We start from the raw sequence: 71,140 nt of genomic DNA, 5'->3' as shown, positions 1-71,140 counted from the left end.
TGCATTCGATCTTGCAAAGGACAATGAGCTGCACGTAGTAACAAGGCTTGGATGCGGAGCTGTGGCTGGAACCATAGGCCAGACTGTGGCATACCCTCTTGATGTTGTCAGGAGAAGGATGCAGATGGTCGGCTGGAGTCACGCTGCTTCTATTGTTACTGGAGAAGGCAAAGAGGCACTCCAGTACAATGGTATGATTGATGCATTCAGGAAAACTGTCCGCCACGAAGGATTTGGTGCTCTGTACAAGGGTCTTGTGCCCAACTCGGTGAAGGTAATGCTTCTAATGAGCAATGCAGATGTCTATAAGCTTCCCGGATATCTCATTATTGTTCTTATCTAATCCACTGCCCCTGTATTTTGGCTCTTCAGGTGGTGCCTTCCATCGCCATCGCGTTTGTCACGTATGAGGCTGTGAAGGATGTTCTAGGAGTAGAGATGAGGATAGACTGAAGAATCGGACCTAGCGCTGTCCGTGTTATCAACTTCTATTTTTGTAGGTGTTGAGTTCCCTTTTTTTGTTAGGCAGGGCGAGTAGAAGGACAATAGGACCGAGGCTCCATTCAGCATAAGGCCCTCTCAGCCCATGTCGATATATCCTACTACTGGTTCCGGAACCCTAATTGCTGCCGCACTCTCGCTTCGGAAAGTAATAAGTTGGCTGTAAAGCATTAAAGCATTTGCCTGACTCATAAAGTCTTATTCAGTGAGGAACCCTGTATTGAGATTGATTGAAACATAAGCTGCATGCTGTGTGCTGCTAATAGTTGATTTTCATGATCCTCTTCTTTTCTTCACTCTTTGTTGCATCTCATCTATCTTTTTAGTTACTTGGCATTTCTCATTTGTGGACTGTTGCTGCTGCTGATATATTGATATGTCTCTGAAGAAAACTCTTTACAACAGTGTGCTGCTATATCTGAACATGCATTTGCATTTCCTTTTTTCTTCGAGGGATTTTTTTGAGGGAATGCATTTGCATTTCCTAGTCTGTTTGTTTGTTGGGTGACATATAAGACCCATTTGTTTACATACATCCACTGAGTAGTTTCCATATGTATGACTGACAGAATGCCACATGACTGAATTTATTTGTGTAAAATCTGCTCTTCTTATTGCTAAGATGCGTGTTCGCTCTCTACTGAGTACATCAGAAGTACAATCTTGCATTTGAGTTTCTAGCCTAGCTCGGAGTCTGAAGCGTGACCCCCGGGCACGCGCCGCCGGGATTGTGGAATCACGGCGGCCTGCAGCTGCCCGTCGGACATTATCCTTGGCGTCCGTCGTAGGGCTCCAACCTGCTGCGACGGCGCCGCTTGCCGGACCACCCCCATCGATCTCGACTTCTGCGGCGACCCTGCATAGAGATGCACCCACGCCATTGTCATCATCCTCAACGGCGAGCTCCAAGGAGGAACGCAGCTACAGACACTTGCCTGCTTTGGCGCCGGCGACCCTGCCGGCCGGCTTGCGGGGCGACGACACCGATGGCGCCAACCTGCTGCCGCCGCTGCTCTTGGAGGACGGCGACCGCGACCACGCCTTGGCGCGCGGGCTCGACGTCGGGGCCGTCTCGACGACGACGTCCGGCACCGTCGCGCCGCTGTGCAAGCTCTCGTCGCCGCACAGCGAGTTGGCCTCGCTGCCGGAGTCGGAGCCCCTGCCGACGTGCAGGATCGCCGCCTTGCCCCTCTCCATCACCCTGTACGCGTACATCTCGAACGGCACGTCCGACACGCGCGGCGCCACGCCCCCCTGCCGCTGCTGCCACGCCGGGAGCTTCTTCTGCAGCAGCGCCTCGATGTCCAGGTAGTCCACCGGCGGCGTCGGCGTCGGCGGCTGCGCTGGCGTCGACGTCGACGCGTCGGCCTGGCCGCCGTGCTGCTCCGGGTTCATGACGAGGAACCGCTTCACGTAGCGGAGGACGCGGCAGACGGAGCTGAACGGCGGCCGCTGCGCCGGGTCGCCGTGCCAGCAGCGCCTGGTGAGGCCGGTTAGGTACTTGGGCGCCTGGAACGGGAACAGCGGCCTCTCGCCGGCGCGGATGTTCTTGCTCATGTTGTCGCCCTGCAGGTGGTTGTCCTCGAACGGGATCTTGCCGGTCAGCAGCTCGAAGCTGATCATGCCGAAGCTGTACACGTCCGCCTTCTCCGTGCGCCTCGCCGTCGCCTGCCCGGGCTCGTCGTTCTCCAGCACCTCCGGCGCGTACCAGATGCAGGGGTTGACGCTGCCATTTTGCCCACTGGCATTGGCGTTTGCGTTTGCGCCGGCGGCGGTGTGCGACGCCTTCCGGCCGGGGCTGGTCACGGCTGCAGCTCCGGGGTCGGCGGCGAACCCGGCGACCTTGACGACCAGGTAGGCGTCGGCGGCGCTGCCCCGCGTCTTGACGAGCACGTTGGACGGGTTGAGCTCGCCGTGGTAGATCTTCTTGGAGTGGAGGTGCTCCATGCCGCGCGCGATCTGCAGCATGGCGTCGACGACGACGACGAGCGGGAGTTGCGCGCGCGGCCGCTTGGCGCTGCCGCTCGCCTCCTTGAAGAAGCTCCCGAGGTCTTTGCTCATGATCTGGTCCATGACGAGGTACGCCTCCCGCTTCTCCTCGTCGCGGAAGCAGTACCGGCAGTGCGCCACGTTCGGGTGCGCCACCGACGTGAGCAACTCCATCTCGGCGCCGACCGCGGCGTCGTCGGCGTCCACCCCGACGTAGTGCTTCACGGCGAAGGCCTCCCCCATCCACTGCACCTCCTTCAGGCTGCCCCCGAGGCGCCGCCGCATGTGGAAGTCGCCGAGGAGGAGCGCGGCCGCCGGGTGCGGCTCCCCGCGCGGCGCGGCCAGGAGGTCGGCGATCCGGTGCTCCTGCCGCGACAACGGCCTGGATCTCATTTCGTCGAGCAGCTGCGAGAGGAGCCACCTGTCCTCCGCCCACGCCGTGTCCATCCGGGCGGCGAGCTCCTGCGTGGCCAGATACGCCCTGCCCACCCTGCTTCGCCGGAACAGCGCCGGATCGAGGAGGTCCTTGTCGTAGTCCCGGGCGAAGAGCACCCGCCGCCGCGCGAGCTCGTCGGGGTTGAGCGCCGCGGTGGCCTCAGCGACGACCTCGACGGCCTCGAGCACGACGGCGACGCACCAGAGGAGGCCGTGGAGGTGCAGCTCGACGGACTCGACGCCGTGCGTGAGCGCGGCCGCGCGCGCCCACCAGCTCCCGCCACCGCCGCCGCCACCGCCGTGCAGGTCCCCGAAGCAGAGACGGATGTAGTGCTCGGCGTCGCGGACGGCGCGGCAGAGCTCGCGGAGCGGGGACTCGAGCGGCTTCCACCGGCCGGCGAGGCGGTCGTCGAAGCGGAGGCTGGCGCGCACCTCGGCGGCGACGGCGTCGAAGGCCAGCTCGCAGGCGTCGGCGAGGAGGCGGCACTGGCGCGGGTTGACGCGGAGGTCGTGGTGGAAGGCCATGAGGGCGGCGATGCCGCCGAGGGCCTCGCCCACCTGCCGGAGCTGCTCCATGGACGGATCCTTAATTTGGGGCCTCGCTCGCTCGATCGCTGGTTGAACGAAAAGAGAGATGGGTGAGGCTGGTGGACGGATCCGAATGCTGCCATGCTGCATGCATGCATCGTTGTTTTTTCATCTCTCCCGCACGGTGGAAAAAATCGTATTACACCAGCTTGCTTGCTTTTTCTTAAGTACTCCTATATAAAACGTCTTTGCCATTTATTTTATTTATTAATTTAGCTGTATGTATGTCGCCTGAAATTTTATTTTGTGTCGGTCGGTTTAGTGTGTTAATGATCTTGCTTTACTATTTATTCTGTTATTTTTTTCCAGTCTTGTCAAATCTCAGTCGACTGAGATTTAGTTATGTCTTAATTTATATTATATTCGTCAGATCTTATATTAAGATCCGTCCAATTTTTTCTCAATTATTTTTATTTTTTTCTTACATATTATGTCATTTGACTGAGATTTGGTTAAGTCTCAGTCGAGTGAGACCTAGCCATACCCATTTTTTTATTTGTTCTCTGATGTATTTGGCCAGTCGAGTCCAACAGGCCGAACCCATTACCAGGTGCGACGGGCCTTCCCCTTCCTATTTTCTATCTTCCTACTTTGCTTTTATTTTTAATTTTCTTTATTAGTTCGGTTTTGTGTGTGTGTGTGGGTATGTTTTTTCTTTTTTTTCTTCTAAAAGGCCACTATTTCATTTTTTTCTTAGAAAATATTTAAAATATTTTATTTTCTTTCTTCTTTAAGGGTAATATCCATGCCGTGGGAAACTTACTTTTTTGAAAACTTCACTATTATATGCCGCTAAGTCGGTACTTCTTAGGCAACTCTTTTTAAGCGAAATTCCACTAGTATATGATTATTCTTTCGTATTATAAAAACACAATATTTGGTTTCAGCGGTGATTTGGAGCACTTTAAAAACAAGGAAACCATCGAGCCTCAACATTGCTCCACGTTTATCGGAGTACTCGCCACCCTCCACCGGGGGCGTTCCCATCAAGGGTCCGCCCTCCCCGTCAAGTGTAAGGGGCTTGTCTGCCAGGTGGGCGTGCACCGCGGGGGGTTTCTGAACGCGGGAATAATAACTTGCATATAGTGTTGATTTTGTTTTTTCATCCACAATACCATGAAAGCCGCTTTGGCGATTTTTTTATACAAATACAACAGAAGGTGAAGTTTATTTCTCAAAATGTTTCATCATTTTTTTTTGAATTACTTATTTTTTCTTCATATATATACACTGGAGGCCCTCACCACCAAATCGACGGATACGCCACACTCGTACATTGCTAGTGAAAGCAATCCCCAGCAACCGACAAAAAAGAAGCGAATCTGAGGCTCGATGGAGCCTCAGATTCGCTTCTTCTTTGTCGGTTGCTAGGGATGTTGGTGTGTAGCCGCCTTAAGCTTCCAGCTCCGGTTGTTGTGGTTCGCTCTCGGGCAGTGTTGTGGAGTTGCTGGTCGGTGGTGGTGCTCCTGTGGGGCGATCGGAGATGAGGTCTCCCCTCCGGCAACGTGTGAGGAGAGATGGTGGTCTCTCCTCCGTCCCTGGCTCTTGCTGCCCGGAATCTTGCGACGGTGCTCATTCCTGCGGTGGCGGCCCTATCACCCTCCATCTGGTGCGTCTCTACGGCCTCTTCTCATGTTGATCCTTTGCGGCTTGGAGTTCAGTTTTGACTTGATCCTGTAATTTTCTTTAGTGGCAGCTATGTGTGACCTTCTCTACTCAGCATCTTGGTCTAACTGCCTTCTCTTCTCTCTTGTCAAGTCTGTACCAATGTTTGCAACACCATTGTATCCCCTAGCCGGTTGATGGCTTCATTAATTTTAAGTCGGGTATGATGCCTTTTCTCTAAAAAAAGCCACTGTCTCTAAACTATGGATGACAGGGTTTGTTTTTACATTTTTTTGACGATATATCTCATACTATGACATACTATTCTTTCTATAAACCATACTAATATGCGACATACAATTCTGTCTAGAAACCATACTAATATGAATCGATCATGTTGTTTCGCGAGTTGACATCTAGTGCAAGGCCTCGAGGCGAGCTGGAAAGGGAATTCAAGAAGAAGAAAGAAGAGTTGTTTGATTTGCTCATAGAGGTGAAAATGGCAGAACTTTACACACAGTTGTCCTGGAAAGACATCCAAATTCATCGGCTGATCACTCAACTTATTCAAGCGGAGCCTAGGCCTCATGATCCCATTTGGTATAATTTCAAACATACGCATGCATAACTATGCTCTATTCCCACCACTCTTTTTCTGTTTTTTGAGTTTTGTCTGTTGTTTGTCACCCCGCATGCAGGCGTAGGTTTCGAGGAACAAGAAGACTCAATGATTTTACCAGTATATACACCATTCTGGGATTTTTTGGTCTGCTCTCCTACAACGTGGTATCTGTCATGAAAGAAGATGGCGCTACAAGCAAGAACTGTGAGGCCAATTTCGTCTCTGAGCCAAAGAATGATATGAAGTAGCTTTATATATTAGGCTGGTTGTAATGGGAGTATCATAGCTAGTATCATGCATGCCAACTAGTAAATTTGATGATGTGTCATAGAATTAAATGAAGAAAGAGAGAGTTGAGTATCATATCATGATACTGTATCATAATAAATGCTAGGCTAGTATGTGTCATGCATGGCAATAAATAAAGTACTACATGATACTAATATATGATACCACACACTAGGGAAGTAGTATCATACACTAGTATCATATGCATGATACTAGTATATGATACCCCCCATTACAACCAGCCTTAGACAGAAGTCTAGAAAATCTCCTGAGCGTTGTAGTTATTAGGGACTTATTGGAGGATATTCATTGGGAACTTATTGAAGATGCTCTAAAAGAATCCACGTGTTGCTCGATGGAGAAGATCCTTCCATTGGAATCCATGCGTTTTTTTCTTTGAAAAGGAACAATTCTATTATAAACACGGTACTCCCATCAATTCATATTACTTGTCTTAGATTTGCTTAGATACACATGTACCTAGTGAAGGAAATATGCCCTAGAGGCAATAATAAAGTTATAATTTATTTCCTTATATCATGATAAATGTTTATTATTCATGCTAGAATTGTATTAACCGGAAACATAATACATGTGTGAATACATAGACAAAAACAGAGAGTCACTAGTATGCCTCTACTTGACTAGCTCGTTAATCAAAGATGGTTATGTTTCCTAACCATAGACATGAGTTGTCATTTGATTAACGGGATCACATCATTAGGAGAATGATGTGATTGACTTGACCCATTCCGTTAGCTTAGCACTTGATCGTTTAGTTTGTTGCTATTGCTTTCTTCATAACTTATACATGTTCCTATGACTATGAGATTATGCAACTCCCGTTTACCGGAGGAACACTTTGTGTGCTACCAAACGTCACAACGTAACTGGGTGATTATAAAGGTGCTCTACAGGTGTCTCCGAAGGTACTTGTTGGGTTGGCGTATTTCGAGATTAGGATTTGTCACTCCGATTGTCGGAGAGGTATCTCTGGGCCCTCTCGGTAATGCACATCACTCAAGCCTTGCAAGCATTGCAATTAATAAGTTAGTTGCAGGATGATGTATTACAGAACGAGTAAAGAGACTTGCCGGTAATGAGATTGAACTAGGTATTGAGATACCGACGATCGAATCTCGGGCAAGTAACATACCGATGACAAAGGGAACAACGTATGTTGTTATGCGGTCTGACCGATAAAGATCTTCGTAGAATATGTAGGAGCCAATATGAGCATCCAGGTTCTGCTATTGGTTATTGACCGGAGACGTGTCTCGGTCATGTCTACATAGTTCTCGAACCCGTAGGGTCCGCACGCTTAAAGTTCGGTGACGATTGTAATTAGGGTTTTTGTGTTTTGATGTACCGAAGGTTGTTCGGAGTCCCGGATGTGATCACGGACATGACGAGGAGTCTCGAAATGGTCGAGACATAAAGATTGATATATTGGAAGCCTATATTTGGATATCGGAAACGTTCCGGGTGAAACTGGGATTTTACCGGAGTACCGGGGGGTTACCATAACCCCCCCGGGGGTTATTGGGCCTACATGGGCCATAAGGGAGAAGAGGAGGGCCGGCCAGGGCAGGCCGCGCGCCCCCTTCCCCCTAGTCCGAATAGGACAAGGAAGGGGGGGGGGGGGCGGCGCCCCCTTTCCTCTTTCTCCCTTCCTCCTTCCTTTTCCAACAAGACAAGAGGGGGGAGTCCTACTCCCGGTTGGAGTAGGACTCCTCCAGGCGCACCCATAGGGCCGGCCGCACCTCCCCCTCTCCCTCCTTTATATACTGAGGCAAGGGGGCACCCCATGACACACAAGTTGATCCTCGTGATCGTTCCTTAGCCGTGTGCGGTGCCCCCTTCCACCATATTCCACCTCGGTCATATCATAGCGGTGCTTAGGCGAAGCCCTGCGTCGGTAGAACATCATCACCGTCATCACGCCGTCGTGCTGACGAAACTCTCCCTCAATGTTTTGCTGGATCGGAACTCGAGGGACGTCACCGAGTTGAACGTGTGCAGAACTCGGAGGTGCCGTACGTTCGGTACTTGGATCGGTCGGATCGGGAAGACGTACGACTACTTCCTCTATGTTGTGTCAACACTTTCGTTGCCGGTCTACGAGGGTACGTAGACAACACTCTCCCCTCTCGTTGCCATGCATCACCATGATCTTGCGTGTGCGTAGGAATTTTTTTAAAATTACTACGTTCCCCAACACCTAGACACGTTAGATACATCCGTATCTAGATAAATCTAAGACAAGTAATATAGATCGGAGGGAGTACAAAGCATCTCAAACATAATAAAATTTACATTGAGATTTTAAGACCACCGAACAACCACTACTGCTGCCAAAACGAGTCGCCGACGTGTCGTTGTCACCGCTCCCCTACCGGAATCGTCCGGGAAGTCTTCATACATGTGCCCGTAAGGACCAGCGCCCTGGAGCCTTGCATAGATATGAAGCACCTGACACCAAATCTCACCACATGACGATAAACCCCAACCTCACAGTCCTAAGGAGGCGACATGAATCTATGTCAGAGCTTTGTTGACTACGCCCAGAAAGACGAACTAGAGGAGGATCGAAGCCCGAAAGACAGACTCAAAGAAGAACCGCTACCATCCGCCCGAACACCGGGCTGGCGAGGACTAAAAAATCCTAACCTAAACTACTAATCAGAGCGAAGTCACCAGGACCCCCCCCCCCCCGGTCACCATTCGCCCGAGCGGCAGGCGGAGGGGAGGCGAATCCACGGTCTCGCCGGTGAAGCCCGGAGGGGAGATTTTGCCCTAGCCTCCTAGAGTTAGGGGAGGAAAATGAGAGGAAGGCTTTTAAGCCCGATTTGGAAGCCATGCTGATCCGACAATTATAGAAACTAACACAATTTATCCATAAATAACATGCAAATATCGTTCAAATGTGAATATTACATTTGAGATAAATGTATGTTCAACAAGTTTTTCAAATTCTTCGATTCCAAATTCAACGACACTAGAGTCAGGGCCGGCACATCTCGTCCTACACATACTATCCCTTGAGATTCATCCAACACTGTATGTGGGTGAATGGCCTACCCTTGGTCCTGTAGTACATCACATCACTGCAGCGCAAGCATGCTATACAATATGTAGAGCAACATTGAGTGAATGAATGAATTAACCAACATATAGAGCAACATGAAGGAAATATTACGATCTCTATGGTTGAATCACGGTGTCATGGATAACGTGCATGTCGCAGGGTGCGAAATTCTTTTGCTCATGAAATGAAGCATGCACGCGCTGCCAAAAGAGCGAGCCCCTTCAGTTCCTGCTACAAGTTCGAAAACGTGACCAACCACACATAGCATAGAAACTCAATCTCCATCATCGAGCACGCTGCCAAGTTACTCCAGAAAACAACGAGAAATTCAACAAAAGAGCTTAATGGCATTTGACCAAACACCTTTGGGCATGATGTCCATCATGGATGTCGTCGACCGGGGGAGGGTACTTGGCTGCGAAGGGATCCTGGGTGGACGACGGCATAGTCCAAGGCAGGTAGGCGCGTTGCTGGGGGCCGTGGATATCCTACAATGCCAGCGTGGCAGCCGAAGAGGTACATCGGCGATGGCGGATGAGGAAGGTGCGGATGCAAAGAAGGAGGGGAGCAGGCAGTGGCTGAGTGAAAGAAAAGTGAACTGAGAGGACTTAAGTGGGTCAGGCATGTCCCGCAATGCCCCCCAAACTTTGCCTCCTATTTATGGGCAAACGGACTTTCGACCGGCCCACGAACCAATAGGATACCCAAGTTGGATGATAAAATACGTCCTCGTCACTTGGCACAGACAGATGCAGACAGGTTGAGGGGCGGCGTTGAAGATGTCCTAAACCATAACTAGTGATTTCGTCCAAAAAATACTTCAGCCTCCTCCCAGGACATGCTCCTGTCTGTTTTTTTGGGGGGGGGGGGGCTTGCTCGTGTCTGCTGGGCCGCGTTTGTTGCCTCGTTGCAGCGTGCCAGGCCTAGGCCCGGCTACTGCCGCTTGCCATCTCTCCCGCGGTGGTCTACAACCCAATCCGCGTGAAGGGAAGGAATCAAGCAGGAAGGAGGGAGAGACAGAGGAGAGAAAGAACCCCCAACAAGAAGAGAGTCGCCGGCGGCGGAAGGGAATCAAGCAAGAAGATGACTCATATCCTCCCCATCTCCCATCACAATTTGGATCTGTGAATTACTGTTTGCTATTGCTATATTCCTTGTTCGCCTAGCTCGATCTGTTTCCTCCTTGACTTTCTTCTCTGCGGGCGGGCACGGGGCAGCCAGAGGGAGCGCGACCGCGAGCGCGCCGCGGCGCGGAAGCCCAACTCCAAGAACGGCGGCGACGGCCTCACCCCGGAGCAGCGCCGCGAGAGGTTCGCCCCCTTCCCCTTCCCTTATCTTTCCCGATCGGATCCAATCCGCCGCGCCACGGTCGACTGAATTGATCGAATCTTGGCCTGACTGACGCCGATCCGCAGGGACAAGAAGGCGCTGGAGGAGAAGAACGCCAAGAAGGCGGCGCAGGCCTCCGGGAGCACCTCCACGGACGCCAAGGGCAAGGACGCCAAGAAGTAGTAGGAGAGGCGCCGCCGGATCCCGTCCCCGCCACCGGGACGGGACGCCGGCGCCACGACGATTGCCATGCGTTTGTACCCTGTTTGCTCGCAGCATCTGCGGATCCTTGTGCCTTAATCGTGTATGCTTGGTTAAAACTGTCGTTGGCTGCAAATCTTTGTTGCATGAGTTTGTTGTACTCTGATCAAATCCTCAACTCGTGATGATAATAATGATAATAAGCAGCAGTGTTCACTCTTAAGTTATTTCTTACCGCCTCTCTTTCGTTGCGGCCTTGCTATCTTGTGTAATCTTGTAGTCCAGGCTAAGATTGCGATTATGGTAAGTTGTAATGCAGTCCTGAATCCCGTTCTAATGCTATCTATTGCTATTGTTCTGGTTGGTTCTGTGTGTCATGTCTCGCTCACTCTACGATGTTTTGCTGCCACACTTTGGCTGTTATTTTGTTAACTTGTTGAATCTTTTTACGTGATACTATCAGGATTAGATTGTGATTGTAATGAAAACTGTACTCTGGACCCTAAACCAAGCACTGGGAAATTGGGGAAATGGAAATGGCCGTAATGCAGTCCTGAACCTGGTTCTACTCTGTTTTGGCTGGCTGTAATGCTATCGTATTGCTATTGTCATACTATAAATAAATGATGCTACAATGTTGATCATTCTTAGATAGAGAGTCTCAGACCGCAGAAGATGTTGTGCATATTCCATTGCTGCATATTGTTATTTATGCTTTGAGAGTAGAGACTACTGGGACTGCTCATGTGTAATATATGCATCTGTGTTTCAAACTCTACAGCTTGACTGGGAGATGGACTTAGCAGCCTACCAGGTCCTTGGCTGAATCTTGTACTGGCTACATTATTTACTACTATGAAGCTGCACTCCTTTAGAACTTCATCAATTTTTTCTTGGCATCACAATTGAGTTAAGCTAGGTTCTGGTGCACACCATATGGTCTGTCATGCTCACTGCTGTTGGAACAATATTCTGATTTTTTAGGACAGAAACAATGGAGGCTGAAAAATCAGTTATATGAGTTACATAGTTCCGTTCTCTAGGTTTGGGTTTTTATTCCACTGCTTCTCTGTATGTTCTCTGCTCTGCAATCTATTTCATTGTCGAGGTATTTGTGTTCCAGTCACATATATCTGTTGTGTAATCAGTTGGTGAGAGCTAGAACTAGTTTGTGTTATCCCAACATTTTTTTCAGTGTCACCAGTCACCACCTGCACATGTGAAGTCCTGCACAACTTAGTGGAGAGAGAGAGAACCATGTGAAGGTACAAATTTGCTTAATGTTCCTTTTATAAATTGTTACTTTGCTTGTATAATACTATCATTCAACATTTTCTTTCCTTTCTAGGTTTGCTGGGACATCCTGCTTTATCTTTGCCAAAATATTTCTACTTGCTGTACTGTCTGACTCAAATTTGAATTATGCTCCAATCTGTACTTCAGTAAAAAATGCAAGTTCACCAAGTTCTGCTGATTGCTTAACGCATACATGCATTGTTAAGAACTTGAGAAACTGACTTGATGCCGTTCCCGCTGTATCGAGCAAGTACACTCGAAATTAATTCTGGACCGACAACATCACTACAGCAAAATGACTGTAAATGTATTGGATGGCCGGAGGTGTTTCATGTTCTATTATCTCCAATTGGTTGTGAATCAATTTTCTGAAAGGGCATTGTGCATGAGTCATTTCCAGTTTCTACTGTACTATCATTGTCGCATGTTCTAGTTCAAGGGGGTGTCCTAGTTTGCGTAATTGTCCCTTTAGTTTAGTCCTCTAGCTGTTCTGGGTACCATTACCTTTTTGTCCAATAGAGTATAAAAGGAAGCAGTGCTGCTGTTTGCGAAATCTGTACTTTTGATAGCAATTGTTCAAATCCTGTTTATCTTTGACAGTATAAGTTACTTATGCTTACAGTTATGTTCATGTGATATCACCCTTTAGCTTACCGTTTATCTATTTACCTATCCATGTGCCAGAACCATGACTTGGTTTTGATTTATTATGGGTTTCAACTGTAGCCTACCCCAACTTGTTTGGGGCTGAATCTATTTTCAGAAAAGGAAGCAGTGATGCTGTACGTGAAGTCTGTACTTTTGATATCAGTTTAAATTCTGTAGCTTTGGGGTGTATCCAGCATCGACAAAATATGAAGTGATTTTTTTTATGGGCAAACAGTAGGGGAATCCCCTATGTTATAATTTTCATTAAGTACAGCGAGTACAAGGATTTTACATACATTCCTCTGTTTCCAAATGTTCCACAAGGCAGAAGAAATGATTCCCATGAAGCAAAGGGCCATTGAACTCATCCTTTGCAGATTTAAGCAGAGCCATAATGTCCGAACCCACCCCCACCCCCATTGGATGTTGATGCTTCTCCAGCATCGCTGAGTGAACCTGCAGTTAAAGAACAGGCGGTCTCTAGTCTCTCTGGTTCTGATTTGGCAGAGAGCACAATTTACCCCAGACTCGATCGTCCAATGTCGTCGATCCATCATACTATATCTCATGTTAAGCCGATCGACAGTTAAAAGCCACATGAATACCTTCTGCTAGCACTTGCTTTTCCACATAAGATCATACAATGGACAAACCTCAAGGCAGGAAACATCAATTGGTAGTATCCCGCGGAAGAGAGACTTCCCGATCGAGTGCGCTTAAACGACCAAATATCTAGCTGGGCATCAGACTGAGACTCAATGCGCAGCTCCACCAAAAATGTATGAAGTTCCACATGAATAATAACTGTTTTTTGAAGTTTGATCATGCACATAAAGAATGTTGGTAGGGTAGAAAGAACAGAGTTTACGTAGGTCAGTCGACCAGCATAATTGAGAAACTTTGAAGCAGCATCAAGTCGCCTCTCCAACGTGCTAACCAGTGGTTAAGAGCTCATTGATTTTCGACTTGGTGCTTCCCATGGGAAGACCCAAATAAGTGAAGGGCAGCGGCCCCACAATGCAACCAAAATGATCTGCCAACAGCCTAGCTTGATTTGGGTCCACATTTATCGGTACCATACATGATTTGTTGAAGTTTACTTTCAAACCTGTGGCTTCCTAAATACCAATAGAATATATTTTATAGCGCACAGCTGAAAAAACGAAGCTTCATGTACTATAATGTGTCGTCCGCATACTGAACCACCGGAAACTCATGTCCATGAAAGTGATGGGAGCAACAACGAAAAGTAATGGAGATAACGGATCCCCCCTGCCTAACACCACGTATGCAAGCACTTTTTTTTTTACCAGGAACTCTGTTTAACATAACAATAGAAGAGGCCGAAGAGAAAATGAATTTAATCCAACCGAGAGAACAATCGCCTCCTTGCCATAGCTCTTGCAATGAAATAAATACTCAAACGACCAAGCAAGACTGCCGTGATCACCATTGCTTCACATGGTGGAGGTTGCCACCACTGCAGCCCTCCAGTGTTGAGCCTCGCCGACGGTGAGATCTTAGAGCCCACGTGGCCTCCTCCTTCGTCCTCCTCCGGTTCATCGACCACACGGGGAACTGATCATCAACATACGGGGGTGCCGTTCGGTGTCACCTCTGTGAGGAAGCGAGGAGATAAATACAACCGCGCTCAATGAATTTATCCTCGATGCACACTATCACTGCACTTCAAAATACGCCCGGTACGGTCACTATGTACGATTTGACGCGCATGTAAATGTCGCCTATGAGCCCGGTATGACCCTCTGTTGCCCGCCACGTATGCAAAAGCGCATGGGAGGCTCTGATATTTTGCAAAAAAAGCCCTCTCGGGCTCACTGACAACGCACATTTGGCTTCGCTTATATGCAGGGTTTGCAGGATTGGGGGTTAGAGTTTATGGTGGTTTGAGGAAATGATGTTTGCTTCAATTCTGATGCATGTGTTCGTCAACAAGACCTCGCAACAATGAGTTCTCTGTGCAATTCAACCATGGTGATTATTTTCTTAGTGAAGGCAACAACCATTCTTATGTTAATGGCAGAGTTGATTCTTATGATTACCTATATAACATCACCTGGTCTTAGATTATGGTACATAACATTGTTGAGGAGATTGGATGGGAGATGGCAAGCAGGGTCAATGTATACCGTTGTGTGCCTATATTTACAATTGGCAGGAACAGCCTGAGGGAAATTAGGAGCGAGGAAGATATAGATACTATGATGCATTTCCTGTCATTTGGACACCAATCATTCAAATTGTACTTGGATCATGATGATAGCTTCCATGCCCACCTTAATGTGTATGATGTTGTTCTTAATCCAAGAGCAACCCTTCCTACAGTGATGAGCCCATCTAAGCTAGTGATGTACATACAAGCAGAGCAAAGAGAAGCAGAGCAAGTGGCACATGTACCTATACAGATTGTGTATCCAGAAGTGGATAGGAACTAGCTAGTTTATCTTTAGTAGAAGGTCATCCACATTTGCTAACATTGAGGCACCTGAGAAACATCAAAACTGAACCGGAGCCCGTTGTACTACAGGTTATTCAGCAAATGCCTAGTGAGCACATTGAGGAAGAGAATGCATGCATCACAAGACTAAGAAGGAGTGCAATGCAAAGCAATTTCACAAATCACATGGAAACAGAGGATGCAGAAATGGACAGTGATTCAGATGATGAGGACTATGAGCCTGATGTACTTATTGATAGTGACAATGACATAGGTCATGAGATGATGATCTTTATGTAGAAAATGTAGATGAGGATGAACCTGAGCAGAAGAAGGTGAATTAACCAATCTCCAAACCAACTGACAAAGGAAAGAACAAAGCAGAAGATAAAGGACAAGTCAAAAGACAAGATAAAAGGCAAAAAATTACAATTTTGATGAAGATTTGTCTGAAGAGGAAGATCTATGGCATGTGATTTAGATGATTAAGAGATATAGTTTAAGTTCAAAACATTCAGACCAGAGGATCTCCGCAGGCCAAGATTCCATGTTGGACAAGTCTTTGAGATGTGGAGCTATTGAGGAAAGCAATCAAAGAGCATTCTTGTCAACATGTTGATTTGAAGATGCAAGTGAATGACATGTTAAGGTTGAAAGCAAAGTGTGATGAGGATTGCACTTGGTACTTGTAGGATCCATATGATAGTAGGACAAAGGCTTTCATGATCAAGATATATGCGGATGAGCACACTTGCTACAAGAACTGGAAGATCAAGGCCTTCATAGCTCCTTTACTTGCACATAAATATTTGGAGAGCTTTAGGGCAGACCAAGACATGAACCTTATGAAAATTTCAAGGATTTTTCAAAAAGAATGGCACATGACACGTGGAAGGATGAAGTTGCAGAGGGCAAGGAGGTTGGCCATGAAAATGATTCATGGTGATGAAGAAGGGCAGTGTAAGCAACTTTGGAATTGCTTTGTCTTGAGGTTTCTGTTGGGCCTGCCTGAAAAGCATTTCTATGCAATCCTAAGAATTTCTCTCCACCAATTCTACCTGGTAGTCTTCCTACGATTATTCCGGGCGTAATATACATTTTTGAACTATGGATGAACAACACTTGGCTCAAGGGGCACTAGAATATGTGCATGCTATTAATGGATTATTTGTACTATTTTCTATTCGTTATATTTTGAGCGCTCCCGGCATAGGAAAAATATACCTAGACGAACGTTTGGTGCACATGATTGGGGTCACCGGCTCCTGCATCTGCGTCCACAAACGTATCCGGCGCGTGTTTTTAAGAATTTTTTATAGGCGAAAAAAAAAACCTTTACAGTCACGGGTCCAAAGTGGAAACGGAGAGCGAGCCGGTTGCGGAGTTCTCTTTCTTCCGTGCCAAGGCTGCAAACCGATCACAATTCATAAAATCACCAAGACAAGACAGACAGAGTTCCGTTTCGAAAACAAGACAGACAGAGAGACGGACTGCCGGGGCGGGCCGGGGCGGGCCTATAGACACTGGAGGCCCCCCCAAATCGACGGACACGCCCCTGTACTTTGCTAGCGAAAGCAATCCCCAGCAGGAAACCGACGAAGAAGAAGCGGATCGATCGAGTCGGCGAGAGCGATGGCGGCGCTCCGGCACGCGGCGAAGAGGCTCTGCGAGCGTGCGCTCCAGCAGCGAGGAGCGCTGGTGAGGCCTTCGGTCGTGGCGGAGGGACCTCGGCGGCTCTTGCTAAACGGCGCTTCCCCTGCCCGCCGGCCCATGTCCACCTCCTCCATCAGTGGCAAGGTACTTCTTTTCTCCGACCTTCGACCCCTCTCCCTCCCAGATCCAGCCGATTTGCCGTCGGAGGCCTCCGAGGGTACGGCTGCCCTCTCAAGCAGTAGCAGCGTTGGCTTTGTTTCCGGCCACCTGATGACTTGCGACAAAGAATTTTTTTAAAAAAAATCTTTGATTGCCGGCGATCAGGAGTCACTTGCAGCCATTGATTGATTGCTCTTGAGATCCGGCAATCGGTTGCTGGCTGGAGATTAAGACCTCAACCTTGTGAGAAATTAAGAATGATGATAGCCTCTACCATGTCATAAGGCCATGTATAATTTTCTTTCAGCAGACCACTAATATATGACAGATACATTCTGTGAAGAAAACTATGCTAATTAATATTAATTTAATCATGTTGTGTCTCTTGTGGCCAGCCGACATCTAGTGCAGCGCCTCACGGCGAGCTGGAATTGCTGGAAATGCGATTCAATAAGAAGAAAGAAGAGATGTATGATTTGCTTGTAGCGGTGAAAAGCTCTGAACTTTACCCAGAGTTGTCCTGGGAAGACATCCAAACTCATCGGCTCATCACTCACCTTGCTGCTCAAGTGAAGCCTAGGCCTCATGACCCAATTTGGTATGTAATCTCAAACATATGCATGACTATGCTCTATTTTCCCCATTTCTTGTCTGAGAGCCTTTTCTGCTCTTGTCACCCCGCAGGCACAGGTTTCGACAACTAAGAAGACTCAACGATTTTAACACTATATGTCTTCCTCTGGGATATTTTGGTCTGCTCGCCTACTGCGTGGCAACTAACATGAAAGAAGATGGCGCTACAAGCAAGAATAGTGAAGCCAATTTCGTCTCCGAGCCAAAGAACGATATGAACTAGCTTTATATTAGAAGTCTAGAAAGTCTCCTGAGCTTATGTAATTAGTAATATGACATCTAGTTGTAGTTGTAGGTTTTGCTGGATGCTGGCAACGGTAATAGAATCGGCCTGAAGTTGGAGTGGTAATTAACTTTTATGTGACGAAAGAGAACAGAAAATCCAGCGATATCTTTAGGTAACTTGTCATGTTTATTTCTTGTGAGCAGAAAACTTCAGGTTGGTCCTCTTGAGTATATATTGTCATGCCTGCTTATATGGAAACATGTGAGCTTTGTTCAAATGTTGAAACATTCTGAAATTTGATTTCTCTGCTTGTTGTATCATCCTAAATCCCTTCTGTATCTTAGTTATTACGTGGAATAAAACTTTTCCATCACAAGAACATATGAACTCTAAATTTTAGGTTATCTTCCATGTAATTGGCTATAGGTCAAATATCATCGAATTCCTGCAGCAGCTCAACCACGCCATGCCGGCAATGCCATTGTTTCTGCAGTTGCGGCGACTCCATCTTTGTGTGAGAAGTCTGGTGCCTTGCATAGCCTGATGAACAATTTTTGTGAGCATGTATCCTTCACGTAGTCCTCCGGACCGATGTTGCTCGGGATGAAACATCACAACCACACATTAACTTTGGACAAGAACATAACTTCCAAAATGAAACCCAGCTGAAATAAAGAATTCCGCCATCTTTTTGGCAGTAGGAGTCTTGCAAAACCCTTGACTTCCAAGTGTTCAAACAAATACAGGAATCACAAGAACAAATATAGGTTGCAGGAAAAGAAACTAAAACAAAACACTGCCACTATGCATGTATATTTCCTTCAGGCTTCAGAAGTGCATCAACATAGCTATCAAGTAGAGGGTGTTAACCAGTGGCGAACGCAGGAATAATTTCTAGGTGTGGCGGAGTGTATGAACAAAAAAAAAACCATGTATAATTCAACTATGGAAGTGCTCACTAGAATACTCGATAAATATTACTTGGTGTTCAACAAATAAAACCGAAATCAAAACTTAACTATTGGCACTCTAAATACCCCACTTGATGAAGATTACATGGATGATTGAGTGCCAAAAAAACCATTTATATTACCTAGACCGGCATAAAAATGACCTATAAAACATAAACACCAGAGATAAATCATGAATTAGTAACTAGTAGGATATAATGATAGAAACAACATTATGCAAGTGAAGATAGTTAGAAAGAATACATACCCATAATGAAGATTTACTCTCATTAAGTAGAACGTGGCAATGGCATTCTTCTACCTTCATGTTGAAATTCTTTCTTAATTTCAGCAAGATCAAGTCCTTTAAATATCTCTCTCTCGATGTAGCACACCATTAAGTCATCAAGCCAACCATTGGACATCTTGCTGCGCAAATCAGTCTTGATGATCTTCATTGCTGAGAAGGCCCTTTCAACCGATGCCGTTGCCACCGGTAGAAGCAACCCCAACTCAATAAGGCGATAAACCAGAGGGAACATAATATTTCTTTCAAGTTCAAACATTTTCTTGGCTAGGCTTGCAAGATCATAACAAACTCTAAAGTCATCATGTCTTCTCATGTGGTTGATGAACAACTGGAGCTCGGTTTTCATACGCTTACGGTCATCATTGGAGAAATCTGCATCATAGATGTCTGTAAGCTTAGCAACTTTGTCCAAATCAAACTTGGAAAATGAGTCTCTTGGGTCAAGACAAGCAAATCCACATAGCAGTTCTGAAGCCATGTCATTAAAGCGATGATCCAGCTCTGTGGTGATAGCATCTATCGCTGCATAGAAGGTATCAACACGAAAAAAATGTTCTTGAGTAACATTATTTCTCCCTCCTTTTCTTGATCGGCCGAATCTCGGTACAGCTTCATCCATATTTGGAACCGGAATATCATTAACATTACAAAAGATCTTGACATCTTCAAAGAGTGGTTCCCAACCATGGTTCCTCAAGTTGGCCAAGGAAGACCTCACATCTGTAACCAAAGACATGGCTTGAACAATATTCTGATCCTTCCATTGGAGGAGAAGTGACAACTGATTTGTAATGCGAAGGATTTGCAACATCAACTTCATGATGAACACAAAGCTAAAAGACTCCATTATCTGCACCAAACCTCCTGCCCTAGATGGATTACGCTCATCCTCATGCACAATAGCTAACACTTGTATAACTGCATCCCACATCGATTCTATACGAACTAGTGTTTTATAATGAGAGCCCCATCTTGTATCTCCTGGTCTAGCCAATGATGTTTCTTGGTTTTTCCCTCTTCCTGAGAAAATTTCTCCACTCTCTAACTTAGCCAACAGATTTATGCGTTGCTTATCAAGCAATATATCCTTCCTCTTGCAAGACGAACCAGCGGCGTTCACAATCAAGGCCACATATTCAAAGAAATCCTCAATGGAAGAACAACATCTTGAGACAGCAACAACTACTAGCTGCAATCGGTGGGCGAAACAATGCATATAGAAAGCATATGGGTTTTCATCTCGGACAAGTTTTTGAACACTATTGAATTCTCCCCTCATATTAGATGCTCCATCATACCCTTGCCCTCGTAAATTTGCAATAAGTAGCCCATTCTTACCAAGAACCTCAACCAATGCTTTCTTTAGTGCTTCTGCTGTTGTCTCCTTGACATGCTTGATACCCAAAAATCTTTCAATAACTTCTCCCTTGCTCATATACCTGTAAGGCATAGAAGAAATAATACAATTAGTTAATTAGAAAAAAGGCGATTACCAGGCAAAAGATGGAACACATAATAAAGTAACCAATGGCTTACCTCACAACCAAGGCCATTTGTTCTTTTACTGATATATCACGAGATTCATCAATAAGAACCGAAAAAAGATTATCCCCCATCTCTTGTTTTATTGCTCTTCGGACCCCATCTGCACAACTTTTGGCAAGTGCTTTTTGAATTTTTGAAGAAATCATTTGTGCATTTCCTGGGCATAGCTCATCAAACGCAATTCTCACTTCCTCCTTTCTTGCTTTGTACCAATCAAGCATCTCTAGAAAATTACCTTTATTTAAGGAAAGGGCAGATTCATTGTGTCCATGAAATGGTTCACCTTGCAATGCAAGAAAACTTACAATCCCCAAAGATGTTTCCAAACGGGTCTCGTACTTGATTAATGATTCTTTGTTATAGACTGTAACCTTACGCTTCAGACTTGAGCTTTGATTTTTAAAATCTTCATATGCTGTCCTTGATTGATTGTGGATACTCCTGGGGCCACCAACATGAAGAGGAAATGCCTTGTATGCATTCTTCCAAGTACTGTAGCCATCTTTGGTGAAGGTAGTATGACCAAATTTTTCATCCACCGGATCTTGTCTAAAAAGAAAACAATAAAAGCAATAGACTGCATTCTTTTCCATGCTATATTCCAACCAAGGATTTTTTTCATACCATGCTTCACAAAAGGCCCTGTCAAAATGATCACGTTCGTACGTATGACCGACCGGTCGAGTTGGACCCTTTGCCACATAAGCCAATCTAACTTCATCTCTAATGTTGGGATGAAAATTATTAATTGGAATACGAAGCCCGGGATCAGGCTGGATGTGGTCAGGATGCAACTCCTCAATGAACTTGCCTTCTCCCCCGTCTCTAGCTATTAGTTCATTCTCAATATAATTTTCGCCTTCATTCTCTTCCTCTTGAACAGATGCTGAAACTTCAATCCGCACATTCTCTTGATGCGCACGCTCTTCTCGTCGTTCAGCGACTACTTCCAAAGTTGGAGCTGGGCTCGAGGTGCTAGTGCCACTGGCTTTGGCAAAAATACTCTTTAAATCTGTATAAGAGAACACAAGAGAAACTAATTGGAGGTTGGAGCAATACCAATAGAATAATTAAATAAATGTTCAAGCAAGTAACCTGAGTACATACATGACACAATTAAAATGATGCGATCAAGGGGAAGAACCGAAGAAGTACAACTAAATTATACCTTTCATTACATACTTAATCCTCTTCTTCGGCGGCGTCATCTGCAAACCCTGCGGACTCGCCGAGTCGCGGCCGCCGCCTTGCTGATCTCGGGGCCTGTCGCCGCCTTCGCGCCTACGGTGTCCGGTGGTTGATTGCCGGCTGCCCGCTGCCATGCGTCCGTGCCCTAGCCTCTAAAGCGCCGCCGCGCCGCCTCCGTCTTGCGAGAAAGTAGCAACGAACGACTCGTATTCTCGTCTGGTAGAGTCGTAGTCTGCCTAGCAGTCGTGAAAATGTGATCGATCGTCTGTGTCCTTCAGCCCATAGCCCATGGGCACGGCCCGTCATTCAATCGGCAGTAACCAAGCCCAATAGGAGGCACGCGCACGCCCCACTACCTGAAAAATACGCCAGGCTAATACACTAGTATATATACGTATTTGCACGGCAGCTTAGGTATGGCGTTCGCCAAACCACGCCATATAGCTAGCTTGGGCAGCGTGAGCAAACGGCTCGACAGCGATAGCAATCGTGTTGGGCCATAGAAAAGTTGGCGTGTGAGGGACGCACGTGCACATTGGGCATCTTCAGGGCGACCTCCATGCCGAGAGATTGTGGCCACGCCTTCGTCATCTCGTGCGTCTCCGCATGGGGAGGTTCAGGCCATGCCACTGCGCCTCGCGTTGGATGGTGCCGCTGCCTCGCGATTGATGTTCATGTCGTGAGGTTGTCGGTAGCGAGGATGCGGGAGATTCAAAATCGTGGGTTTTGGTTCGATGGACAACTTCGTTTTGGAAAACCTTGAAGATGAGAGCTATTATATGAGAGCTACCGCCAAGCGCGCAGGCCAGACGTGACCCATTAGGACTCGGCAGGCGACGGACCAACCAAGTGCGACTACGGATGAAATATCGACGTGAAAAATCTTGGCACAAACAGTTTTTCTATTGAAAAAAGATCAGACGAACAATCTATATGCAACTATCCTCGCTACTTTCCTACTTGTATGGGCCAGCTTCGTTTCACGTCAAGCAATTGTATGGTTTCCACGCATATTCAAAGAAAAAGGAAACTAAAAAAAGAGTCTGAACCTTTTCCCAATGAATTTGACGTTCAATAAAGGTAGTTTTTCTAGGATGTTTCTTTTGATATATCTTCTTAAATCTCAACCGTCAATCTTTGTGATTAACATAAAATTAATGGCACCCGCAAAAAAACAAACAAACATAAAATTAATGGATATAAAGGATGACGGAAGAAGAACTATGAAATCTTCAAACGTCCCGTGTGGACATGCCCTAAGGGAGTAAGGGTGATACTTGATCCATCAATCGCTTTAACCACCACTACAATGTGCTAGAATTTTTTTTCTTTTCTTTCAAGCCACTCATTCCATTGTTACCATAAACAAAGGAGTACCATCATCGAGCAAAAACCTACATTACATGTTCATAGGCGAAGCAAGAAAATAGGAAAGATCCAAAATTAACATTGCATACGTTGACAGGACATTCTAGTAGACTTCTAGTAGGAGTATTGTATACTGTAATAAAACGACTTCGTGCCATTCTTCGGTTCTTTAGTGCAAGGAGGCGATATTGCTTGTAGCGGCACCATCTTTATTCTGCACCTCAGACAAAGCCTCGAAAATTCTGGTCACTTCAGCAAGGGGTAAATCTTTATCACCCTCCGTTGGATTGTTCTGGAGATAGTTGAAGACCTTCAGAGCCACATCATCGACGTTCATCTCGGCCGCGGTTGGCTCGGAAAGACCCTGCAACACAAATCGAAGTAAGATTTGCAAGGAACAGAGAAGAAAGATTTGAAGAAAATTTTTTTCGGCCCAAGTTTGAAGATTTAATGAAGATTTTCGGCCCCAAATCGGAAATAGTAAGATTTGTAGCAGGAAGAGGGGTCGAAGGTAGGAGAGAAGAGGTACCGCCACGAGGTCGTAAAGCCTCATCGCCACGACATGGAGCAACGCCATTGATCTCGCCGACTCGATCCGCTGCTGCTTTTTCCTCCTGGGTGGTTGTTTGGGCTAGCTTTATCACGCGTGTGCGTCGACCGGGGGCCGGGGGCTCCAGTATATAAAAGCCCTGGCCGCCAGTCCGTCTCTGTTTTGTGATCGTCTGCTGCGGCCTTGCCGGTGAAGAAAGACAACTCCATAACCGGCCTGCTCTCGGTTTCTCCCTTGCTGCGTTTTCCGGATCGGAGACTTTACGAGGCTATTTTTTTTTGCGAGGATATTTTTTCTTTTTTCGAGAAAACCTACTCTCTACTCCCTCCGTTTCTAAATTCTAAATATAAGCCATTTTCGATATTTTAATACGGACTACGTATGAATGTATATAGACATATTTTAGAGCGTAGTTTCACACATTTTTCTATGTATGTAGTCCATATTATACAGAATCTCTAAAATGTGCTATATTTAGGAACGGAGGGAGTATTGATCAACCGTTGAAACAGTACAAAGAACATTCAAAATAAAATATACATCCAGATCCGTAGACCATGTAGCGACGACTACAAACACTTGAGCGAGCTGAAGGCTCGCGACCGTCGTCACCTCTCCCTCATCGGAGCCGGACAAAACTTGTTGTAGTAGACGGCCAGAAAGTCGTCGTGCTAAGACCCAATAAGACCAGCACGCCAAAACAACAATCACCACAGATTAAGAGAAGAGTAGTGTTAGAAGGGAGAGGGAGGATTGGTGGAACAGTTCATTGTATTGCTTGAGCCTCATGGGCATATATATAGGAGTACATGATCTATTTGGAGTACAAGACAAGCCAGAATAAATCCTAGTTTATCTCATCTTTCCTAATAATCAATATACTCAACATCCCCCCACACTCACAACGGTAGCGACACAGACGATGAGACGGGAGAAGAATCCGAAGGCAAGCCGACAGACACCCCCCACAGTCGTAACGGTCGACGCATCTCGGAAGTCGTGGCTGGAGTAAAAACCGACGAGGTTGCTCAAGCAAGGCGGTAGCCCTTTGTGCCGTTTGTTGATGTAGCCGAGAGCGTGGGTGGTGTAGCCGTGGTCGAGGTAGCCGTGCAAAGAATGGCGGGGTCGATGTCGATTCGGGGTGTCCGGTGTCGAGGAATTCGCCGGGGAGTCGCGGGCGCAAGGAGGCGCCGAGTTAGCATGGGCGCAGTGGTGTCGAAGTAGGGGTGCGCCGGAGAGAAGACGGTGTTGACGAGGCGTCGCGCCGAGTTTGCCAAGCCTGGGAACACGTCGTGGACGAAGGCACACATCGGTGTTGCCGCACCTGGCATGCGTAGACGGATGAAGACGAAGTTGACGAAGCGCCGCTCCGGGCTTGCCAGGCCCGGGGACACGTCGTGGACGAAGGCATGCACCGGTGTTGCCAGTACCGGCCATGCGTAAACAAGGGACCTACATGAGCTGTACGCCATATCGAAGAAGTCGGAGAGGCCAGCAGAGAAGGACTCTACGACGGTTGCGGCGCCAATCTGCGCGGGCCGATGTCGCCCGCGGTTGTCGGAGTAGACGAAGTGGTCGGGGTAGATGACGACAACGCTGGCGACTGGCTGGTGCTGGACAAAGACGAAGATCGACGGCGACTGCTACGGGGGCAACGGCGGTAACGGTCGAAGAAGAGCGGCGGGGACGATGCTTAGGTTAGGAGCGCGGCGGCGATACTCGAAGTAGGCAAGGAACCCGACAGCGTGACAAAGACCGACACGGTTGATGGTGCTCCGGCGCCAAGGGAGACGACGCGGCGCATACCACGGGAAGTCGACGCGCGGGAACAACGGAGTAGACCGGGGACAGCGGCGCTACGGCCGAAAGGGGCGACGCAGCGGCAGCAGAAGGGTCGGGCGACGGTGGGAAGACCTCGGGGCGGAGGCGGGGACCGCGGGCCACGGCGCTACGCCCCGAAGGGGCGGCGGAGCGCGGGTCGGTGCAACCGCGGTGACGGCCTTGGAACGGCGGCGGGGACCGCATATCGCGGCACTACGGCCTGAAGGAGCGACACAGCGGCGACACGCGAGTCGATGTAGCCGCTAGGAGAACCATGGGGCGGCGGCGCTACGGCCCGACGGGGCGACGTAGCGGCAGCCTGTTGCTCGATCGGTGGATAGGCGCGCTGAACTCGCGGATGATCTACACGGGACCTGTGGAGGCGCGCACAACCAACGTGCCAGATCAATCGCACGGTGCGGATGGAGCGGAGTGGCGACCAGGTGATCAATCTGATTGCTCACCACGTCGAGGGGGTGCAGACGGGGAGAGTATCTGCTGCTACCAAGGCTTAAATGCTACCGTGATACGGGCATCTGGGTCGTCGGATTTTTAGATCGGACGGCATTCGGAAGTTGTTGGATCTGCTGGACCTATGCGCAATTTTTGAACTCATCATAGCCTTTTTTGCAGATATTGCAAAGTTGTTAAGAGCCGTCTGATCTAAAAATCCGACGGCCGAAGCTTGTATCAGGGTAGCACATAGGGCTTGGTAGCACTGGATATTTTCCCGGTGCATACGTTAATAGATGGCCGCAGACCAGTCTTGGAACACGAGCAGCCAGCGTCCGCGCACGAACACGCGTGAGATCCAGGGCTACGCAGCATCGGTGCATGAGGCTGATGGTCACGTGGCTGTAGCGGATGGCCGCAACAACCAGCAAATCAGCATAGCAACTAGCGCGTACGCAGATGTGTTGGCTCGTACATGCCTCGTACGAAGATGCTTGGTTTGACCTGCATCGTGAAATCTTGTGTCATGATGGCTGCTCGGTGATGAAATCTGCATGGACCGGATGTAGCAGATCCAGATGAAGCGGGCGTTGATGGAGGCCACGATGTGATCAAAGCGACGACCGGAGGCGTAGAACGACGGGCAGACGGATGCGCGGACGACAGTCGTACAGACTGTCGCGTGTCGCGCGAGGCCACCGTGTCGAAGAAGAGGCCGGTGTAGTCGATGTCAAAGTTGGAGTAAAGGCGCACGAAGTTCGACGGCGGCGGCGGTCGACGCAACCGGATCAAGTATAGATCGGAAAATTAAAAAGAAGCTGCCGATCAAGATAACTGGCGGGAGAGAGAAAACCCGGAGCAAGGGTTCGGGAAAAAGACTCTTTAAGACAGCCAGTCAACACGACCGGCGGATGAACCCTAGGTACGGACGGCGTGGCCCCCGCAGCGGTCATGGAGGCCGACCGCACCGGGAGCGGCGTGTGGGTGCAGAAGCGGCGGCTGCTAGGGTTTAGGATCGATTAGGCTGATACCATGTTAGAAGGGAGAGAGATGATTGATGAAACTATTGTATCGCTTGAACCTCATGAGCATATATATAGAAGTACATGATCTACTTGAAGTACAAGACAAGCCAGAACAAATCCTACTTTATCTCATCTTTCCTTATAATCAATATACTCAACAAGTAGATCGGAACACAGACTAACACACACTTACGAAGACCAGATCCACGAGCGTATATTTATGTCGGATATAGGACAATAGGATTGCAGTAGAAGAATTTTTGTGTTGGCCAGCTCGATAGTTCTACAATCATGTCATATCAAATGCAATTTTTTGTACTAAGAAAATGCAATTCATCGCCTGGCTTTATTCCTCTTTTACTTATTTTTTTCAGGGTACCTAGTTCCGTTCCTGCTTTCCACAGTTAGAACTTTATATTCACTAGTTAGCGTGCATATGCAATGCATGTATTCGTGATGAAGAAAAAACATGCTCATCCTAGTTACTAGGCAAACATTGAACAAAAATAAATAATAAAAGTCTAGTGAAGTACTACTAAATATTAAAAATCAATAGATCATAATGATGCACTAATAATGAACTAATAATTTTCTTTTGGCACATGAATAATGATTTAATTTGTTGTATTCAATGGAGGAGATTTCCTATATGGAGAAGTGTCAATAACATATGCAAACTTCTCATGCAAAAGGTATATAGTGAATCTTTTGGGTGACGTTGTATTTTATAGGTATAGTATTCTTCCACAGACAAGGATGCACGCTCTAGGTAAAAGCATCTACAGTCAAACCTAGCTAATCGGACAGTGATCATTCATCCCTCAAATAATTGCGTCCACTACCGGGTACCTTATTAGCAAATCCTCAAATCCATCACATGCAACGTAAACGTAACTCTACGTAAATACATCTTGATCCCACACATATCGTCCGGCTACTTAGTCATGCATGCCATCGGACCACCAAAAGTTGACATATGCTCTACTACATCATACATGCCATATCACTACCAAAAATTGGCATGTTCTACATACTAAAGCTATGGAGAAATATCATCCACGGCTGCCTTTGCCCTTGTCGTTTCCCTTGGCATCTTTGTCGCGGAAGTAGCGCTAGATGATGCAAAACGGATCGAGTCAAGTTTGCTCACTGCCGAAGCTGCCCGACCCATCATTGGCCTCCTCCTCCTCTTCTTTGAGGGGGAGGGCGGGCAGTTCGGCCATGGCACGAACCACCTGGTTTTGCCCCCAGGCGAGGGCACACATCGTTCTCCTTTTTCACTTCTCGAGGATGCTGTCACGGATGGCCTCCTCGTCCAAGGTGATGTGCGACTCCGCTTCCTTCCCCTCGGCCTCGAGTGTTACCGTAGCCTCCCGCGCCCTCTGCCTTGCACAGTGGGCACGCTGCACCATAGCACCAGACGGCCCATGGCGCATGTCGATGTTGACCTTCGACCTGCAGCCTGACGCCACGGGGACGAGGCACCATCGAAGGGGTTGCGCCGCCACCCCATGGTTGGGGCATCGTACAGTGGTCACCACGTACGGCGAGGCCGCGGTCACGTGCCTCGAGTCACCTTCCCCGGCGGATCCGAGCGTCATTTGTGCTAACACAATGGATTCCTGTTGGATCAAGTAGGACCGTGGGCGGTAGCACTCCTCCCGGGAGTGGGAGAGATCCATGTGGACGACCATCTCCTACTCGTCTCCATATGGGACGAGGTCCCAGTCGACGGATCGGGAGATCCCAGAGTCAGATCCGCTACCGTCGTGTCAGAGAAGGCCAGAACGAAGATTGGGGCGAAGTATAGTGGAGTGGAGTGGTTAGAGTTTCATTCATGATGCAGATAGGGTGGACCTGCATGGGGCGGATCTGATGTTGAAGACACGCCTAGAAGCGTCTGGGCCTCCCCATTTTTGCCCCAGGTATGGGTTGGATTTGAGAGGTGCTGGTCGGCCCTGACGTGTAAGGCCAGTATGTGGGGTGCGGCTGGGTCAAGATTTTGTGATCGATCATTGGGCGCGACTATGTTTCGCTGCAGGTGAGACAGAGCCAACTCTCATTGAAGGCGCCAGCCTAAATGGGTCGGCCCAGCCCGCGCGAGGCCACTGCCTCTTTTTTTGACCTTTTGTTTTCCTTTTTTACTTTTTTTTACACTTCCAGAAAATTCAAAACATATCTATTCAAAATATATCTTTTTATTTTTTGAAAAATATTAATCATGCATTTGAAAAATGTTAAATGTGTATAGAAAAAAATGTTGACCATGTATACGAAAAAAATGGATACAAAAAACATACAATGTGTGTGAAAAAGTTGATATGTATTTAAAATAAGTTAATCAAGCATTTGAAAAAAATGTTAAATAAGTGTTTGAAACATGTTAATAAAGAGTTTGAAAAATGTTAAATGTGTACAGAAAAAATGTTGACCATGTATTAAGAAATGATGAAATCTTTTGATCATGTCTGTGAAATTGTTAATCAAGCATTTTAAAAATATTGAAAAGTATTTCAAAAATGTTAATCAAGCACTTGGAAAATGTAGAATGTGTATAGAAAAATGTTGATCATCCATTCAATAAAATGTTAATCTTGCAGTTAAAAAATGTTGATAAAGAATTTGGAAAATGTTAAAATATGCATAAGAAAAAATGTTGACCATGTATTAGAAAAATGTTAATCTTGTAGTAGAAAAATGTAATCAAGTATTTAAAAACCTTTAAAGTATGTATAGGAAAAATATTGACCAAGTCTTCAAAAATTGTTAATTAAGCATTCGAAAAATGTATAACGTGTATAGGAAAAATGCTGACCATTTATTAAAACATTTATTCCAAAAAGTGTTGACACATATATTTAATAAAAATGTAAATCATGTACTTGAAAAATGTTCAATGTGTATCAAAACAAAGTTTCATGTGTACACTAAAAATGTATATTGTTTACTGAGAAAACCTACGCAAAAAAAAGAAAAATGAAGAAAACCAAACTATAATGAAAAACCGATGAAAAAAACAAAGAAAATCGTAGTATATGAAAGAAAAAAATGAAAAAAGAGAAGAAAACAGATGGAGAAATAAAGAAAATCAAAGAAAAAAATAAGAGAATAGGAAAAAAGTAAAAAAAACAAAGCGAAGAACAACCGAAGAAAACCAACAGAAAAAAAAGAAGAAACAAATAAAAAAATAAAAAAACCAGTGCGAGGAGAGCAAACCAGCAAACTCACTCAATCGAACGATCTTAGTGAAGAAAAAAAAAAGACAAAACAGGCTGGCCCACCAGCTACAGTACAGGGTAAAAAGCTTCAGCGAGAGTTTCTTCCATCTTGCATAACACAGAGTTATAGTTCTCGCGTCGGCCACTAACCAGGCCGTCCGCCCGGACGTATAGGCAACGTTTGAGGAGTCTGGATGTTGATACTCTAAGGTAGTTTGGTTTGCACACATAGAACATATAGTAGTATTCCATTTTCTAACAACTAAAGATGATATTTAAATGTTTTAGTAAAACCAAGTTATTCTATAATAAAAAGATTTGTAGGCTAAGCAAAGGAAACAGGAATTTGTCGTTCATATAAACAAAAAATAACTCATTTTTGTCCACACATTTTCTTTTTTACACGCACCACATACACTGGCGGAGGCAGGGGCCAGCAAGGGCCCTAGCCCCACCTAACACCACTGATTTGTTCCTACTTTGAAGATGAACAATGCATGATTTGTTTAAAAGAAAATCCATTAACCACTATCCTCAACATGCTAATTTGGCAATTCCTGCCTCTGACCACATACATACTACATATTTATCGAGCGGTTGGGTCGGGAGCCGCATGTAATGGGAGAGAGATGGGCCGGCGCGGAGAAGCGCATGCGTAGTTTCGGCAGCGGCGACGTGGGCGATACAGTGCCATTTTTTCTAGAGTGGAAGCACTTTTGGAGGAGGAGGTTCGATGGTGGGAGGTGTGTGGCGTGTGATGTTTGACTAATGTGTTTTTTCAATTACGTGATATATGGTATGATAGTTGTTTCGTAATGTAGGTGTAATTAAGGTGCAATCTATATCTATATCTATACTCTATACCTACTAATAAAGTACGGTGCGTTTCTCCAATTTTTCATCCGTTCATCATCAAAACGATTTTTTTCTATCCAAGATGGTACTAAATTTGTATGCGTCCATTTGCTAAAAAAAAGAATGTTGTCCAGAATTTCGTACATGGGCCGTGCGTGCTACGGCCCAGCGATGCCAGCCCATTTAGTTCCTGCCCATGCAGCTGCAAAGCCTTATTTCCCACACGGTGCGCCAAATAGTCAGAGTTTCCCATAAGGCGTCCAAGATTGGGCCGGCCCGTTCTCGTTCTTTTTTGTGTTCTATTTCCTTTTCCTCTTTATTTTTATTTCTATTGCTTTATCTTTTTTCCCTTCCAAGTTTATTTTTATTTTTTCAAAATTTCAACTTTTTTTTCATAATTTCCATTTTTCTTCAAATTTTCATAAATCTTCAGAATTTCAAAATTTTGGTCCCATGTTGAAAAATGTGGGGAAGGTTTAATATTTCTTCTCGTTCCAAAATTTGGCCAAAATTCAAAAAATGTTCACATTTGTCAAAAAATGTTTTAGTTTTCCAAAATTATTCAAGACTTGAAAAAATCATTTTATAAAATGATACAAATTATAAAAATATTCCTGTTTTATAAAAATATTATAAAATTCAAAATAATTTTCGTGTTAAAAAAGCGACATATTTTCAAACAAATTGAATGTTCAAAACATGTTTCTGTTCTAAAAAATTGTTCAGAAATTCAAAAAATGTTCCTTTTTTTAGAAAATGTGCATGCTTTCAAAAGAAATTCTGAATTTCAGAAAATCTTTCCATTTCAAATTTTGTGTGTCTTTTTAAAAAATTAATGAAATTATAAAAAAATGTTGTTGTTTTTTGGAAAAAAATGGGATTTAAAAAATTGATCATGTTTCAAAGAATATTCAGCAATTCATAATTATTACTTTATTTTTGCAAGTTCAAAAAAGATCAAAAAATCAAAAAATGTTTTGAATGTGATGTTGTAGTATGTTCTTAAACATTCGCGCTGGCCATTGGTTAGCAGGAGATGTTTGTTCGAGTGGCTAGCAACACGTGGTCGAGTTTTTAAGGTCATGAGTTTGATCCTCAACTCATTCTTTTTTTATCCGCGCCTTACAAACACAGGTTGTTTTAGTGCCTGCCAGTGGCCTAGCCCAGACGTCAACTGTTGTGCGTTCCATGTGCTATTTGACGATAGAAAAAAAATATGTTAGTTGGCTATAATAAAAAGTAATTATGGGCATATGCCAGTAAAAGTGAATATGCTGGTTTGGCTCATATAAAAAATGTGGGCAAATGTTCGCTAAAATAATTAAAGAGAATACACCATGGTAAAGCAAGGACTACCTGGTTATGCGATGATTATGTCAATGAAATGGGATTCACTGCAATTAGTAATCCATCCGGTTATGCCATCGTAGGAGAGAGTGGTCGAAGCAACTATGGCCTGAAGGTCGTCGTGCTGCCACAAAGTGAGGAGGCAACCAGAACCTCGACATGGAGGCGGACCTGGAGAAAAAAAAGGTACGAGTTGGGTGGTGGCCGCCAGTCCGACCAACCCCACCACTATCCAGATCTCGCGGGCTAAACATGACCTGCGAGAACACCATAGCTCCCCGCTCTATCGCCCCACCGCTGTGGTGACCGTTTTGATGGACACATCAATTATCTTTCTCGATGCTTCCGCAAAAAATGTCTCTCCCGTTGCAACGCACGGACATATATGTTTTGTAATGTAGGTGTAGTTAAGGTGCAATGCTTCCTAATTAAGGTATTCTGAAGATGATATGCGATATATGGTGTTATGATTTGTTCTAATGAAGTTGTAATTAAGTTTCAATGATCCCAAATTAAGGTGTTATAGAGATGATTAAAAATATTTACTCCCTCTCTCTCAGTTTACAGGGCGTGCGCGTACCCCTAGGTCGTAAATTTGACCAACCTAATACAAGTCATATGTTACAAAAAATATACCAATATAAACTTCAGATGTTCTATTTTCAAACAGTATAATTTTTGTATTAGATAGTTTATATTAGGGTGATAAAATTGGCAACCTAGGTATATGCGCAGGACTTGTAAACTAAGACGGAGGGAGTAGTAAACATGTGCATTATATGAGATACAACATTGGGACAATCTGGTCCGTTGATGAAAGGTGGATATGTGGTTGAGATCAAATGTTTCTAACTCAACTCGCATGTTTAATAGTAATGGACATCATGAGCCGAGACATCAAATTCCACAGTTTTGTTTTCTAACTCACCTCTCGCATGTTTAATAATAATGGAGATCATGAGCCGAGACATCAAGTTTATGTATATAGACATGACACGTTTACCTGAACGGCCAATTACCTAGACAACTACTACATCCTCCGTTCCGAATTATAAGATGTTTTAAGTTTTTTCTGAATCGAATATATATAGACGCGTTTTAATGTGTTTCTTCACTCATTCCAGTTTGTATGTAGTACATTTTGAAATATCCAAAACATCTTCTAATTCAAAACAAGGGTGATAGATTTTATGTTCTCTCTCAGTTAGCTCCATGTAAACGACTATTCAGATTTCCACTAACTTGCACCGCCACTTAAATCTGATATGGTCATTGTTGTAGTTTGTCAATCATTGTTTTGATCACTTGCTTTTTTTCCTTTTCCTCACAAGGCACAGTTTTGGTCTCTTAAGACTTTGCTATTTGCCGTCGTATTTAGTTGTGTGTGTCATGTGTGTTCGTGTTGGTTGTGTGCATCTTAGGCTCTTATCTATGTAAAGGCCAGGCGTGTTGTCACTACAAGAAATATGTCAACTTGTGACCTTGACTATTGGTCACTGAAAGGTCATTGTTTTTCATTTGCGACCTTTTTTTGACCAAAAATAGAAGGTCAAAAGCTGGCAGTCGTAAACTGAAATTAACGACCTTCTATGTGAGAAGGTCGTGGACGTTTACGATCAAAATATGCCTACTGTTTTGTTTTGGTCACTAGCCGCCTCCCCAGGCCACGTAGGCATCCGACGTGGAAATCTGATGTGGCAGAAGAATCAGCCCGGTCTGATTCGGTTTTCTACATGGGCCTAGCCCAACAATTCAAGCTTTTTTCCAAGTTAATTCTTGTGGGCTACATGGGCCAAGCCCAATATTTTGGCTTCTTCATTTTTTGGCCTTGGCCTTCTTACAATCATTTATTTTCTATTTCAATAATTATATTTTGGCACTGGTCCCACTAGTCATAATGCCATACATCAGTCACACATGTCAAAAATTTCAAAATTGCTCAGATTATATTCATAACTGGGTCCCACTGGTCAAGTTTCCATTTCACATCTTTTCAACATACATAATCATTATTTCAAATAGGACAGAACAGATATAATTCATTAACACTACATTAGACTTTTACAATATTACAATTTACACTTGGCTTCACACTTCAGAACCAAAAACTCTTTGCTAAGTACAGAACCAAAAACTCTTTGCTAAGTACTGCTTCACACTTGGCTTCACAGCTTCACACTTGGCTTCAAGGCTTCACACTCCAAAAAAATAGGCCTGGAGCTCCTGTAAAAGAATGAACATAAAGGCCACCAAAATTAGAGTGTACTGCTGCTGAGGCCAGAACCAAACAACTTCAATATTACAATAAAAAGAAGTCTCAGGTTTATCAATCACAGCAAAACAGCACTGTGGCCATCAGTCAGATCTGAATATAGAACAAAAGAGGTCTCAGGTTTAGACTGAAAAGGAAGAGCTAGTTATGCATGATGTCTCAGGTTTAAACAAAAGATCAAGACCATAATTTTAACAAGAGATATGTAGTCAGTCCAATTGAACAAAACCTAGACAGTAGCATTATGAGTATTTAAGTGGAGATGTAGCAGGCAATCAAATGAATTTATTCTGGAGACGATGAATAAAATTAGGCAATCAACAACTTAAGCATCACAAGAATGAGCAGTACAAGAATGTGTTAGCAGCACAAGAATTAGCAGCACATACATGTCTGCACGATCCAACAAGAATGATTATATTCAATTTTGTTAGCAGCACAAGAATGAGCAGTAGCAGCACCACCACCAGCACAAGTGCACACCTATTCAAGCAAGCAGCTAGCAGTAGAAGCATTCAAACAGCAGCAACACTGTCACATGTCATATCTTATAAACTTAGGCATGTGTTCTCAGGTTATCCTTAACATCACGCACTATCTTGGGTAATTAGCAGCAAACAATACATATTAGTACAAGGCTAGGAAAGATAATAAAGACTTGGGAAAAGATAGCAGAGTTTAAGAAATGATACATGCCCTTGAGGAGAGGGCAGTGGCAAGCGCGACCACGAACATATGCATTCATGTAACGAATATAGCAATTATTTTTAAAAAGTGTTCATGTAAACAGGTGAACACTACAGTAATCTTATGAATGCAACGAATATAGCAATGCCATCCTGGGGCATAGGTGATTCCATGCAACTAGTTTCATAGAACAATAGAGAATATTTTCATCATATAACAAAAAATATTTCATCCTCCAATTGTTCCCCAGATAATGAAACATGGAGAAGTGTTAAAAGGTAGGCTGAAATGATTCTAGGGCACTGCATTCATCATGGCGGCAAAAGATGTCAAGGAGCCAAATTTCAGTCCCGTTCTATAGTCAAATATTCTAACACAACAAAAAGTAAATATCATTACAAAAGCACAAACCACTGGAATAAATTTGTAGAAATGAAAATTAGAGACAAACTATCTATAAATGCCCTAAATGGCAAGCAAAATCCATCTTGCTATACCAGTTTTAAACTCCAGACTACCCAACAAAGATGCAATTGCCTCAGACAATGCATTCGCCTCTAAGGCACGACAAAAGCAAGTCAATCAGGTAAACTTCAATCCCAATTCTACGAACTAAAAGTTTCAGTGCTACAAACTTCAGTGGGTATCACTACACACGTGAAGCAAATATGTACACAGTTCAGCTTATCTCACAAATAAGTACAGCAAGCAATTAACAGCCACAAAACAGATATTAACCACCTCATTCTACAAAAGCTAATCACGAATCTCAGGAATTAACACGGTCCCGAGCGTATGTTATAGTACTACCCTTCGGATCCAGCAGACAAAGGAACTAGCAGATCAGGCACAACGATAAATCAATCAACAGTGACAAAAAGATCCATACCCTTGGAGCTGTGCAGCGTCTTGAGGACGGTCTTGTAGCCGAGCGTGTACTTGCCGCTCTTCATCACCAGCTGCATCTTGTTGTTGATGTTCTCCCCGCTCTTCTTCTGAAGAGTGCATCCATCAATTGAAAAACAGTGAGAAGATCTCTCAGAAAGAAAGACACGGCGAGATAACCACCAGGGAACGAATCAGGCCGAAATGGGAGGAGCGGCGGGTGGGGATCGATTAGGGTTCGTACCGCCTTCTTGATGGGAGCCATCGCGTCGGACGGCGTCAGAGGGCACCGACCGCACGGCCGCGTCATCGTCGTTGACCACACAACAACAGAAGAAGCAGACGGAGCCGTGGTCTCCTACTAGGCGGTGCACCTACGCGCATGCATTAGGGAGGGGAGGAAGTAAACCGCATCAGCAAAATCAAACCAAGCAACAGAGAGAGACCAGGAGGAGGAGAGAGAGGCGGACCTTGCATGGCGTCGAGCACGGCGAGGGAGGTGGCGAGCAGAGCGAGGAGGCGTCGCTTTGCTCCCCGTCCTCGGCCTGGTAGAACACGCCCAATATCTTCCCCAGATCCGTCCCAGCGGCGGATTCCATGGCGGTGGCGCACGCTGGGCCTGGGCGTCGGGCCCAGGTGATGGAGGGAGGAGGATTCGTCAGGGGACCGGGCCCTTCCTCGCCATCGTCTCTGGCCGCCGTGGGGTGCGGGGTCAGGGACCGCACGGTGGTGGTATCCTGATTGGCGCGGCGGCAGACTGGTGGAGGTCGGATCCAGCGACGCAGGAAGCCATGGCGCGGCTGGATGCGGGCGATGCAGAGGGACAAAGCAGCAGCGATAGCCGCGGCTCGACGCACTCAGGAGAGCGGCTTGGGGTTGTGGGTCTCGGGGAGGCGACGGAGGCGACGGAGGGAGTCGATCTGGATCGGGGAGAGGGGAGAGACAGGCGGCGGCAGGGGGAGAGGGGGATTGGGTTGCTGCTAGGGTTTGGGTTGGGTTGGGAGAGGTGATCCGTGATGCGGACGGTTGGATCCCTCGGATGCGGACGGTTCAGATCGGCCAGTGGAGTGATCCGTGAGAAGAGCCATGATTGGTTCAGAAATTTTGTGATTTAAAATAGTTTCTAAGTACTAAAACAAGGGGAATTTTGTGAAGCAACTTTCAAAATATTTTGCAAAATGGCACAACTAAATTTTTCACTCAAGTTAGACCAGATTTTATGGGTGATCACCAATTTGTATGCATTTCTGATCTTTCTAGCTATTTTTAATTATTTTTCGAGTGCCCGAAATGAGGTTTTTTGTGAAGAACCTACGAAATAATTGTTGCAAAATTGGACCAAATCATTTTTCTAAGATACTAGGCCATATTTAATGCACAATTGACCAAATGGTTGAGTGTGAAATTTTTTGATCCACCTCTCATGAAAAAGACAAATTTCCACCGATTCAGTTGGAAGCGGGTTAAATTTGAACTGCAGCTACCTCATAGTTTGCTCTTTATTTTTTCCAAAAATCATTTATAGGTAAAAAGGTATCTATTTAATCAGAGAAACACCAAAAAAACTCCAATATTCAACCACTAGCTAGGAACGGTCATGCCCGCCGTTTTGACCACATTTTGAAACGGGCATAAAAAATTCAAAAAAATCAAAAAATTGGGAAACCTTCGCATTGTGTCACTATATATGACCAAGATTCCAGGAAAAATAATAAACTTGTAATACGACAATTGTTTTAAAAAAGTGTTCTCAAAAATGAGCTATCACACGTGAAGATTCAGGGCTTTCAAGCCAAATGATCAATCCTATGGCCAAATTCATGGCATAGTTTGTTCAAATGATCTCATATTATGCACAAGGGTGCATATTGGAATGGCAAACAATGTTGCCTAAGGAAGTTTTCATTTTCTTTGGACGAAAAAACCATTTTCCATTTTTCGAGTGCCCAACAGGAGGTTTTTTTGTGAAGGACCTCCCAAATAATTGTTGCAAAATTGGACCAAATCATTTTTATAAAATACTAGGCCATATTTAATGCACAATTGACCAAATGGTTGGGTGTAAAATGTTTTGATCCACCTCTCGTGAAAAAGACAAATTCCCGCCGATTCAGCAGGAAGCGGGTCAAATTTGAACTGTAGCTACCTCGTAGTTTGCTCTTTATTTTTTCCAAAAATCATTTCTAGGTACATAAGTATCTATTAGAGAAACACCAAAAAAATTCCAAGATTCAACCACTAGCTAGGAACGGTTATTCCCGCCATTTTGACCGCATTTTGAAACGGGCATAAAAAATTCAAAAATAATTGAAAAATTGGGAAACCATCGCATTGTGTCATTATATGTGGTCAAGTTCACAGGAAAAATAACAAACTTGTAATACGGCAATTATTTTAAAAAAGTGTTCTCAGAAACGAGCTATCACGTATGAAGATCAATGGCTTTCAAGCCAAATGATCAATCTTATGGCCACATTCATGGCATAGTTTGTTCAAATGATCTCATATTGTGCACAAGGGTGCATATTGGAATGGCAAACAATGTTGCCTAAGGAAGTTTTCATTTTCTTTGGACAAAAAAACCATTTTCCATTTTTCGAGTGCCCAAAAGGAGGTTTTTTTATGAAGGACCTCCCAAATAATTGTTGCAAAATTGGACCAAATCAATTTTCTAAAATACTAGGACATATTAATGCACAATTGACAAAATGGTTGGGTGTAAAAAGTTTTGATCCACCTCTCGTGAAAAAGACAAATTTCCGCCGATTCAGCTGGAAGCGGGTCAAATTTGAAATGCAGCTGCCTCATAGTTTGCTATTTATTTTTTCCAAAAATCATTTCTAGTTACATAAGTACCTATTTAATCATAAATACATGGTTTGGTGGCGATATGTCAAGGTTTGGGTGGTGGCCGAGGCCCCCAACTCTAGAGCGCGTAAACTCACATGCCCGCCGCGTGGTCACCACGTGACCGTGGCGTTGCCATGTGTTCTGGGTAGCCTAGGCATGTCTAGTGGGTTGGGCACTCCCCAGGTAGGTGCTAGAAAGAAAATTACAACATAAGATTCTCACGAGGAGACCGGTCGATACTCAAACATGAATTAGCAGCCAAGTGTTTGATTAGCGGTACGGGAAATATACATGGCCAATGGGCGTGAGTTTTGACTGAGGATGATCAGTTACTAAGAAGACCGTCTTCACAAATTTTCAGCTCAAAAGGAGAGCCTAGGTGGTACTTGCTTTGCAAATTACCACACTGGACATAACTACGAATGTTGAAGCTCGGCTCAAAATAATGAATGGATTGAGCTGGCATTTGGTGGAGGATGGTTATTTGGGCATAGGAAAGCATAGTAGAAAATGGATACTATTTGGACATGCCAAAGTGGTACTTCCTTCACAAACTGTTGTTCTGAACAAAATAGGAAAATGAATATTTTTGAATTATTTTTTAACTAGGCAAGGAAGGTTTTTACATATTTGATGAAGATATGACCCAAAGAATTTATGAGATTTTTTTGGGAATTTTGGGAATGACAGAAATATAGGTTGCTTCACAACCTAGGGCAAAAACTGCCACATGGACATGACACATAGGCAAAACTGATGAGGTGGTGCCTAGTCATAGCAACCCACCACAATTTACAAGGCTATGACCATCTATATTGGTCCTTAACAACTAGAAATAAGGCAGCGGACTAGCGTTGTTTGCTTTATGACCATTTCATGTAAGGAAATTACGACCTTTCTGACCAAAATGGTCGCAATGGTTTAGGGTTTGGAGCCCCCCGAACAGCTTTTGACCAATTGGTCTGAAGTGGTCATAGATCTATGACCATTTCTTCCAGGGTCACTGACAGAAGGTCACTAGTTGACATATTTCTTGTAGTGTGTTTGGATCTATTTGATGCTTTATTTTGAGTCAATGAAATCTACTTTGTTGAAAAAAATAAAGATCTGAATATCATCACAGTAATTAGGCAAAATTTGGTCTGTGCCACTATGCACTTGGGATATCGGAAATCTGCCACTAAATTTTCATGAATTATTGTTGTGCCACTAATGAATGCAGCGAAATTAGTCACGTGAGTTGTCGGTGCACATTGGCTCAAATCGACATCATTTTGTTCATCTATTAGCACAAAAGATGACAGGTGCTGATTATGCAAAGTGGAATCATCTTAAGCATGAGTATACACTGATTGAGGTGATTATAGTGAAGGCATAGAGTGAAACTGAGAAATATCAGGGGAAAGTGGAATATCGGACAAAACATCAAGTGAATGAAATGAGAAGTTGGTAGAATTAAGAATTTTATGCCATCTAAAATAATGTTAACAGAGGTTGCAAATAACAGAAAGAACCTTCATAGAAATAGAGTATGAAAGAATGATACATATCACACAAATCACACGGAAGTATGTACTCTTTGAATGTTGTGACAATATGTTGTAGTTAGCAGTATCACTAGGGCCAGGTTCCTCGTCATGGTGATTATCTATCGGTTGTGAGCAGATATCAGTACAATTTACACTCCTTTCCATCTAAAAAAGTAAGGAAAAATAAGTGAGAAAGAAAGCTAAAATTTTAGAACAATTCAATTGGGTGATCAACATCTCTAGATATGACTGGAATAGAAGTGTGTACGGAGAAAAATATTGAGACAATCTATTATATTCATTCCTGACTGGCATAGGTATATCAAACGAACTTGGATTGGAAGGAATACTCATATTAGAGAGCGAAGACATTTGGTCAAACCCAGAATCGATATCACAATCAACATTCAGTTTAGAATGCATAAGATTATGAAAGGTGTAGTACGTGAAGACATTAAGGACTGGTTAAGAAGCACGAATGGAACTTAAATGCAACAAGTTTCAGATAACGTAACTTGAGGATGAAGAAATAAACAATTAATATGGAAGGAAGAGATTTTAGAATCATATAGTATGTTGATGGATGTATTCCGAAGAAACTGACATATCCATGGGCGCTAAATCGAGAGAAGGAACAGATTTAGAAATCTGAATCTGTGGATCTGTAAAAGAAGTTCATCGCAAAAGAAAATCATGTTCCCCAGTTGCCGATACATAATCGTGTGATGACCGAATGTTAGTAACATCCAAATCGTCCGCACATACATGAGATGGTAAAGAAGACATTACATCAGATGATCTGAGGTTCACAAATCTGCATCGATGCATTGGCAGATAGAAAGATATGAGAGGCCTAGGTGAGTAAGCAAGAATACTCGCAGAATGGAAGGAGTAACAGAAGAAATTACCTGTCGAATTGCAACTTTAATCCATCAAACTCCCCTCAGAAAGATCCCATATTGATAGTGCACAGAATACCCACAGTAGGTGAAGTGGCAAAGGAAAGAAAGAACATGAATGTGAAGGGAATATAATGCATCGGATGAGAGAAGATGGAACAACAATGGTGATGTACAGAAGGAAGAAGAGTTTGCCCCGATTAAGAATGCAGAGACAGGAGGAAGGAGATGAACAAGAAGCAAATAAGTAAACATATAAGGTCCACCCGTGGTCATAGAGGGGATAATACAACAGTATGTACGACGTATCTGTAGAAGGCCGACATGTATACTCGATGTATTTCAACATATTAATAGCGTAGATTAATTACAGTGGTTTTTAACAATTTTCAAGTACACACAAGTGCACGAACCACATATTTATGGAGCATGACTTTATGGAGCATGACTTGGCAAAAGCGAGAAACATGAAGTGGGTAGTTTGGTACCTCATCTAGTTGATGGAGGTGTATCTGTCCTACAGTATGCCGATAATACAATCATCTTTATGGAGCATGACTTGGCAAAAGCGAGAAACATGAATCTGGTGTTATGCTTATTTGAACAATTGACCGGACTAAAGATCAATTTCCACAAGAGCGAATTGTTCTGTTTTGGAAGAGCCAATGAGGAACAAGAGGCATATAAGCAATTGTTCGGATGTGAATTGGGGGCTTTACCTTTCACTTATTTAGGTATACCAATTCATCATCATAAGATAACAAACAGAGAAAGGAAATGCATTGAGGATCGATTTGAAAAGAAATTGGGCTGCTGGAAGGGCAAATTGATGCCATATGGAGGCCGTTTAATTCTCATTAATTCGGTTCTCACAAGCATGCCCATGTTTCTTTTGTCTTTTTTCGAGGTACCAGTGGAGTTCGGAAAAGACTTGATTTCTATCGGTCCCGTTTTTTCTGGCAAAGTGATGAGCTTAAGAGGAAGTATAGACTAGCTAAATTGGACATTATCTATCGACCGAAGGACCAAGGGGGTCTAGGAATTGAAAATCTTGAGGTGAAGAACAAATGTCTTCTTAGCAAATGGCTGTATAAGTTAGCTGGAGAGACCGAGGCCACATGGGCACAAATTCTGCGTAATAAGTACCTTCATTCCAAAACTTTATCCCAGGTGACAGTGAGGCCGATGGATTCGCCTTTCTGGAAAGGACTGATGAGTGTTAAATCGTTCTTTCTTAATCGGACCAAGTTTGTTGTCGGTAACGGCACTTCTATGAGATTCTGGGAGGATACTTGGCTAGGGGTCACGCCCCTCGTGCTTTAATATCCTTCTCTCTATAGTATTGTTCAATAAAGAGATGCAACCGTTGAGTCAATATGTCAGTCCACGCCTCTAAATATCCATTTCAGGAGAGCGCTAGCCGACAACCGTTTGGAAGCTTGGCTCCATCTTGTGAGAAGATTAATGGATGTTCAACTTTCTCAACTTCCCGATCAGTTGTGTTGGAAGCTTACTAGGAATGGAGAATTTAAGGTCAAATCCATGTATTTGGATGTTATTAATTCTAGCTCTATTCCTACTTCGAAACATGTTTGGCATGTCAAAGTTCCCTTAAGAGTTAAAGTGTTTATTTGGTTTGTACACAAGCAAGTCATTTTAACTAAGGATAACTTGATTAAACGCAACTGGAATGGATCCACTAGATGTAGCTTCTGTGACCGGGATGAAACAATCAAACACCTCTTTCTTGATTGCCCTTTGGCAAAGATTCTTTGATAATCAGTTAACATAGCCTTCAATATTACTCCTTCGAATAATATTAACACGTTATTTGGGACGTGGTTGGATGGGATTGAGCCCCAAACAGCGAGACACATTCGTGTAGGAGTATGTGCTTTATTATGGGCTATCTGGAATTGTAGAAATGATTTGGTCTTTAATAGAACAACAAATACTCATTTTTTGCAGGTTATCTTCCGAGCCACTGCGTTGATCCGTATGTGGTCGCTACTCACTCCGACGAAGGCCAGGGAGCGTTTGGTTACTGGATCTATCCGATGGGAGATGGTAGCACGGGCTATTTTCAACCGGTTTGGATGGTGGTCATGTAATAGGATAGGCAATTAGTTTTCCTATCTTTCTTTTGCCAGCCGGTTGTGGCTTTATTTTTGTTCCTTAGCTCTTTGTGAGCATCTTTTGTTTGAGACTTTAAGATTTTTGTTGGACCTATTTGCTTACTAATAAAGGTGGCCGTATGCATCACTCTGATGTAGAGGCCAGGGTTGTCCCCCTTTTCAAAAAAAGTGCATGAACCATAGCGCCAACGGACGCACCTGGTCGGCCGCGCAGGTGCGTGCCCCCCCCACTTGTGTGCCCTTGCGCATTTTCGGATGGCTTAGTGAAGAAATACAAATATGCGAAGATACACATTTGCAATAAAATTTTCTTCATGCTCATTTCATTAATTGGTGTTCTTTTACTTGTACAATATCATCTATTATTTTTCTTTCGTTTGTAGGTTTGTCTGGATATCCTGCTTAATCTTTGCCAAAATATTTTTGCTTCATCTAAAATTTCATCATCTGTGGTACTGTCTGAATCATATTTGAATTATACTTCAATTTGTATGCATGTAAGTATTGGCCTAATGAGTTTTGGATGTATAGTTCCGTTTGAGCATTTGGCATTCGATATGAGGGTGCTCACTACTTAGTTCTGCCAACTGCTTAACACATGTACGTACATACGTGCATGCCTTGCTAAGAATCTGAGTGGACTATCACGTGACATATGTGGTAAGCAATTCAAACTAATCCAAAAAAAAGAACTTGAGTGGACTTGTTATTGCCGTTCCCACTGTATCCAGCAACTGAATCACACACTTAATTCGGGACTGACTACATCGCTAAAGCCAAGGGTTAAACGTATCTGATGGCCCGAGGTGTTGCAAGTTTAATTTCCTCCGGTGCGCGTCGTTTCCAGTTTCTACTCTGTAAAATATGAAGCCTCGCCCTGATATACATTGTGCTGTGCATGAGTGACAGTTATAGCTTGCTGGATGTGAAGTCTGTACTTCACATATCATCGGTTTTCAAATTATGTTCATATTTGATGATAGTTGTAGCATCATAAAATGCTGTCTATCTCCAGGGTTATCCCCAACATTGACAAAATATGAGCCTAAGTTACACCTCACTAATGGAAATCTCAAGGAAGTTTCCGTGTATAGTGGTAGTGTGTGTTCTGTTTATTTCTTGCAACCTATTATTGTTTTTGTGATTGCTGTGTTTGGTTACACCATGTAGGTGAAGGGTTAAGCGGAGACTTTTGTATTCAAGAATTACCAGATTATAAATAGCGGAGGACGGCATAATTCGTTATTCAACAAAATCTACAGCTGCAATTTGACAAATTAAGCAGAAGGGAATTGACGAACCCATACGCGCTTGTTTATGAGAGGCAAACTAGCAAAAACCTGACACGGCATGCAGACTACTATGGAACCATGAAACAACACAACAACAAAACCAGATCGACCAACATCCCCAACAAACTACTCCTGCAAACCTAACGAGAGGAAAACATGCCAATCACGACAACTCGGACAATTGAAACCACACTGACAACCCAAAAAACTGAGAAATTACAGAGTGTTTCTTTTTAATTTCTCCACACCGTAATCTGGTAGGCATATTATATCAATAATAATACGAAGAAGGAAAATAGCAAGGATCCAGATCATATTACATTTGTACACAAGAGTTTCTAGACTACTAACATTGTACTGTAAATCTAGTTATCGACTCTCATAACATTGTACTGTAAAGCTAGTTATTGCTTGTAGCTTCATCCTAATTCCTTCTGCAAGTTAGACAAGGCCTGCAAAGTTTGGGTCACATCAGCAAGGGTTATATGCTGATGACCGTCTATCCGTAGTCCCCAGAAGACGTCGCGGGCCACATCATCGACATCCCTACCATCAAAGTTGAACCGTTTCACGGCGGCCTGCAACATAGCTTTCTCCTGGGCAGCCGTTGGCTCGAAAAGACCCTGCAACGCGCAAAAATCACAAGTGAGATGATTGGCATGCATGGAACAAAAGTGGAAGATTTATTGAGGATTTTCGACCCCAGCTCGGGTTCGCGCAGGATTTGGGTGGGTGAAGGATGGAGGATTCGGCAGCAACGGTTCTACCATGGACACGCCGCGGAAAGAAAGCCGGCGCCGTTCTGGAGCGCAGCAACGAGAGGGATCAAAGGTAGGAGAGGGAGGAGTACCGTTTTTGTCCCGAGATGGTAGCAAAGCCTCCTCGCCGCCTGTCAGAGCGCCGCCATTGTTTCTCGACGATTAGGGAGAGGGATCCGCTTGCTTCTTCTTCTTCGTCGGTTGTTGGGGCTAGCGTTTGTCACGGGTGCGCGTCAACGAGGGGGGCTCTAGTGTTCATAGGGCCTGTCCGTCCGACTCTATTTGTGATCGGTTTCCTGCCTTGTTCAAGGTCTCATGGAAGAAAGAGAACTCCACAACCGGACGGCTCTAGATTATTTGTTTGAAAAACTCTCTAGAAATATTGCCAAGGAACAATTTGTACTTCTGCCCTGTTACGGTTTCAGACAGCAGAGCATCTTCGAAAAAAGGATTTTAGGTGTCGAGGGATAAGGTTTAGGTCTTCAGAATTTTCTCCAGCAGATCTAAAATTGACGCAGCCTTAAAACTTAAAACATGAACGTAACCACTTAAATTTAGCTCTCTATGAGCAGAAGAATTACTTATCCGTTGTTGAGTGAATTTTTACGATGATGATACTGTAACGTGATGGTATTTTTTATTAGATGTATGAATAAAGTTATATTTGTTACTCATGCACCACTAGTTGTTTGTCAAGTCTAGATTATTATTCGTATATGTTAAACTATTTTTTTCTGTTTGAATGCATTAAGAAAATAGAAAAATTTCGTAAAAGAATAGAAGTTGAGAATAAAAATTTGGCCAAAACTATTTTTAACTTAAACGAGTAGCGAGTAATGGTGGAACTCTCAAACCATAAAAGGATGGATTGTTCCATACTTTGTTTTGAAGTTAGTACTCAAACTTGACCGTTTTTGTTTTCAGTCATAAGCGTTGGGCATGCTTAGCTTTCATGATCACAAGCAAAACAATAGAGCATTGTGTCATGGGAAAGTAAGCTTGTTTGACGTTCTGAGAGGAAATGAAAGAGACCGGTCAAAGTATTAAATTCCAAATAAATGTGTGAAGCTCTATAAATGTTGAGAGCCCCTCACTACGACCGAATTTCAAATAATTTCTGCACTAAGCAATCAATCATTAACCCAAATGATAATGCTCACATGTGTAGCACTTATCAACACGCCCACATGCACTCGGTGCCGTTCGTTCCATTTGCACGAATTTTGAAGCGGTTGCCATCTGGGTGGAAAGCCACGTAAGCACCCAGCGGCATGTGGGTATTATCATTTAGTGTCACACGTGTGGACGCTCCTCGCCCGAACGGCACACAGGACGCTCGCCCGGTGAATAGACGACAATTACTGGTGCACATGGCAACTAGTTAATCACACATGGCAACTATGTTTGATCATACATGGCAACTGTGGTTTGACCACACATGACAACTATGGTTTGACCACACATGGAAACTAGTTAATCACACACGACAACTATGATTTGATCACACGTGGCAACTACCGTTAATTAGACATGGCAACTATAGTTAACCTAAACGAAACCCCCCAAAAAAAGATGATACGGAGAAGTTGCCATCCCAGGATAACTAAAGTTACCATCCCGGGGTAACTAAATTTGCCATCAAAAAATATATGGGTGGAATTGCTTCGTGCCACACATACGGGGTAGGGTGAGTAGTTGTTGTTGGTTCGGTGTGTGGCACGAAGTTGCTGCATCCGGACGTGTGGGTAGTTCTAATGTTCACCCACACAGGGTTGTGTGGGCTGCCTGCTGGGCATGCCACATAGGACCGTGTAGTCGGGTGTCCACTGTGCCACACGGGTGGCAGTTATCGGTGTCCATCATTAAAGGTGTGGAAGCCTCTCTAGTTATCTCGTTAGTAGAAATTGTTAGGTTGATCTCCTCCCGATCGAGCCCAACGTTCGACGGGCCCTTGACTCGCGCTCTGATCGGGGGCGCCCAATCGAACTCTGGTTGGTGGGCCCCTGTCGCCGCGCTACATAAAGAGGTGGGGGGCCGGACGCACATGGTACGAGGTTCACCGTGCGCCGCAGCCTCCCACCGGCACCCCTACTGATCAAGGGTTAGCGTAGGCCGACGGGAAGCACCACCGCTGTACTGCCCACTCACCATCGTCGCTGTCGCCCTACACCATGGCCACTCCCTCGGACTCATCGAGCCAAGGAGAAGGTATCCTCCTCCCATCTCTGTGTCCTCACTTCACAAATGCATAGACAGATTAGTAAACAAAGATAAACTACCGCTAATCTCTAGCCTACCCGATCCAAAGGATCTATCAGAAATATCCCAAGCCGGGAGTAAAGCCTCCTCGCCGCCTGTCGGAGCGTGCCGATCGTTCTGGACGACTAGGGAAAGGGATCTGCTGCTGCTTTTTCTTCTTCTTCTTCTTCTTCTTCTTCTTCTTCTTCTTTGGATGCTGCCTTGTTGGGGCTAGTGTTGTCACGCGTATATACGGCCCGGCCTGCCCGTCTGACTCTATTTTGGCTCGGTTTTTGAGTGGATGAACGGTTTCAAAAACTTTTTTTTCTAGTGCACGATCTTGTAGTGTGAGCTGGTGCGGTCCGGGCACATTATCTATTCCGGTGGCCTCACGAAACCGTCCTAAGGCGAGCCAAGAGCACCAACCGGTCTAGTGGATCCACAGCGTGCACCGCATACACACACTCAAGAAAGACACCCATGTGCGGTGTTCATTATTTTTGTCTCAAGAGAAACATGCTCTATTTCCATTCCTATTTTGTTAGGAGAAAGCTGCCAAGAAGATGGCGCATGCGGCTAGGACCACTTCCACGGACACCACGAACGGTCAGCAATCCCTTGGGGCCAAGGAGCCTACACCGGGTGTCAAGGTGCACATAATTGATGGTGTTGTTTGGGAGCTCCGTGCTGAGATCACAGCCATGGTGTTCACGAAGCTCATGGAGACTACCGAGGCGTACATAGATCGGTCACGCGATCTGCTACTACTAGGCGATCGTCATAGTCCTGTGGCTTTACAACAACGGTTCATCAAGGGAAGCTAACCTTTAATGCCACAGAGCTCGCCAGACTGCACGTCACGAGGATGTTCGACGAGCCGACCAAGATGACCGTTGCTCACTACCTTCACAAGTAGCTGCTTGATGAGAGAAATGTCCTCGTGCTCCACTTCAGCAGCGGGATCTCCGAGACGAGCGCCATGACGTATGTGGACAATGTATTCAGAGGAGACCATGATACATTCGGTGACCAGCGCAGGGTAGGATATCACGCATTGATGAACTGTCTTTTACGAATTCAATCTTGAACCGAGCCGATCACATGTTCATGGTCCGAATTATTCTAAGAAGCAATTAATTTAACCCGAGCTAATAGAAATACTTATATAATTTTGCTCCTCCTATCTATGCACGGCAGCAACACTAACTAATAATGTCACATACTTTGAACACCTTGTAGTTTGGACACCATTATGTGCCCACGCTCCCGATGACACTTAGACTAGTGACAATGGGAGTAACTTGACTAGTAACATCACACATTTCAATACAAAATTGCTTACTGTAACATCACACATTTCAAGAGATAATGAGTCTATAGCCTAATTAATGAACTCTTTCATAATACCACTCATATGTTACTACCCATTATGAAGGTAGTAACATAGACTAGTAACATCGGCAAGTTACCACTCTATGTTACTCCCCACTGTGAGCAGTCTTAAGCTTGAACTGCTACTTGATGCCCTCGCTCCTGATGATGCACGCAATGTAGTAGACGGACCTTAGCATTATTGTAGTCAGGCTCAGGTATCCCTACCACCTCGCAGAAGCACCGAGCGAAAGAGAAACATAGAATGAGGTGGTTGTCCGTCTCGAGAGGCTTGGGGCATAGGAGGCAGCCCGCAGCGGCTCGATCGATGATGTTCTTGCGCAAGAGCACATCTATGGTGTGTACATGGGTTTGAACCAGCAACCACATGAAGAATCGCACCCGGTTGGTTGGACAAAGAGTTGTCATTTGATTAACGGGATCACATCATTAGTTGAATGATCTGATTGACATGACCCATTCCATTAGCTTAGCACCCGATCGTTTAGTATGTTGCTATTGCTTACTTCATGACTTATACATGTTCCTATGACTATGAGATTATGTAACTCCCGTGTGCCGGAGGAACACTTTGTGTGCTACCAAACGTCACAACGTAACTGGGTGATTATAAAGATGCTCTACAGGTGTCTCCAAAGGTACATGTTGGGTTGACGTATTTCGAGATTAGGATTTGTCACTCCGATCGTCGGAGAGGTATCTCTGGGCCCTCTCAGTAATGCACATCACATAAGCCTTGCAAGCATTACAACTAATATGTTAGTTGTGAGATGATGTATTACGGAACGAGTAAAGAGACTTGCCGGTAACGAGATTGAACTAGGTATTGGATACCGACGATCGAATCTCGGGCAAGTAACATACCGATGACAAAGGGAACAACGTATGTTGTTATGCGGTCTGACCGATAAAGATCTTCGTAGAATACGTAGGAGCCAATATGGGCATCCAGGTCCCGCTATTGGTTATTGACCGGAGACGTGTCTCGGTCATGTCTACATTGTTCTCGAACCGTAGGGTCCGCACGCTTAAAGTTACGATGACAGTTATTATGAGTTTATGCATTTTGATGTACCGAAGTTTGTTCGGAGTCCCGGATGTGATCACGGACATGACGAGGATTCTCGAAATGGTCGAGACACAAAGATTGATATATTGGACGGCTATATTCGAACACCGGAATTGTTCCGGGTGATTTCAGAGAAAACCGGAATGCTGGAGGGGTTACCGGAACCCCCCGGGGAAGTATTGGGCCTTAGTGGGCCTGAGGGGAGAGAGAGGGCTGCAGCCCAGGAGGTGGCGCCCCCCCCATGGGGAGTCCGAATTGGACTAGGAGGGGGGGCGCGGCCCCCCTTTCCCTCTCCCTCTCCCTCTCTTTCCTTCCCCCTCTCTCTTCCTAGTTGGACTAGGAAAGGGGAGTCCTACTCCTACTAGGAGGAGGACTCCCCCCTCCCTTTGGCGCGCCCCATAGGGCCGGCCGGCCTCCCCCCTTGCTCCTTTATATACGGGGGCAGGGGGGCACCCTAGAACACACAAGTTGATCTTCGTGATCGTTCCTTAGCCGTGTGCGGTGCCCCCCTCCACCATATTCCACCTCGGTCATATCGTTACAGTGCTTAGGCGAAGCCCTGCGCCGGTAGAACATCATCATCGTCACCACGCCGTCGTGCTGACGGAACTCCTCCCCGAAGCTTTGCTGGATCGGAGCTCGGGGTGCGTCATCGAGCTGAACGTGTGCTAAGAACTCGGAGGTGCCGGAGTAACGGTGCTTGGATCGGTCGGATCGGGAAGACGTACGACTACTTCCTCTACGTTGTGTCAACGCTTCCGCTTCGGTCTACGAGGGTACGTAGATATCACTCTCCCCTCTCGTTGCTATGCATCACCATGATCTTGCGTGTGCGTAGGAAAATTTTGAAATTACTACGTTCCCCAACAGTGGCATCCGAGCCTAGGTTTTATGTGTTGATGTTATATGCACGAGTAGAACACAAGTGAGTTATGGGCGATATAAGTCATACTGCTTACCAGCATGTCATACTTTGGTTCGGCGGTATTGTTGGACGAAGCGGCCCGGACCGACATTACGCGTACGCTTACGCGAGACCGGTTCTCCCGACGTGCTTTGCACAGAGGTGGCTTGCGGGTGACAGTTTCTCCAACTTTAGTTGAACCGAGTGTGGCTACGCCCGGTCCTTGCGAAGGTTATAACAACACCAACTTGACAAACTATCGTTGTGGTTTTGATGCGTAGGTAAGATTGGTTCTTGCTTAAGCCCGTAGCAGCCACGTAAAACTTGCAACAACAAAGTAGAGGACGTCTAACTTGTTTTTGTAGGGCATGTTGTGATGTGATATGGTCAAGACATGATGCTAAATTTTATTGTATGAGATGATCATGTTTTGTAACCGAGTTATCGGCAACTGGCAGGAGCCATATGGTTGTCGCTTTATTGTATGCAATGCAATCACGCTGTAATGCTTTACTTTATCACTAAGCAGTAGCGATAGTCATGGAAGCATAAGATTGGCGAAACGACAACGATGCTACGATGGAGATCAAGGTGTCGCGCCGGTGACGACGGTGATCACGACGGTGCTTCGAAGATGGAGATCACAAGCACAAGATGATGATGGCCATATCATATCACTTATATTGATTGCATGTGATGTTTATCTTTTATGCATCTTATCTTGCTTTGATTGACGGTAGCATTATAAGATGATCTCTCACTAAATTATCAAGAAGTGTTCTCCCTGAGTATGCACCGTTGCCAAAGTTCGTCGTGCCGAGACACCAAGTGATGATCGGGTGTGATAAGCTCTACGTCCATCTACAACGGGTGCAAGCCAGTTTTTGCACACGCAGAATACTCAGGTTAAACTTGACGAGCCTAGCATATGCAGATATGGCCTCGGAACACGGAGACCGAAAGGTCGAGCGTGAATCATATAGTAGATATGATCAACATAATGATGTTCACCATTGAAAACTAATCCATTTCACGTGATGATCGGTTATGGTTTAGTTGATTTGGATCATGTAATCACTTAGAGGATTAGAGGGATGTCTATCTAAGTGGGAGTTCATTAAGTAAATTAATTGAACCTAAATTTATCATGAAACTTAGTACCTGATAGTATCTTGCTTGTTTATGCTTGATTGTAGATAGATGGCTCGTGCTGTTGTTCCGTTGAATTTTAATGCGTTCCTTGAGAAAGCAAAGTTGAAAGATGATGGTAGCAATTACACGGACTGGGTCCGTAACTTGAGGATTATCCTCATTGCTGCACAGAAGAATTACGTCCTGGAAGCACCGCTGGGTGCCAGGCCTGCTGCTGGAGCAACACCAGATGTTATGAACGTCTGGCAGAGCAAAGCTGATGACTACTCAATAGTTCAGTGTGCCATGCTTTACGGCTTAGAGTCGGGACTTCAACGACGTTTTGAACGTCATGGAGCATATGAGATGTTCCAGGAGTTGAAGTTAATATTTCAAGCAAATGCCCGGATTGAGAGATATGAAGTCTCCAATAAGTTCTATAGCTGCAAGATGGAGGAGAACAGTTCTGTCAGTGAGCATATACTCAAAATGTCTGGGTATAATAATCACTTGATTCAATTGGGAGTTAATCTTCCAGATGATTGCGTCATAGACAGAATTCTCCAATCACTGCCACCAAGCTACAAGAGCTTCATGATGAACTATAATATGCAAGGGATGGATAAGACTATTCCTGAGCTCTTCGCAATGCTGAAAGCTGCGGAGGTAGAAATCAAAAAGGAGCATCAAGTGTTGATGGTCAACAAGACCACTAGTTTCAAGAAAAAGGGCAAAGGGAAGAAGAAGGGGAACTTCAAGAAGAACAGCAAGCAAGTTGCTGCTCAAGAGAAGAAACCCAAGTCTGGACCTAAGCCTGAAACTGAGTGCTTCTACTGCAAGCAGACTGGTCACTGGAAGCAGAACTGCCCCAAGTATTTGGCGGATAAGAAGGATGGCAAGGTGAACAAAGGTATATGTGATATACATGTTATTGATGTGTACCTTACTAGAGCTCGCAGTAGCACCTGGGTATTTGATACTGGTTCTGTTGCTAATATTTGCAACTCGAAACAGGGACTACGGATTAAGCGAACACTGGCAAAGGACGAGGTGACGATGCGCGTGGGAAATGGTTCCAAAGTCGATGTGATCGTGGTCGGCACGCTACCTCTACATCTACCTTCGGGGTTAGTATTAGACCTAAATAATTGTTATTTGGTGCCAGCGTTGAGCATGAACATTATATCTGGATCTTGTTTGATGCGAGACGGTTATTCATTTAAATCAGAGAATAATGGTTGTTCTATTTATATGAGTAATATCTTTTATGGTCGTGCACCTTTGAAGAGTGGTCTATTTTTGATGAATCTCGATAGTGGTAACACACATATTCATAATGTTGAAGCCAAAAGATGCAGAGTTGATAATGATAGTGCAACTTATTTGTGGCACTGCCGTTTAGGTCATATCGGTATAAAGCGCATGAAGAAACTCCATACTGATGGGCTTTTGGAACCACTTGATTATGAATCACTTGGTACTTGTGAACCGTGCCTCATGGGCAAGATGACTAAAACACCGTTCTCCGGCACTATGGAGAGAGCAACAGATTTGTTGGAAATCATACATACAGATGTATGTGGTCCGATAAATACTGAGGCTCGTGGCGGATATCATTATTTTCTCACCTTCACAGATGACTTAAGCAAATATGGGTATATCTACTTAATGAAACATAAGTCTGAAACATTTGAAAAGTTCAAAGAATTTCAGAGTGAAGTTGAAAATCATCGTAACAAGAAAATAAAGTTTCTACGATCTGATCGTGGAGGAGAATATTTGAGTTACGAGTTTGGTGTACATTTGAAACAATGCGGAATAGTTTCGCAACTCACACCACCCGGAACACCACAGCGTAATGGTGTGTCCGAACATCGTAATCGTACTTTACTAGATATGGTGCGATCTATGATGTCTCTTACTAATTTACCGCTATCGTTTTGGGGTTATGCTTTAGAGACGGCCGCATTCACGTTAAATAGGGCCATCGAAGTCCGTTGAGACGACGCCTTATGAACTATGGTTTGGCAAGAAACCAAAGTTGTCGTTTCTTAAAGTTTGGGGCTGCGACGCTTATGTAAAAAAACTTCAACCTGATAAGCTCGAACCCAAATCGGAGAAATGTGTCTTCATAGGATACCCAAAGGAGACTGTTGGGTACACCTTCTATCACAGATCCGAAGGCAAGACATTCGTTGCTAAGAATGGATCCTTTCTAGAGAAGGAGTTTCTCTCGAAAGAAGTGAGTGGGAGAAAAGTAGAACTTGACGAGGTAACTATACCTGCTCCCTTATTGGAAAGTAGTGCATCACAGAAAACTGTTTCAGTGACACCTACACCAGTTAGTGAGGAAGCTAATGATGATGATCATGAAACTTCAGAACAAGATACTACTGAACCTCGTAGATCAACCAGAGTAAGATCCGCGGCAGAGTGGTACAGTAATACTATTCTGGAAGTCATGCTACTAGATCATGATGAACCTACGAACTATGAAGAAGCGATGGTGAGCCCAGATTCCGAAAAATGGCTTGAAGCCATGAAATCCATGTATGAGAACAAAGTATGGACTTTGGTTGACTTGCCCAATGATCGGCAAGAAATTGAGAATAAATGGATCTTCAAGGAGAAGACTGACGCTGACGGTAATATTACTGTCTACAAAGCTCGACTTGTCGCAAAAGGTTTTCGGCAAGTTCAAGGGATTGACTACGATGAGACCTTCTCACCCGTAGCGATGCTTAAGTCTGTCCGAATCATGTTAGCAATTGCCGCATTTTATGATTATGAAATTTGGCAAATGGATGTCAAAACTGCATTCCTGAATGGATTTCTGGAAGAAGAGTTGTATATGATGCAACCAGAAGGTTTTGTCGATCCAAAGGGAGCTAACAAAGTGTGCAAGCTCCAGCGATCCATTTATGGACTAGTGCAAGCCTCTCGGGGTTGGAATAAACGCTTTGATAGTGTGATCAAAGCATTTGGTTTTATACAGACTTTTGGAGAAGTCTGTATTTACAAGAAAGTGAGGGAGCTCTGTAGCATTTCTGATATTATATGTGGATGACATATTACTAATTGGAAATGATATAGAATTTCTGGATGGCATAAAGCGATACTTGAATAAGAGTTTTTCAATGAAAGACCTCGGTGAAGCTGCTTACATATTAGGCATTAAGGTCTATAGAGATAGATCAAGACGCTTAATTGGACTTTCACAAAGCACATACCTTGACAAAGTTTTGAAGAAGTTCAAAATGGATCAAGCAAAGAAAGGGTCTTGCCTGTGTTACAAGGTGTGAAATTGAGTAAGACTCAATGCCCGACCACTGCAGAAGATAGAGAGAAAATGAAAGATGTTCCCTATGCTTCAGCCATAGGCTCTATCATGTATGCAATGCTGTGTACCAGACCTGATGTGTGCCTTGCCATAAGTCTAGCAGTGAGGTACCAAAGTGATCCAGGAGTGGATCACTGGACAGCGGTCAAGAACATCCTGAAATACCTGAAAAGGACTAAGGATATGTTTCTCATATATGGAGGTGACAAAGAGCTCATCGTAAAAGGTTACGCTGATGCAAGCTTTGACACTGATCCGGACGATTCTAAATCGCAAACCGGATACGTGTTTACATTAAACGGTGGAGCTGTCAGTTGGTGCAGTTCTAAACAAAGCGTCGTAGCAGGATCTACATGTGAAGCGGAGTACATAGCTGCTTCGGAAGCAGCAAATGAAGGAGTCTGGATGAAGGAGTTCATATCCGATCTAGGTGTCATACCTAGTGCATCGGGTCCAATGAAAATCTTTTGTGACAATACTGGTGCAATTGCCTTGGCAAAGGAATCCAGATTTCACAAAAGAACTAAGCACATCAAGAGACGCTTCAATTCCATCCGGGATCTAGTCCAGGTGGGAGACATAGAGATTTGCAAGATACATACGGATCTGAATGTAGCAGACCCGTTGACTAAGCCTCTTCCACGAGCAAAACATGATCAGCACCAAGGCTCCATGGGTGTTAGAATCATTACTATGTAATCTAGATTATTGACTCTAGTGCAAGTGGGAGACTAAAGGAAATATGCCCTAGAGGCAATAATAAAGTTATTATTTATTTCCTTATATCATGATAAAAGTTTATTATTCATGCTAGAATTGTATTAACCGGAAACATAATACATGTGTGAATACATAGACAAACAGAGTGTCACTAGTATGCCTCTACTTGACTAGCTCATTAATCAATGATGGTTATGTTTCCTAACCATGGACAAAGAGTTGTCATTTGATTAACGGGATCACATCATTAGTTGAATGATCTGATTGACATGACCCATTCCATTAGCTTAGCACCCGACCGTTTAGTATGTTGCTATTGCTTTCTTCATGACTTATACATGTTCCTATGACTATGAGATTATGTAACTCCCGTGTGCCGGAGGAACACTTTGTGTGCTACCAAACGTCACAACGTAACTGGGTGATTATAAAGGTGCTCTACAGGTGTCTCCAAAGGTACATGTTGGGTTGAAGTATTTCGAGATTAGGATTTGTCACTCCGATCATCGGAGAGGTACCTCTGGGCCCTCTCGGTAATGCACATCACATAAGCCTTGCAAGCATTATAACTAATATGTTAGTTGTGAGATGATGTATTACGGAACGAGTAAAGAGACTTGCCGGTAACGAGATTGAACTAGGTATTGGATACCGACGATCGAATCTCGGGCAAGTAACATACCGATGACAAAGGGAACAACGTATGTTGTTATGCGGTCTGACCGATAAAGATCTTCGTAGAATATGTAGGAGCCAATATGGGCATCCAGGTCCCGCTATTGGTTATTGACCGGAGACGTGTCTCGGTCATGTCTACATTGTTCTCGAACCATAGGGTCCGCACGCTTAAAGTTACGATGACAGTTATTATGAGTTTATGCATTTTGATGTACCGAAGTTTGTTCGGATTCCCGGATGTGATCACGGACATGACAAGGAGTCTCGAAATGGTCGAGACATAAAGATTGATATATTGGACGGCTATATTCGAACACCGGAATTGTTCCGGGTGATTTCGGAGAAAACCGGAGGGCTGGAGGGGTTACCGGAACCCCCCGGGGAAGTATTGGGCCTGAGTGGGCCTGAGGGGAGAGAGAGGGCTGCAGCCCAGGAGGTGGCGCCCCCCCCATGGGGAGTCCGAATTGGACTAGGAGGGGGGGCGCGGCCCCCCTTTCCCTCTCCCTCTCCCTCTCTTTCCTTCCCCCTCTCTCTTCCTAGTTGGACTAGGAAAGGGGAGTCCTACTCCCACTAGGAGGAGGACTCCCCCCTCCCTTTGGCGCGCCCCATAGGGCCGGCCGGCCTCCCCCCTTGCTCCTTTATATACGGGGGCAGGGGGGCACCCTAGAACACACAAGTTGATCTTCGTGATCATTCCTTAGCCATGTGCGGTGCCCCCCTCCACCATATTCCACCTCGGTCATATCGTTACAGTGCTTAGGCGAAGCCCTGCGCCGGTAGAACATCATCATCGTCACCACGCCGTCGTGCTGACGGAACTCCTCCCCGAAGCTTTGCTGGATCGGAGCTCGGGGTGCGTCATTGAGCTGAACGTGTGCTAAGAACTCGGAGGTGCCGGAGTAACGGTGCTTGGATCGGTCGGATCGGGAAGACGTACGACTACTTCCTCTACGTTGTGTCAACGCTTCCGCTTCGGTCTACGAGGGTACGTAGACATCACTCTCCCCTCTCGTTGCTATGCATCACCATGATCTTGCGTGTGCGTAGGAAAATTTTGAAATTACTACGTTCCCCAACACCGTCCAACAGCCAAGAGTCGAGCCAGAAGGGAGTCATCAGTCCTCACCTCGTCCATCATTGTAGCCGTTGAGATGCCTCACTAGAGCGACATCAATCCGACCAGGGACAACCAGTGAGGGTCAGAGAGGCCAGAGGCCGCCAGGGTCGAGGGGGAGAGCATGCGCCCCGCGAGGAATGTCAAAACCTAGAGAAGCTCAAGGGGGAGTCGAGCTGGGCGTGCAGACGGTACAACATCTTCATCCATAGATAGTTGTTCAACACTTAGACTGAACACCGAGCCTTCCTTCATGTTTGGAGCAACACACCCTCTCCCAGGAAACGAGACATCGATCCCCCGAGGCCTTGTTGTCCATGGACCGCAAGAAGGAGCGACGCAGAGCGTTAATTGACTAGACCACCGATGGTGGAAGCTCCATAGCTACCATGGCATATATGTGTAGGGCGTCCAAAACAACATTTAGCATGACGAAGCGGCCACGAAAACACAACAACTACATGCACCATCTCCAGAGGTAGCACTTAGCTAGCCTTGGCAATCTCTGGTTGAAAATTTTCAATTGTCAGTTTATGGGAGGAAAGCAGCAGCTGCAAGTACACCTGGGTATGGACTCCACGCAGCAGCCGAGCACAATAGTCATGGTCAGGAGATCATCTTCCAAGACACTCATGGGGCGGCCGTGCTCTTGTGGAAGTTGATCACAGTCGTCGAGGAGCCGCTTTAGGTGCTCCACAAGCCGAAGGTCCGCACACACGATGATGAGAGTCTCATCAGGGTACTGAAGGATCGAGGGTGGCATTTTGCAAACCATACAGTCAGAGAGGACGCCGTCCTGCCTGATCATCTATTGGGGGACATCGGCAACCAACAGGAAGAGGTGTGGCGACATGGAATCCCCTACCGTAGGCCCCACTTGCACCGAATCCTCCAACTGGGTACCCCATTGAGGATGGCCGCTAACATGGAGGACTGGAAGATGGAGTCCATCCAGTCGCACCACCGGTCGGGAAACCCACAGATCCTTCACAAGCTATGCCAGTCGACAGAGTCGAAGGCCTTGGCAAAGTTGAGCTTGGGGACTAGCGTGGGGGCGTTCCTTTTGTAGCAGCACCGAAAAACCTTGGCGGCATAGATGAAGGTCTCAGAGAAGCTTCTCCTGGTGATTAACTCTAGTTGGTCGACGTCGATGATGGAGTTGATTTACCAGGGAAGAAATAAAACTCCACAAATGGCCCTTGCACTTTGTTTCTGCCGTGTTTCCGTATATAGACATGGCAAATTTACCTAAAGGCCAATTACCTAGACAACAACTAGATTTTATGTTTTCTATGTGCTAACACCATGTAAACTACTATTTACAGTGACTTGGGTCACCGTTCCAATCAGATAGGCATGTCCACACCTTAGTTTTGAAGATAGAGAACCATTTGACCTTATAAAGGAAGAAAATATCCAAACACGATACTCTTAACCGCAAAGATCAAAATATCATCATACTAGTAATTAGCTAGTCAAATATATAGGCACTAACGTTCATAAAGGTTAAGTTTCTAGATTTCTAAAGCTAGTCGAATTATCCTTCGGCTTCCCTTGGCCATCTAGGCGTCTATGAATGAAGGAATGCCCTGGTTTGCTTAATTTCCCATTTGGTTTAGGCCTCTAGCTGTTGTTGGTGTTATTACCATTTATTTATTTTCAAAAAAGGAAGCACTGATTATAAATGTGAAGTTTGTACTTTTGATAGCAATTGTTAAAATTATGCTTTTCTTTAACGATATTAGTAGCTTCATAAAATGCTTACTTGCTTGGGGATGTGTCCAGCACCAAGAAATATGAACTAAAGTTACACCTCACTCTAGTGCAATTCTCAAGGAAATTTCTTGGTGTAGTGGTTGTGTGTTTTATTTCAGTATCTTTTTTTGCAACCTATGCTTGTTCTCGTGATTCATGTGGTTTGATTGAACAGCTAATGGTTTAACCAAGACTCATCCGCAGAACTTGTTTCAGCAGGATTCCATGCTTGGACATTATGTTTTGCATCCAGCAACTTATGTGCGGTCACAATGTTTTTTCACCCAGAGCCGAAGAAGATCAAGGGAACTGAATGGAGGATACCTCCTTGCAAAATTTGTTCATCTGGCTAGAGAAGGCATCAGAGTTTGCCTTCTCACACAAAGATGCCTCCTTGCAAAATTTGTTCATCTGGCTAGAAAAGGCACTAGAGTTTGCCATCTCACACAAAATTGCACGAGGAAGTAAGGAGACTCCCCATAGCAAAAAAGAAAAACAGAAAAACTAAGGCCCACACGTGTGGGCGTTTGCACATCGCCCACACGCCTCAATCACCACTCATTTTGTCACGTATGAACAGATGACATCAGCAGAAATCTTTTTGGTTTTCGGCTTAAAAATGTTTTATCTCCTAATTAAAAAAGCGAATTAAAAATCCGTTTCACCATTAAATCCATCTCGATGAGCTCTTCAAAACTAGACCCCATGTTGATATGTTTTGACGAAATTTTTTTTTGCCCAAAAGTTGTCATGATGTTTACACTGTAGTTGCCATAGTGCTTAAACTAAAGTTGCCATGTGGCAATTTTAGTTTGTAGATCATGGCAATTTTAGTTTTTCGATGATGGCAATTCCAGGACTTTGACCATGAAAATATTTTTTGTATGAACCATGGCAATTTAAAGTGCATGTATCATGGAAATTTTAATTTATGGTGCATGACAAGTCTAGTTTATTAATTCCCCGTTTTATAATATGTCAAAATTTACTTTTCAATGTAGAATAAAATAGCTGAAACAAATCATGGCAACTTCAGGGTAAACATCATGGTAATTCATGTGCAATAGACACGGCAACTTTTAACCAAAAAAAATTTCGTCGAAATATATTGATATGAGATCTAGTTTCGAAGATCTCGCCGCGAGGGATTTAATGATGAAAACGAATCTTCAGTCGGATTTTTCATTTAAAAGATGAAACATTTTAAAAGCAGAAAATTCAAAAAGATTTCCATATGCATGCATGCGGTGACATGATGTAGTCTGTGTGCTATAGGGCGTGTGGCGGGTTTGGCTCCCACCACACATGTGGGCGTTAGCGTTGTCCAAGAAAAATGAAAACAGACAAATATGATCATCAATCTGCCAATAGGCATTCTTTCTTTCTTTCCAAATGACCCATTCCATTACCATATGTTTTATAATGTAAGGAAACTGAGAAACAACATCCAGCAAATAACCAGAACATTATATCCAGGGAAGGTTTCGTCACCACGTTTACCCATTTGGTAGGATAGATTTTGAGTGCCTATGGAATATTGACGCGTGTATTTCTTTGGGACCCTACATGGCAGATTTGGTTGTGACTCTACCGGCTGCATGTAAATTTTTTGAACCGGCTGACTGCCTTTACGTGTGGGTGTAGCTATTTTAGATATGCCCAGGTTGGGTGCGTGTGGGCCAGCACATGTCCCGTTGACCAAATTGTATGGGTACTCTTGCGTGGCTTGCTGCATGTATGGTTTCGTCTTTTGTAGGTGCATGCACCGGCTCGGCGTGATTTTTCGAGCATTACTTGGCTACATGCATGCAAAGCATGGGTTGATGTGACCACGTTGCATGACAACGTGTAGGTTTTCTAATTTTTTTCAATTGCATTGGAATCACCGAAAACCACATCAAGAGCAATTTGGCCAAGTGACTCGGCTTTCTTCCTAGGAATGACTCCATGGAAACTCATATTACTGGTGCTGAGCCTGGACATCGGAATGCCCATCCCTTTCAATGTTTCTGCATACAGTATGTTCAAACCGCTGCCTCCATCCATCAGGACTTTGGTCAGTCGAGTGCCTTCGACAACTGGGTCAACCACCAGAGCTTGCCTCCCAGGGGTGGCAATGTGCGTAGGGTGATCAGACTGGTCGAATGTGATGGCAGTCTGGGACCACTTCAGATAATTGGGTGTTGCCAAAGCAACCATATTTACCTCACGGTTAATAACCTTCAGTCGACTTTTGCTCTCAACATCAGCAAAAATCATCAGGGTGGAATTGACCTGGGGGTACCCATCGTCACTATCTTCCTTGTCCTCAACTTTGTCCGACTCCTTTTCCTTATCTTTGGACTGCTTGCCCTGAAACTGCTGGATCAGAAGCCGACACTGTCGAGTGGTATGCTTTGGGTAAATGAGTTTACCCTCTTCATCTTTCTTGGTGTGGATGTGACACGTAGATCCAAAACATCATTTCCATCTTGGTCTTTAACTTTCTTGGGGTTCCAAGGTCCTTTGGGTTTTCCCTTAAATTTTCCCTGGGTTACGGCCAGGGCCTCCCCAGGAGCGGCTGGCTCGGCTTTCCGCTTCTGTTTCCGACTGGAATTTCCTCCGGTTTCCTGGGCGACTGCTTTATGCTTGCCACTCCGGAGTCGATCCTCATCTTCACCATTAGCGTATTTGGTGGCAATCTCCATCATCCGATTCAGAGACATCTCTCTGTTGGGGAACGTAGTAATTTTAAAAAATTTCCTACGCACACGCAAGATCATGGTAATGCACAACAACGAGAGGGGAGAGTGTGATCTACGTACCCTTGTAGATCGACAATGGAAGCGTTAGGTTGATGTAGTCGTACGTCTTCACGGCCCGACCGATCAAGCACCGAAACTACGGCACCTCCGAGTTCTAGCACACGTTCAGCTCGATGACGATCCCCGGACTCGGATCCAGCAAAGTGTCGGGGAAGAGTTCCTTCAGCACGACGGCGTGGTGACGATCTTGATGTACTACTGTCGCAGGGCTTCGCCTAAGCACCGCTACAATATTATCGAGGACTATGGTGGCAGGGGGCGCCGCACACGGCTAAGAATATGATCACGTGGATCAACTTGTGTTCCTCTGGGGTGCCCCTGCCTCCGTATATAAAGGCTCAAGGGGGGGGGGGCTGCGGCCGGCCTAGGAGAGGCGCGCCAGGAGGAGTCCTACTCCCTCCGGGAGTAGGATCCCCCCCCCCAAATCCTAGTTGGAATAGGATTCGCGGAGGGGGGAAAAGAGGAAGGGGGCCCGGCCCCCTCTCCTTGTGCTATTCAGACCAAGGGAGGGGAGGGGCGCGCGGCCCATCTCTGGCTGCCTCTTCTCTTTTCCACTAAGGCCCACTAAGGCCCATATATCTCCCGGGGGGTTCCGGTAACCTCCCGGTACTCTGGTTAAATCCCGATTTCACCCGGAACACTTCTGATATCCAAACATAGGCTTCCAATATATCAATCTTTATGTCTCGACCATTTCGAGACTCCTCGTCATGTCTGTGATCACATCCGGGACTCCGAACAACCTTCGGTACATCAAAACGTATAAACTCATAATATAACTGTCATCAAAACCTTAAGCGTGCGGACCCTACGGGTTTGAGAACAATGTAGACATGACCGAGACACGTCTCCAGTCAATAACCAATAGCGGGACCTGGATGCCCATATTGGCTCCTACATATTCTACGAAGATCTTTATCGGTCAGACCACATAACAACATACGTTGTTCCCTTTGTCATCGGTATGTTACTTGCCCGAGATTCGATCGTCGGTATCCAATACCTAGTTCAATCTCGTTACCGGCAAGTCTCTTTACTCGTTCCGTAATACATCATCCCACAACTAACTCATTAGTTGCAATGCTTGCAAGGCTTAAGTGATGTGCATTACCAAGAGGGCCCAGAGATACCTCTCCGACGATCGGAGTGACAAATCCTAATCTCGAAATACTTCAACCCAACATGTACCTTTGGAGACACCTGTAGAGCACCTTTATAATCACCCAGTTATGTTGTGACGTTTGGTAGCACACAAAGTGTTCCTCCGGCACACGGGAGTTACATAATCTCATAATCATAGGAACATGTATAAGTCATGAAGAAAGCAATAGCAACATACTAAACGATCGGGTGCTAAGCTAATGGAATGGGTCATGTCAATCAGATCATTCAACTAATGATGTGATCCCGTTAATCAAATGACAACTCTTTGTCCATGGTTAGGAAACATAACCATCTTTGATTAACGAGCTAGTCAAGTAGAGGCATACTAGTGACACTCTGTTTGTCTATGTATTCACACATGTATTATGTTTCCGGTTAATACAATTCTAGCATGAATAATAAACATTTATCATGATATAAGGAAATAAATAATAACTTTATTATTGCCTCTAGGGCATATTTCCTTCAGTCTCCTACTTGCACTAGAGTCAATAATCTAGATCACATCGCCATGTGATTTAACATCAATAGTTCACATCTTTATGTGATTGGTTCACATGTCCATGTGACTAACACCCAAAGGGTTTACTAGATTCAATAATCTAGTTCACATCGCTATGTGATTAAGACCCAAAAAGTGATCATGTTTTTCTTGTGAGAGAAGTTTAGTCAACGGGTCTGCCACATTCAGATCCGCATGTATTTTGCAAATTTCTATGTCAACAATGCTCTGCATGGAGCTACTCTAGCTAATTGCTCCCACTTTCAATATGTATCCAGATTGAGACTTAGAGTCATCTGGATCAGTGTCAAAACTTGCATCGACATAACCCTTTACGACAAACCTTTTGTCACCTCCGTAATCGAGAAACATATCCTTATTCCAGTAAGGATAATTTTGACCGCTGTCCATTGATCTACTCTTAGATCACTATTGTACTCCCTCTCTTAACACAGTGTATGGTATACAATAGATCTGGTACACAGCATGGCATACTTTGTAAAACCTATGACTGAGGCATAGGGAATGACTTTCATTCTCTTTCTATCTTCTGCCGTGGTCGGGCTTTGAGTCTTACTCAACTTCACACCTTGTAACACAGGCAAGAAACTTTTTCTTTGACTGTTCCATTTTGAACTACTTCAAAATCTTGTCAAGGTATGTACTCATTGAAAAAACTTATCAAGCGTCTTGATCTATCTCTATAGATCTTGATACTCAATATGTAAGCAGCTTCACCGAGGTCTTTCTTTGAAAAACTCCTTTCAAACACTCCTTTATGCTTTGCAGAATAATTCTACATTATTTCCGATCAACAATATGTCATTCACATATACTTATCAGAAATGTTGTAGTGCTCCCACTCACTTTCTTGTAAATACAGTCTTCACCGCAAGTCTGTATAAAACTATATGCTTTGATCAACTTATCAAAGCGTATATTCCAACTCCGAGATTCTTGCAGCAGTCCATAAATGGATCGCTGGAGCTTGCATATTTTGTTAGCACCTTTAGGATTGACAAAACCATCTTGTTGCATCACATACAACTCTTCTTTAATAAATCCATTAAGGAATGCAGTTTTGTTTATCCATTTGCCAGATTTCATAAAATGCGGCAATTGCTAACATGATTCGGACAGACTTAAGCATAGATACGAGTGAGAAACTCTCATCGTAGTCAACACCTTGAACTTGTCAAAAACCTTTTGCGACAATTCTAGCTTTGTAGATAGTAACACTACTATTCGTGTCCGTCTTCCTCTTGAAGATCCATTTATTATCAATGGCTTGCCGATCCTCAGGCAAGTCCACCAAAGTCCACACTTTGTTCTCATACATGGATCCTATCTCAGATTTCATGGCCTCAAGCCATTTATCGGAATCTGGGCTCATCATCGCTTCTTCATAGTTCGTAGGTTCGTCATGGTCAAGTAACATGACCTCCAGAATAGGATTACCGTACCACTCTGGTGCGGATCTCACTCTGGTTTACCTACGAGATTCGGTAGTAACTTGATCTGAAGTTACATGATCATCATCATTAGCTTCCTCACTAATTGGTGTAGTAGTCACAGGAACAGATTTCTGTGATGAACTATTTTCCAATAAGGGAGAAGGTACAATTACCTTATCAAGTTTTCTACTTTCCTCCCACTCACTTCTTTCGAGAGAAACTCCTTCTCTAGAAAGGATCCATTCTTAGCAATGAATGCCTTGCCTTCGGATCTGTGATAGAAGGTGTACCCAACTGTCTCCTTTGGGTATCCTATGAAGACATATTTCTCCGATTTGAGTTTGAGCTTATCGAGATGAAACTTTTTCACATAAGCATCGCAACTCCAAACTTTAAGAAACGACAGCTTAGGTTTCTTGCCAAACCATAGTTCATACAGTGTCGTCTCAACGGATTTAGATGGTGCCCTATTTAACGTGAATGCAGCTGTCTCTAATGCATAACCCCAAAACGATAGTGGTAGATCGGTAAGAGACATCATAGATCGCACTATATCTAATAAAGTACGGTTATGACGTTCGGACACACCATTACACTATGGTGTTCCAGGTGGCGTGAGTAGTGAAACTATTTCACATTGTTTTAATTGAAGGCCAAACTCGTAACTCAAATATTTTACCTCTGCGATCATATCGTAGAAACTTTTATTTTCTTGTCACGATGATTTTCCACTTCACTCTGAAATTCTTTGAACTGTTCAAATGTTTCAGACTTATGTTTCATCAAGTAGATATCCCCATATCTGCTCAAATCATCTGTGAAGGTCAGAAAATAATGATATCTGCTGCAAGCCTTAATATTCATCGGACCACATACATCAGTATGTATGATTTCCAACAAATCTGTTGCTTGCTTCACTGTTCCGGAGAACGGCGTTTTAGTCATCTTGCCCATAAGGCATGGTTCGCAAGCATCAAGTGATTCATAATCAAGTGATTCCAAAAGCCCATCAGCATGTAGTTTCTTCATGCGCTTTACACCAATATGACTTAAACGGCAGTGCCACAAATAAGTTGCACTATCATTATTAACTTTGCATCTTTTGGTTTCAATATTATGAATATGTGTATCACTACGATCGAGATCCAATGAACTATTTTCATTGGGTGTGTAACCATATAAGGTTTTATTCATGTAAACAGAACAACAATTTATTCTTTTACTTAAATGAATAACCGTATTACAATAAACATGATCAAATCATATTCATGCTCAACGCAAATACCAAATAACACTTATTTAGGTTCAACACTAATCCCGAAAGTATAGGGAGTGTGCGATGATGATCATATCAATCTTAGAACTACTTCCAACACACATCGTCACTTCACCCTTAACTAGTTTCTGTTCATTCTACAAATCCCGTTTCGAGTTACTACTCTTAGCAACTGAACCAGTATCAAATACCGAGGGGTTGCTACGAACACTAGTAAAATACACATTAATAATCTGTATATCAAATATACCTTTGTTCACTTTGCCATCGTTCTTATCCACCAAATAGTTGGGGCAGTTCCGCTTCCAGTGACCAGTCCCTTTGCAGTAGAAGCACTTAGTCTCAGGCTTAGGACCAGACTTGGGCTTCTTCACTTGAGCAGCAACTTTCTTGCCGTTTTTCTTGAAGTTCCCCTTCTTCCCTTTGCCCTTTTATTGAAACTAGTGGTCTTGTCTACCATCAACACTTGATGCTCTTTCTTGATTTCTACCTTCATCGATTTCATCATCATGAAAAGCTCGGGAGTCGTTTTCGTCATCCCTTGCATACTATAGTTCATCACGAAGTTCTACTAACTTGGTGATGGTGACTAGAGAATTCTGTCAATCACTATCTTATCTGGAAGATTAACTCCCACTTGATTCAAGCGATTGTAGTACCCAGACAATCTGAGCACATGCTCACTAGTTGAGCGATTCTCCTCCATCTTTTAGCTATAGAACTTGTTGGAGACTTCATATCTCTCAACTCGGGTATTTGCTTGAAATATTAACTTCAACTCCTGGAACATCTCATATGGTCCATGACGTTCAAAACGTCTTTGAAGTCCCGATTCTAAGCCGTTAAGCATGGTGCACTAAACTATCAAGTAGTCATCATATTGAGCTAGCCAAACGTTCATAACGTCTGCATCTGCTCCTGCAATAGGTCTGTCACCTAGCGGTGCATCAAGGACATAATTCTTCTGTGCAGCAATGAGGATAAACCTCAGATCACGGATCCAAGCCGCATCATTGCTACTAACATCTTTCAACACAATTTTTCTCTAGGAACATATCAAAATAAACATATGAAAGCAACAACGCGAGCTATTGATCTACAACATAGATATGCTAATACTACCAGGACTAAGTTCATGATAAATTAAAGTTCAATTAATCATATTACTTAAGAACTCCCACTTAGATAGACATCCCTCTAATCCTCTAAGTGATCACGTGATCCAAATCAACTAAACCATAACCGATCATCACGTGAAATGGAGTAGCTTTCAATGGTGAACATCACTATGTTGATCATATCTACTATATGATTCACGCTCGACCTTTCGGTCTCAGTGTTCCGAGGCCATATCTGCATATGCTAGGCTCGTCAAGTTTAACCTGAGTATTCTGCGTGTGCAAATGTGGCTTGCACCCGTTGTAGATGGACGTAGAGCTTATCACACCCGATCATCACGTGGTGTCTGGGCACGATGAACTTTGGCAACGGTGCATACTCAGGGAGAACACTTTTATCTTGAAATTTAGTGAGGAATCATCTTATAATGCTACCGTCAATCAAAGCAAGATAAGATGCATAAAAGATAAACATCACATGCAATCAAAATATGTGACATGATATGGCCATCATCATCTTGTGCCTTTGATTTCCATCTCCAAAGCATCTTCATGATTTCCATTGTCACCGGCATGACACCATGATCTCCATCATCTTGATCTATATCAATGTGTCGTCACGTGGTCGTCTCGCCAACAATTGCTCTTGCAACTATTGCTATCGCATAGCGATAAAGTAAAGCAATTATTGGGCGCTTGCATCTTATGCAATAAAGAGACAACCATAAGGATTTTGCCAGTTGCTGATAACTTCAACAAAACAGGATCATCTCATACAACAACTTATATCTCATCACGTTTTGACCATATCACATCACAACATGCCCTGCAAAAACAAGTTAGACGTCCTCTACTTTGTTGTTGCAAGTTTTACGTGGCTGCTACGGGCTTAAGCAAGAACCAATCTTACCTACGCATCAAAACCACAACGATAGTTTGTCAAGTTGGTGCTGTTTTAACCTTCGCAAGGACCGGGTAGCCACACTCGGTTCAACTAAAGTTGGAGAAACTGACACCCGCCAGCCACCTGTGTGCAAAGCACGGCGGTAGAACCAGTCTCGCGTAAGCGTACGCGTAATGTCGGTTCGGGCCGCTTCATCCAACAATGCCGCCGAACCAAAGTATGACATGCTGGTAAGCAGTATGACTTATATCGCCCACAACTCACTTGTGTTCTACTCGTGCATATAACATCAAACCATAAAACCTAGGCTCAGATGCCACTCTTGGGGAACGTAGTAATTTCAAAAAAATTCCTACGCACATGCAAGATCATGGTGATGCACAACAACGAGAGGGGAGAGTGTGATCTACGTACCCTTGTAGATCGACAACGGAAGCGTTAGGTTGATGTAGTCGTACGTCTTCATGGCCCGACCGATCAAGCACCGAAACTACGGCACCTCCGAGTTCTAGCACACGTTCAGCTCGATGACGATCCCCGTACTCCGATCCAGCAAAGTGTCGGGGAAGAGTTTCGTCAGCACGACGGCGTGGTGATGATCTTGATGTACTACTGTCGCAGGGCTTCGCCTAAGCACCACTACAATATTATCAAGGACTATGGTGGTAGGGGGCGCCGCACACGGCTAAGAATATGATCACGTGGATCAACTTGTGTTCCTCTGGGGTGCCCCTGCCTCCGTATATAAAGGCTCAAGGGGGGGTGCGGCCGGCCTAGGAGAGGCGCGCCAGGAGGAGTCCTACTCCCTCCGGGAGTAGGATCCCCCCAATCCTAGTTGGAATAGGATTCGCGGAGGGGGGAAAAGAGGAAGGGGGGCCGGCCCCCTCTCCTTTTCCTATTTGGACCAAGGGAGGGGAGGGGCGCGTGGCCCATCTCTGGCTGCCTCTTCTCTTTTCCACTAAGGCCCATATATCTCCCGGGGGGTTCCGCTAACCTCCCGGTACTCCGGTAAAATCCCGATTTCACCCGAAACACTTCCGATATCCAAACATAGGCTTCCAATATATCAATCTTTATGTCTCGACCATTTCGAGACTCCTCGTCATGTCCGTGATCACATCCGGGACTCCGAACAACCTTCGGTACATCAAAACGTATAAACTCATAATATAACTGTCATCGAAACCTTAAGCGCGCGGACCCTACGGGTTCGAGAACAATGTAGACATGACCGAGACACGTCTCCGGTCAATAACCAATAGCGGGACCTGGATGCCCGTATTGGCTCCTACATATTCTACGAAGATCTTTATCGGTCAGACCGCATAACAACATACGTTGTTCCCTTTGTCATCGGTATGTTACTTGCCCGAGATTCGATCGTCGGTATCCAATACCTAGTTCAATCTCGTTACCGGCAAGTCTCTTTACTCGTTCCGTAATACATCATCCCGCAACTAACTCATTAGTTGCAATGCTTGCAAGGCTTGAGTGATGTGCATTACCGAGAGGGCCCAGAGATACCTCTCCGACGATCGGAGTGACAAATCCTAATCTCGAAATACGTCAACCCAATGTACATTTGGAGACACCTGTAGAGCACCTTTATAATCACCTAGTTACGTTGTGACGTTTCGTAGCACACAAAGTGTTCCTCCGGCACACGGGAGTTACATAATCTCATAGTCATAGGAACATGTATAAGTCATGAAGAAAGCAATAGCAACATACTAAACGATCGGGTGCTAAGCTAATGGAATGGGTCATGTCAATCAGATCATTCAACTAATGATGTGATCCCGTTAATCAAATGACAACTCTTTGTCCATGGTTAGGAAACATAACCATCTTTGATTAACGAGCTAGTCAAGTAGAGGCATACTAGTGACACTCTGTTTGTCTATGTATTCACACATGTATT

General features: G+C 44.6%; 6 protein-coding genes across 6 annotated transcripts in view; 3 read left to right on the top strand and 3 right to left on the bottom strand.

Annotated features, from left to right (window-relative positions):
- ADNT1 (adenine nucleotide transporter 1) overlaps nt 1-797 on the top strand; it is a 5,086-nt gene extending 4,289 nt beyond the window's left edge. The window contains exons 7-8 of the mRNA XM_048695839.2: nt 1-274; nt 373-797. The exon at nt 1-274 is cut by the window's left edge and continues 65 nt beyond it. Of these exons, the coding sequence (XP_048551796.1) occupies nt 1-274; nt 373-453 (355 nt within the window). The 3' untranslated portion in view covers nt 454-797. The remainder of the gene's footprint in view (nt 275-372) is intronic.
- A 238-nt stretch (nt 798-1,035) lies between these two features.
- Nucleotides 1,036-3,501, bottom strand: LOC125533206 (uncharacterized). The gene is made up of 2 exons (XM_048696939.2): nt 1,437-3,501; nt 1,036-1,357 (listed from the first exon to the last, which is right to left on the bottom strand). Exons 1-2 carry the CDS (start codon nt 3,499-3,501, stop codon nt 1,179-1,181), a joined length of 2,244 nt encoding a protein of 747 aa, XP_048552896.2. The 3' UTR covers nt 1,036-1,178.
- Nucleotides 3,502-10,015: 6,514 nt separating this feature from the next.
- On the top strand, nt 10,016-10,873 carry LOC125531417 (uncharacterized). The gene is made up of 3 exons (XM_048695833.2): nt 10,016-10,206; nt 10,327-10,426; nt 10,532-10,873. Exons 1-3 carry the CDS (start codon nt 10,200-10,202, stop codon nt 10,626-10,628), a joined length of 204 nt encoding a protein of 67 aa, XP_048551790.1. The 5' UTR covers nt 10,016-10,199; the 3' UTR covers nt 10,629-10,873.
- A 5,640-nt stretch (nt 10,874-16,513) lies between these two features.
- Nucleotides 16,514-17,996, top strand: LOC125540103 (uncharacterized). Its single transcript, XM_048703695.2, has 3 exons — nt 16,514-16,845; nt 17,256-17,458; nt 17,545-17,996. The coding sequence occupies exons 1-3, from the start codon at nt 16,681-16,683 to the stop codon at nt 17,714-17,716; spliced, it is 540 nt and encodes a 179-aa protein (XP_048559652.1). The 5' UTR covers nt 16,514-16,680; the 3' UTR covers nt 17,717-17,996.
- Nucleotides 17,997-18,110: 114 nt separating this feature from the next.
- On the bottom strand, nt 18,111-21,794 carry LOC125540088 (uncharacterized). The gene is made up of 4 exons (XM_048703670.2): nt 21,693-21,794; nt 20,516-21,536; nt 18,938-20,418; nt 18,111-18,833 (listed from the first exon to the last, which is right to left on the bottom strand). Exons 1-3 carry the CDS (start codon nt 21,730-21,732, stop codon nt 18,960-18,962), a joined length of 2,520 nt encoding a protein of 839 aa, XP_048559627.2. The 5' UTR covers nt 21,733-21,794; the 3' UTR covers nt 18,111-18,833; nt 18,938-18,959.
- Nucleotides 21,795-34,271: 12,477 nt separating this feature from the next.
- LOC125531408 (uncharacterized) lies at nt 34,272-37,117 on the bottom strand. The gene is made up of 4 exons (XM_048695828.2): nt 36,664-37,117; nt 36,438-36,567; nt 36,198-36,303; nt 34,272-34,572 (listed from the first exon to the last, which is right to left on the bottom strand). Exons 1-4 carry the CDS (start codon nt 36,790-36,792, stop codon nt 34,515-34,517), a joined length of 423 nt encoding a protein of 140 aa, XP_048551785.2. The 5' UTR covers nt 36,793-37,117; the 3' UTR covers nt 34,272-34,514.
- Between the last annotated feature and the right edge of the window lie 34,023 nt (nt 37,118-71,140).

Source organism: Triticum urartu, chromosome 1A (genome assembly GCF_056163025.1).
Source record: "Triticum urartu cultivar PI428250 chromosome 1A, HENAU_Tu73, whole genome shotgun sequence".
Classification (NCBI taxonomy): domain Eukaryota; kingdom Viridiplantae; phylum Streptophyta; class Magnoliopsida; order Poales; family Poaceae; genus Triticum; species Triticum urartu.
The sequence above is the reverse complement of the archived record's forward strand: the minus strand, read 5'-3'. Positions and strand labels throughout refer to the sequence as shown.

What these genes read in the sequence shown, in the direction of transcription:
- LOC125533206 (XM_048696939.2), bottom strand. Translation starts at nt 3,501, where the DNA reads ATGGAGCAGCTCCGGCAGGTGGGCGAGGCCCTCGGCGGCATCGCCGCC. An exon ending in GGTCGCCGGCGCCAAAGCAG is followed by an intron (nt 1,358 to 1,436) that starts GCAAGTGTCTGT and finishes ATCTCTATGCAG; the next exon opens with GGTCGCCGCAGAAGTCGAGA.
- LOC125531417 (XM_048695833.2), top strand. An exon ending in CCGGAGCAGCGCCGCGAGAG is followed by an intron (nt 10,427 to 10,531) that starts GTTCGCCCCCTT and finishes GCCGATCCGCAG; the next exon opens with GGACAAGAAGGCGCTGGAGG.
- LOC125540103 (XM_048703695.2), top strand. Translation starts at nt 16,681, where the DNA reads ATGGCGGCGCTCCGGCACGCGGCGAAGAGGCTCTGCGAGCGTGCGCTC. An exon ending in CCTCCTCCATCAGTGGCAAG is followed by an intron (nt 16,846 to 17,255) that starts GTACTTCTTTTC and finishes TCTTGTGGCCAG; the next exon opens with CCGACATCTAGTGCAGCGCC. An exon ending in AGGCCTCATGACCCAATTTG is followed by an intron (nt 17,459 to 17,544) that starts GTATGTAATCTC and finishes GTCACCCCGCAG; the next exon opens with GCACAGGTTTCGACAACTAA.
- LOC125540088 (XM_048703670.2), bottom strand. Translation starts at nt 21,732, where the DNA reads ATGACGCCGCCGAAGAAGAGGATTAAGTATGTAATGAAAG. An exon ending in GATTAAGTATGTAATGAAAG is followed by an intron (nt 21,537 to 21,692) that starts GTATAATTTAGT and finishes TCTCTTATACAG; the next exon opens with ATTTAAAGAGTATTTTTGCC. An exon ending in CAAATGGCCTTGGTTGTGAG is followed by an intron (nt 20,419 to 20,515) that starts GTAAGCCATTGG and finishes TATGCCTTACAG; the next exon opens with GTATATGAGCAAGGGAGAAG.
- LOC125531408 (XM_048695828.2), bottom strand. Translation starts at nt 36,792, where the DNA reads ATGGAATCCGCCGCTGGGACGGATCTGGGGAAGATATTGGGCGTGTTC. An exon ending in CGTGCTCGACGCCATGCAAG is followed by an intron (nt 36,568 to 36,663) that starts GTCCGCCTCTCT and finishes GCATGCGCGTAG; the next exon opens with GTGCACCGCCTAGTAGGAGA. An exon ending in GACGCTGCACAGCTCCAAGG is followed by an intron (nt 34,573 to 36,197) that starts GTATGGATCTTT and finishes ATTCTTTTACAG; the next exon opens with GAGCTCCAGGCCTATTTTTT.